This window comes from Acipenser ruthenus, chromosome 2 (genome assembly GCF_902713425.1).
Source record: "Acipenser ruthenus chromosome 2, fAciRut3.2 maternal haplotype, whole genome shotgun sequence".
Lineage (NCBI taxonomy): Eukaryota > Metazoa > Chordata > Actinopteri > Acipenseriformes > Acipenseridae > Acipenser > Acipenser ruthenus.
Window position 1 is genome coordinate 86,406,675 of NC_081190.1, and position 72,089 is coordinate 86,478,763.

The following is a 72,089-nucleotide window of genomic DNA, read 5'->3' on the forward strand; positions in this document are numbered from 1 at the left end:
GTAAATCATTTTATATGTGAAGTGTTCTAAATAAATGTACATTCTGTATGACAAAATGCACAATTTTAAATGAAGTTCACAGATTACACACAAAATAGTTATTCCCATTATTTTTTGTTTCCACTTGGCTGCTGCTCGCTGGTGGGAGAGCCGCCTCACTGTACGCTAGTAGTTTCCATAACAGAGAATTCTGCTTCCATTCATTTTTCTTGATCTTGTTAACAGGCATTTTGATTAACGAGTTCCCCTTATCTAGTCATTGAGACAGGAAATGATGTACGTGACCTGCGACAATTAAGGTTTTTAATGACAAATTTATTCATTAACGACCTCATCGACTCAATTTCAAAGCATATCGGATTGATTTTATTAACAATTTCAGTTTGAAAATCACTTGCTATTAAAGCTGTCGTTACTATACCGCGAGTTCGATACAATAATGGTTCGGTTTTAAAAATCCCACCTACTGTATCATCTCAAACTACTTTTTACCTCATGAACAAAAACAGTGGGGAGATCCAACTGTATGTATTACATATACAGTAATTCACTCAAAGAGTTCGCATCAGTTAGGTAACAATGGTCCTCATAGTGAAAGTTGTGTACAACATCCTCCAACCATATTTTGTACATTTCAAGTTCCAGGCCGATCTTATGTTAACCATCAGGTCGTAGCACCAGTGTTTTAATTTTCTTAACTACATGTTAGGTGCATCTTTTAAAACACTGAATTACAAATTTCAGGAATTACACCTGCAGTAGTTTGCCAAGTTGTATAGATTTGTACATACAGTATCAGTGTAGGAAGATCATAATGAAATCATTGAGAAAACAGTTATTTTAAAAGCAAGGGTGACTGCTCTCCGAACATTATTTATTGATATTTCAAACATTTCAGTGTCTCACTCAACCATAGGGGATTATAGTATTTTGCCAAAGTATATTGTATAATGTTTAATTTAAAATGAAACATTGGTACCATCTAATTGTAAACTTGAGAACAAAATTGAAACCTGGAATTTGCCGGTGAGGGAGAGGGGGCTGTATTGGAACTGTATTCTTGTGATACATGAATATTGGACGTATTGGGGAGGGTGTTTATGGCATATACTGGATTTACCCACATTCTTGGCCCACTTCAATGTTACGTTTAATCAAAATTCTAACAATATGAAATCATGTAATATATATACAATATATATATATATATATATATATATATATATATATATATATATATATATATATATATATATATATATATATATATATATATTATACTGTAGTTTTGTAAAATTACCAGGTATTTTCTTCTAGTTTAAAAAATTGATGCAGATTATGTACTACTGAACAGTCTCTGAAGAATTACCCTGTAACAAAAGACTGTTTGAAAAAACAGACTTGTGATGTGTCAAATGTTTGTGTCATGTTTTGTATACTAATGCACAGGAATATCAATAAAGATAACTATCTTTATGTATCTCAATGTTTTTTTTTATAAGGGAGGTTACAGAACGCTTTCAGAAGGTGTATGGAATTACCACATCACAAGCCTATCTGCTCAACCACATCGAAATTTGTCTTGCTTATTGGAAGGCATAGACTGCAGTGGTTCTTTTCTAGAGTTGTGTTGATTGAGGATAATGATTTTTTTTTCTTTAGTCATCCATTTGCTGTTTGTGGTGTCCTAGTAAAGGGCTTTTGTTTTTAGTAAATATGTGACTTGTCTCTACAATAGGGGTGTGTCGATTTAATGGTTTATTGACGGATTGTGATACATTCCTTACATGATATATTGTATCATGCAGTAATAGAGGTATGTATCGTAATACAAGACAAAAAGCACAACACAGCTCATTGCAAGTAGTTGATGAATAAAGAATAATTGCATTGTATAGCTGGTATGAATACACTCTCCCTAACAAATTACATTTTTGTCTTTTAACAATAAAGTCCATCATTAAATGTTCATTTTATCTTACTATGCGTCATACAAATAGCTCATCAGAACCATCACTTGTGATACACATCATATCGTAACCAGCATATCATTGTATTGTATTGTGACATCCCTACTCTATAACATGTAAGTGTTGTTGCAGTACCGTTACAGAGCTTTAGAGGATCTTCCATTCAGCTGTGGGTGGGTTTGACAGGTGTTTTTGGTTTCCAATATTTGCTTGGGTATTTTGGTCATCCTGTATAAAAAAAAAAAACAGCCTCAAGTCTAAGTTTCTTTTGATGCTCGATATATAATGACTCGATGCCCGATTCGCAAATATGAAGGAAGCATCACAGCGATACATTCCGCTCCTCCTGACACAATTATCTGGCTTAACCACCTAAATGTAAAATTATAGTTATTGCACTACATCTACTTCAGCCATATGAAGAAGAAAAGAGAGTGTATACTTTTCAGTATAGAGTGTATGCAAAATTTCAATAGGGAGTGTATGTATTTCACTATATAGTTTCAGTATAGTGTATCTTTCAGTATATAATGTATGTTTTTCAATATATGATGTATTGGCACAAGCAAGTATGTATTATGTCCCTAGGCCCCTCATAGAAATATACGGCGCATCAAAAGAAACTTATCACTATTATAACACATTTATTTTCAAAATTAAATGAGGTATATAAATGATGGACATTGACAAAATGTTTTTGGTTTCTTTTTAATCACTCGATCATTCATCCTTGACCATGACACGCTTGAGTGACTATGACTGAAGCATATGCACTTAATCACCTAATTAGTGAGACAGTTGATTGGACACTGGATATGGAGTGATTTCAGCTGTTGAATTGCAAGCTTGAATAAAAGCAGTAAAGAAAATCACAGAAAAAAATGCAATATGCCACATCTGTCAAGAGAGCAGCGCCTTCGTGCATTCGGCATGTTGGAGGCTGGACTAGGGCAGCGTACTGTGGCTCGCCGTCTTGGGTGCTCACAGCCAGCAATTTCAAACCTGGTGAGATGGTATAACCAGACACACTCTGCCAAAGACAGGCCACGAACTGGGAGACCAAGAGTCACAACACCTGCCCAAGATCGACAGATCATTTTGCAGCATGTTAGTGATTTCAATTGTTAGTCCGCACAATAAAAAGTCACTGCACCTGCTCTAAAACAGTTTGTCATTTTTCAATCACATCTAGTGAATTTTATCCAAATATAAGTGATAAGTTTCTTTTGATGCTCAAATATAAGTGATACATTTCTTTTGATGCTCAGATATAAGTGATATGTTTCTTTTGATGCTCAGTAAATTTATTCATTTTAGAACAAGCTGTGGTTGAAGCCTGACATTTTTTACCCAATTTAGAGCATAGTCCTTTTGAAGGATGGATACAACATAATTGCACACACACAATGAAAAATAAAATATATAATATTTTTCCTTTCGCTGAGTTACATTTTTATTTAATTTGAGAACTTACAACAAATTCCACCTTGAACAGCAAATTAGTATGAACAGTGATTTTTTACTGTTTGTTTTTCATGAATGCAAATTAAATCATTTGAATTTCTTACCTCTGTGGTGTGATCCATACTCCCATGTGTTATTTACACATACTAAATCAAATGTTTATTTGAATACAGTTATGTCAAGTTTGAAAAGGCAACCTTCAATCAAAAACAAAAGTCTTTGAACTGAGATTTTATATATATATATATATATATATATATATATATATATATATATATATATATATATATATATTATAATCTACATTTTTAATAGAACAGTATCTATACAGAGTGGAATCACTAAATAGCTCAGAATCCTTGGTCATCTCCAGATCATGTTTAATACTGGCTGCTGTTGCAGAAAAACTGCCAAGAGCATGTATTCCACATACAGTATCCATGACACAAAGTCGAATTTCATTTGCCCTTCATCTTTATTTTTTATTAAAAATATCTTTGTTGTTGCCCACAGACCGACCACCTCCCTCAACATGTCTGCTTGAATTTAATATATTTTAGATCAAAAACACTTTGAGTTTAGCTTCTCTTTGTAAGATGCTAAAAAAATACAAACTAAAAGTACATTTGACAGCTTAAAATTCCCCTAAGATCCCCCTCTGTCTATTTTAAAGTATTTATTTTGCAAAAAATTACTTAAGTAACATTAATTGGGAAATGTTTCTGCACCAAATTAAACAGGGCCATATATTTTATCAGTATGATATTTCTCTTTGTTATTAAAATAAGTGAGAATGTAGCCACCAGATAAATCAATGAATGGAAGCCGTGAAGTTAAATGTTAATAAAATTACTGTATTGCAGGATTTATTAATAAAGAGCATTTTATCTCTGATTATGTTAATTACATTGACTTCTAATGTCAGGCTGTGAAACGGCTGTGAGCCATCTCCTGGTGTGCCTTCAATACAAATCTTGCTGCTACTACTTAAGCTTTGTAGCTTAATGCAGAAACTCTGTAATTAGTTTTCATCATGAAATGTACTAATCTGAATACTGGTAATTTGTTATGACACTTATGGTGATTGGGAAGCTGTATCTCTTTTCTACAAACTTTTCATTATGACAAATGTGCCCTTCTTAATTGTATTGAGGAAAGCTGAGCCTATTTATTTTTAGCAGATGCCTAAAAGCATGAAAATTCATTTTGAACAGAAATCAGTCTTTGTTTATTCTAAAGGTATTCAATTTGGAGGAACACAGCACCAGAAAATTAAATGTTATACAGTGCATTGATTGAAGTCCAATAAACATCACAATACATCTATTGTTGTAAAACTGTTTATGAACACACAACACAAAACAAAAACCTGGGAAGTTGAAGTCTCCCATGACTATGGCATGAAATGCCATAATGAAATGAATGTACTAGGCAGGGAGCGCGCCCAATGCTAGTATATGTCGTATGCAGACAGGCTAAAAGAATTGAATCTATTCAGTCTTGAACAAAGAAGACTACGCGGCGATCTGATTCAAACATTCAAAATCCTAAAAGGTATAGACAATGTCAACCCGGGGGACTTCTTTGACTTGAAAAAAGAAAAAAGGACCAGGGGTCATAAATGGAGATTAGATAAAGGGGCATTCAGAACAGAAAATAGGAGGCACTTTTTTACACAGAGAATTGTGAGGGTCTGGAACCAACTCCCCAGTAATGTTGTTGAAGCTGACACCCTGGGATCCTTCAAGAAGCTGCTTGATGAGATTCTGGGATCAATAAGCTACTAACAACCAAACGAGCAAGATGGGCTGAATGGCCTCCTCTCGTTTGTAAACTTTCTTATGTTCTTATGTTCTTATATGGACGGGGAATCACTTCATAGAGAGGTTTTGGGGTAATAATCATATTTTATGATGTTCATTTTACATATGTTGATGGGGTATTTTGTCAGTGATGCAGAGATATGCATCAGGTTATTATGCTTCATTAATTGAATAAATTATTTTAGTGTTAGTTTACTCCAAGCTCTAACCAGGTAGGAGCATAAAACCTCTCGGGAGATCATTGTGGGGATGCTATTGTGAGCTATTGTCTCCTTGTTGTGAGTCCATCATAGTGGCAGTATTTATTGTGTGAGTAGCTGTGTACTCCATAGATGTTTATTATTTTGCGTAGTGTTTCCAGAGTTTTATTTTGTTTTGTTTTTTATGTTCCTGTATATAATTTAATCTGAAATCTATTTTTGGCTGCCAAACTCACTCATCAATGTACTGTCCACTTTGCCTGGTGACCTCAACAACTACCCTCTGACTATGCATTACCTTACACGCAGCCCAAATTTCCCACCCTCAATTTGAGGAAAAAATAAAACATCAAATAAAGATGCATTTACAAAGATACAACCTTGATTACACATATACAAGCCATTTATACAAAGGAATACTCAATTTGAGTCTATTAGCTTCTTTGAAAATGACTGCATGTATGTATGGGATGATTCGAGATCGGGCAGTAACGTTTTTGTTTGTCTTTTCTCGGGCAGTCAGTCAAGTTCCTGTTTGTGTAATCAGGCAGCGAGGTATTTTGTTGGCGATTTTAATACATGCATCACTATACTCGAATTCAAGATGCAAGCCATTTTTAAAAAGTGCGTCTTAAATTTGAAGGAATACGGTAGTCTCCGATTTGGATAGCAAGTTGTAGAAATCAAACAACTGGATGCAGATTAATTACTTTCATCAACCTTATTACAGCACATCATAACTATGCTGTGATCAATGGCAGGAGGCTGTGAATAACCTTTATAAACACATTATACATACATAAGTTACTGAACAAACAGCATGGTCAGCATGAACTAGATATTTTTCATTACTGAAACCAGCACTATTTAGCAGGTGTTTATTTTTTTGTAATCTTAATTCCAGTTTGAAACATGAAAATCTTGAGTAACCCTGCAGGAGGCAGGTCTCTTCAATGTGGAAAAACACATATATAAAACACAGCATGGCAAATATGTCCGTGTGGCAAAGTGGTTAACAGTGTGCAGGTGCAGGAGTGATGCGGTGATCAATGGAAGGCAGAAAACGATACTCTAAAGTGTAAGGAGGTTTGTTTATAATCCTGGTCTGGTGACCATAAATAATAATCCCAGGCAATACACAGCAATGTGTATTGCACTGTTCTAAATAAAGGGTTTGCAGTCCCAAATAATAAACAGTCAATTACACACACAATATACAAACACGGTCACCAGTCCTGGGTGCATGCTGCAGTGCTCGTGGTGCTAATACAATATATATATATATAATTAGAGACGAGACAAAACAAACAAAACACTCACGGTACGATATATAAACACTGGGCCTTCCGGGTCGTTCCTTAACCATAAACAAAGGAACAGATCACGTCGCTCCGTTCCCTATTTGTACCGTCACTCATGACCCCTTGGTAAACGATTGCAACCGCTCCTCCAATCCGCGGCTGCCACATAGTTTCCCTTTCGGGTCGATGAGTTAGTGTACTGGAGTTCAGCCCCCTTTCTAGATGACCGACTTCCTTTTAACCCTGGGAATGAAGTGTCAGGCCAAACAGTCCAGGGTACTCTGTTCCCTTTACTTAGTGCCCTTACAGGTCGGGAGGGAGATTTACCACCAAGAATCATTCTGTTTCTTTCACAGTCGGTTAAGGTCAAATTTGAAAACCTATGAAGCCTATTAATGATTAACCTAATATAGAACCTGATTTAATTTTTTAAAATGAAAACATGCTTTATTAATTATTGCAAATGAGAGCTCTATATAGCATTTGGAAGTGCAGAACAGCATTTATAGAATTATTTAATTAACCAGAGGCACTTTTATAAAACAATAAAAATAAAATAAGTATAACAAGTTTAACTGCCACAATTTATGGAAAGCACATGCTGTAGATGTAAAATGACAAGAATGTAATTATTTTCACAATTTCACAACTAAATCAAATTACTTGTTGGGACATTTCTTGTAGACTTCAATACAATTATCTGCTTTCATTAATTGCAGTGAGCTCAGTCAAAAGCAGTTCAGTGGGATGATTTGATGAAAGGGATTTAAATTGACCACCTGGTGTTTCAGAAGTAACTTTCACATATTCCAGCAGCTACCCATTCACCCAAACATGATTAAACTGCTTCTGAATAGACCCATAATGGGAGCAGCTAATGGGTTCACTTACTGAGGGGGTATTACAATGCAAAGAATAGGTAACGAAATAGCAAACACAGTTGAATATTACAGAATGTATGAGTCTATTTTATAGATAACTGTAAGACACTCACACATATATGTGTGTGTGTGTGTGTGTGTGTGTGTGTGTGTGTGTGGCATTGCCAAAATACATATGCCTCTAATATCATTGCAGGAAAAGTTCTTCACGGTTGAAGTCAATAAACAATTATTTTATTTTAGAAGTTTTAAATAATTGATATATGACCCACTCTTCTGGAAACGCAATGTGCAGTTTTAAAATCGGTACCGATGCATTAACAGTTTATAAATGTTTGATTTCTTTATATCAAAAGGTCAGCATTTTACTTCTGTTCAAAGTAAGATTGCATCAAAGGGCTTTAACCACGAGAAGACTCTTTGGGGTTTCCGCTGCAGGACAGATTTGGTTAACTTTCCGTTTCTTGGTAAAGAAGGGCACTGCTGGAAGGATAGAAGGTCGATAGGATGATCAGTCAAGCGTTAACATGTTCAAACTTGCTTCCAATGTGCAAGCATGCAGAAACGCACAATCATAACAGCTGAAAGCTCTCAGTTTAAAACTACAATGTATACTTATCAATAGCAGTTTAAGGTATGGTTAGTGGTATTTAATGTGATTTACACAAGGAAGTGATCATTTTTTTATAGATCACAAAGAAGCCATAGCACTCTGATATGAATGGCAGTATATATTATTTAAAGCTGTTTTAAATATTTTAATGCATCTTCTGGTGATGATTCATGTCTGCATGCTCTTAGGCAAGACACTGCTGTTCAGGTTTCCCCAATTTAATTGCATCCAACTGCCATTTGTGTGGAACTATATTTTTACATATGCAAAAAGTTCATCTTTTTGTTCATCATATTTCCAGCAGGAACATTAAAAATAAACATAAAAAATTAACCAGATTGCAGATTTAATTCCTGATCAATTTAAGTATATACAATTTACCATTATTGAAAAAATATGAATGACCACGAAGACTGGTGTTCTGGGTTTGAGATGGAATACATAATGTAATGGTTTTTGATAAGGAGCACCAATTTTTTCATAAACTACTTTTATTGACCTTGAAAAGTCAAAAGTCGTTACTTTGCAATTCCTTCCACTCTGATGAGTAAAACGTTCCAGATTTGTTTTGTTTTTTATAGCTCCAATGGCCAAAACATTTGGCAAATGATATACAGGTTTATAAATATCCATGGCAAGCCTCTACTTTAGATACTGTAACTATCAGTGGCATTTTTGACTGTAATTTCCCATATGACAGCAATGCTTATGGTGAATTAAACTCAAAAATAATTCCCTGTCTACGTCTACTTAGCTCAGTATTTGGGATACTCTTCTAGCTGCTGTAATTCATATGAGTGGAAGTGTTATCAGATTTCTATCTTGGTGGATTTCTTTACATTGTGCAATGATGCTTGCCTGTGATATTTCAGGACTGTCTTCCATACTGTCTGTAGATTCAAACAGAAATGTATTAACAAAGACTAGAAGGAAAGATTGGAGATAGTTCTGTATGAGTTTATTGACTGTGGCTGTGAACCTGTAATACTGAATGGCAACCAGACCAGAATACAGTGGTAGGAAACCAATTTCCACATGAGAGCACAGTCCAAAAGTCTGTATATAAAATGTGTTAATAATAATGTGCAGAATAAAACAAAATCATGGACTAGAAAGTATGACTTTCAGACAGTCACGGAAGATCAGGTTTTCATTTTGCAACTTTAAAGATTATTTTTTTCACACAAATCCTCCATTACATATTTGTATATATTAAAAGGATGTGCACCAATCAATTAATCCAAGCTTTCTGCATTTTAGACTTGTTATGCTGTAAAACAAATGAAAGTATTTTGTATCCTTATTCAAATGGTAACCCGTAGATTTAAGACATAGTGATGACCATACGTATTGACTTGTTTTGGTTTCAGATACATCATCTGCTGTTTGTCAAATCATTAGCAAGCTAAACATTATGTAGATAAGTAACAGCCCCAGGTGCTTGAGTCATACAGTGAGCCAAAGATATCAGACAGGGAGTGTAATCATGAAAACAGGCAGAATGGTGACTGTGTCATTTAAAAAATAACAAACAATAGTCGTAGTATGGATTTTAGTTCTTCTCCCCTGGTTACTATAGGCCATATTTTTTGTGTTTAAATCCTTTCTTTAGTTAACTTTTTTAAAGAAGAAAATTTCACGTTCATGTTACAAAATGAGAGACTAAGACCTTGCTTAAAAGAATTTGGATTATACTACTTAGTTGTTTGGTCTAGTTTTGTAAAATTAACAGGGTCTTCTACCTCTAAAATAGAACTTAATTAAAGACTGGAGTAATGCTTTGAAAATATGGCCTTATATATCTCCCTGTGGCAGGGCAGGAGCACTGCGCATGAAGAAGAAGTTTTGTTTGTGTTCTGTATATATTGTTAATAGTGTTGTGTGTAATTATTGTAAATAATTAATGGAGAACCTGACACTCCCTGTGGAGTCCTGATCAGCAGGCAGGGGCGTTGGTGTTGAAGCGGGGCGTTCGGTATAAAAAGGTCCCAATTATAAACCTTAGGGCTGTGGCAAGACCATAAGCCAATGTACTGAAGATCGTCCACGCTACCCTACCTGACCAACGAAAACCTCCGCGACTGGGTGTGTCAGAGCTTATTATTTAGAGCAAGCTGAAATTCGTATGTAAACCGGGGTTGGATACCGAAGACTAAATAAGTTGAAATTGCAGATCACTGTGTTTAATCAGGGTTGGGTTTGTTAACTAATCAGGGATTCGCTTCAGGAGTGTACATCCCAACATAGTATAACGAGGAGAGGTGTATAAGCGGGATCTCCTGTGTAGGGGAGTAGCACTCTCCTTATTCAGGGCAACTTTGTAGTTTTTGTACAGTGTTTTTCTTTTGCCTTTTGTACTTTTTAATGTATGTCTGCCATGCGCTATCATTGCTGGTAGAGTCACGTGAGCTGTGTTTTGTTTTGTAAAAGACTTGTGGTATACTTCAAGAACAGTTTCTCTTATTTGTTTATGTTATTAAGTTATTTATTTATGCTGTATCAGCTATATTTAAACAAAATACTGTAAAGCCATAAATATTTAGCGACCAAAATATTTGGCGAATCACACCCATAAAACCTATTTTGCTCCAGAAATGTTGGTGGCCTGTGGCACTGGTAGTAGTATCCCATAAGGAAAGAACCCATATTTTACATATATCAAAAGCAATATATGTTACACTTATATCCCTCTTATTTTTCTTAATTTTGTTTTTTTGTGCATGCATATATGGATTGGTTATAAAATTGGCCCGATTTCATAGTATTTACAATATAAGGATTTTAGGTATTAGAATATGTAACATATATTTCTCTCCATATATGTTTTTTATACTCCAAATATGTGTTTTTATATATTACAAATATGTTTTTTATAATCTAAATGTGTTTTGTATATTTTAAATATATGTTTTTTATAATCTAAATGTGTGTTTTTTATACTTTAAATATGTGTTTTAAACTGTATATATTTTTTTGTAATGAAAATATACCCCTTCATGTGGTGAATGTTTTATACAAATGGCTACATCTGTTCATATATTATCCATTATCCAATAAAGAAAAATTTGAAAATTAAGATTAGAATATAAACACAATTTATATCACATGTATATACTTACACACTGTAACCAGAAAATAAAATGCTACACTATAACAATTTTCATATAAATATAATTCCTAGGCTTTGTCCTGAAAAGACAACACAAGATATATAAATAGGAGTTAATAAAGACTGGAGTAAACGCTTTGAGAATATGTCCCAAAGTCCTGTATTTTTAAAATTTAGTAAAATGTTACAAAGAGATGGGATGGGTGCTACACTAGCTTTAATTGTGTCTTGTGTTAGTAAGTTATCTTGTACCTTATCTGACCTGCGGGTGTTTGATATACGCTTTGCAGGTAAAAAGCAGCTTTAAGCAGAAAGTGTATGATAAAAAATTGAATTAATATTTAATAATTATTATTTTCTTTTAATAAGGAAAAAGTCTTGTAATTCTTATTCTCGTTATTTTCATATTTGGAATCAGTGCATTAACTCACATTTTTGTATATAAAACGTGTACAGTATTTTGGTGAACATTTTTAACGTATTCCTTATTTACTCTATCTGTCTATACACACACATTCATCTATCTTTTTATGACATACAAATCAAGTTGCATGATATAATTAATTTTGATCATGCATGTTCCTGTTTTGCTTCTATTTCAAACACATTAAGAACATATGTACATCGATATATGGATATGTGATTGTCACAAAGACGGCCGGAGTGGGTGGCGTCAGACCAGAGCCAGGGAATAAACAACGGAGACTTGGGGTTTTGGTAAAGCTGAGCGCGTGATCGCGCTCAGCATTTAATAATTAACAAACAGAACAGAAAATAAAAGGGTTTAACACAAAACACGGCACTTGAGGCCAAAATAAATAGACGAACAAAACGAACTAAACAGTGCACAGACAGACGAACAAAACACGGTGAGCAGATTTAACTATTATTTACTTTACACAAATACCTCCGTCTCCAATCCCGTTCTCCACTCACCGAACACCCAACCCCGACTGAATGCTACGTGTCTCTATATATACTGTTGTGCTGGGATTCAATTACTAATTAATTATTCACTTGAATCCCAGCACGTGAATTAATTCTGTGCAACCCCGTGCTCACATATTACATTTAACCAGCACGTGAAGTGATTTGTGCCCTCCTCGTGCCTAAATACAAATCTACACTTTTTTAAATACACGTGAAACACAGACCCGTTTATATCCCGTGTACCAATGACTATACACCAACATTAACACACGCACGCAACATACAACACATAATATGCACACAGGGGCGGGGCACATTGCCACAGTGATGCATATATGTAACATATAAAACGGTATACATTGCATATACGTATGTATAATATATTGAACATGTGTTCTTTCCATATGGGATATTACTTCATTATATGTACAGCACTAAGATATTCGTGCTAAAAATGTTTATGGCTTTACAGTATATAAAGTCATATTTACTGTCCAATCTTGCCTCTCATTATTTTGACTGACTCATATATTAAATATGTACTGCAGACACAGCTAATAGTGGAAAATTAAATGCTCCTCGGGAAGACTGCTACTTTGGGCATTATAGCCCCCTGTCGGTAACAATAGTCTTCCCTCGGGTCAATAATTTTTTTTATATATATATATATATATATATATCTATATTATATAATATCTATAATAAAGAGTAATCTATAGGAAGCCCCCCAAACATTGCAAACCTACAGTACTTCCAGAATTATGGTTGGTATAGAGTTTTGTTCTGCTAAGACTTTCTTGGAAGGAAAGAAGATCTGGATCTTTTTTATTTTTGGTTGAGCAGTGTGCTATAGTGGTACTATGAATAAGCTCATGCTAAACAATAATTGCCCTAAGTTCTGGGACATTTATTATCCACCAATGGACTTTAGAATCCTCTGTCTCCCAGCTACACCAACACATTAACACTATGTGGGTTAAGTGTCTTCATTCATCTTTTTTTGTGGCAATGACTAATCTTCTCCTGTTTATTTAAGGTTGCATAAACATGGTTTGGATAGTGTGATGTGCAGTAAGGTTTAGCTTGCTGTAATATTTAAGTAGAGAAAACTTTGTTTCGATTAAGTATTTAGTTAGGGCTCCCTGTTTGGAGCTAGTGTTTAGTATTTTGTTTATGGTCAGTAAAACTTTGAAAGAGACTTGGGGGGCAATGTAAGGATACCTGCAAAGTGATCTGCGGCTGCAAAACACCCATTTTGCTGCCAAAAAACGTGTTCAGCTGGTGTAAAGAGAGTAATTAAGAGCTGTATAAAACCACACACCTTCAGAGACCTGTCACTGGCTTCAGAATGGCTGCTGTGGTACACTGCCTTATGCGGCGACGCTTGGCAGCTGTGATGCGGACGGTGACACTCCTCCTGTTCCTGCTGCATGCCTGTGCTGAATTGTGAGTTTAGCTTTTGTTTGCCGCAGCAGGTCCTGCCACCTTTTCATCACCTGGTTGACTGTCCTCCTGGTAACACCGACAGCATTGACTTTCTCCACTATAGAGGACCATATGGCCTCTTTGGAAGCATAACTGATGTTGGCTGAAGCTTTTCCAAATTACTCTCAGCTCCTTCTCAAAAAATGTATTTTCTTTTCCATGCACCAAGAGGACTTTGCTGCCCTTCCTCCGACATGTTTTTTTTGTTTGGTTTGATTTTCGGGCTCCACAAATCTCATACAGCACCTACTGCTTTCTGTACTCTTAACTCACCTCACCTCTGGGCTATAAGTGCGGCCGCTAAATAGCACGATGCACAGGCGGGGCTCATTGCGACCCTCATTATCATGATTGCAGCTCATTATCTGTGTGTATTAATATGCATTGCTCTTAAGCTTACATAGGTCACAGTGCAAAACAATTGTGCTTATCCTTACAGCAGCTCCTTTGTCTTCAATGTATGCCCACCACTTATTAAAGAACAGTGTCGTGAATGTGCCCTGCACCATCCTGACCACGAGGGGCACTGTTTCACAAGTACATATAACAATTCTAACACTATGCCAATAAGGCAATAGTTGAAAGATTACATCATTCATCACTGCTCCAAAAGCGATGTTTATTTTGTAAACCCTATGGATGCTGCTGTCTAATTCTGTACAATATTGGTCTTTACTTAACTGATCCTGATTGTTCAATATAAAAGCCTGCATATCCTGGTACTCAACAATCCTCTTAAGCGCTGAGAGCAAGAGTGGTCTGGCTTGAGATTCAATATGTAGGTGCCATTAAAACAGCTGATACTGCCAAATCCAAAGTAAACAAAGTTGCTAAATATGAAGCTCAGAGACCACCAGAACATTATAATGGAGAGTGATAATAAATGTAAGTGCTAAATATTTTACAATTGATTTTGTGAACAAAAAGCAGATCACAGACGGTCTCTTGGCAAAATAAAATAAAATAAAATCTGCAAATATGCTTTTGGATGATGATGAAGAAAGAAGTAGGTCATCAGACATTCGGTATAATGAGTTCAACATCTTGTCCCTGCTTAAATCATGTTGCACAAATATTTCAGTAGAACCTGTCATACTCAATTTCATCGGTTCCAGGGATCCATCGGATATGCAGAAATATCATATCTCAGAGGAATCGTTATACTGCATTGTAGTTGCTTTATTAACAGTGGGGCATTATAAATTGTGGAGTAGCGGTTAGGGCTCTGGACTCTTGACCGGAGGGTTGTGGGTTCAATCCCATGTGGGGGACACTGCTGCTGTACCCTTGAGCAAGGTACTTTACCTAGATTTCTCCAGTAAAAACCCAACTGTATAAATGGGTAATTGTATGTAAAAATAATGTGATATCTTGTAACAATTGTAAGTCGCCCTGGATAAGGGCATCTGCTAATAAATAATAATAATAAATTAATAATGTCAGGTACATCAGTGTGTCTAAAACAGTAAAATACATACTACACATATACTATATAAAGTATATCAATGAAACCTGTAAAATAATGCACTGTAATACAGTATTTGGCAATTTACAAAACAGCATTCCAAAAACAGTTCTTACCATGCATTCTCAGTCTATGCCAAAGTTATCTGACAGGTGAAAGAGCAGGGTTGCTCCCCGGCTCAGAGAGATATTGCCCTTGTGGAGGTGAGATCGAACCGATCAGCCTCAAAGGCTGGGGAGCATGTATGCTGCCCCCAGGGGGAACCTGGAATGATAGAGAGATTGTTAAGATTTGGCCTGGGGTTCCCTCTGGCTCTCGGAGAAGGTTCCACTCGGAGGTCGAGGCCTAAGGATGGAAAGAGACGCTGCTTAACCCGAGATGGAGCTTGTTGCAGAGGTGGCGCTGCATTTTGGAGGAGGAGTGGAGTAAGGAGGAAAAACACAAAAAAACAGACAGAGAATGAGTGTTCAACCCATTTCTTAAACAGGGGTGTTAATTGATAGATTGGTTAATTGACATAATGTTTTGTTAATTAAGGAGAAGCCTGTTCACCTTTTGTTTCCTTATAGCCTGGAATTAAAATGCATTAAAATTGTTTTTTTTCATTTATCTACACATCCTACCCCACAACTTCCAAGTAAAACAAATATTCTAGATATTTGTAGAAAATTAATTAAAAATAAAAACTGAAATAGCTTGGTTGGATAAGTGTCTACCCCCCTTGTAATAGCAATCCTAAATTAGCTCAGGTGTAACCAATCGCCTTCAAAATCACACACCAAGTTAAGTGGCCTCCACCTGTGTTAAATTGTAGTGATTCACATGATTTCAGGATAAATTCAACAGTTCCTGTAGGTTCCCTCTGCTGGGTAGTGCATTTCAAAGCAAAGACTCAACCATGAGCACCAAGGCGCTTTCAAAAGAACTCTGGGACAAAGTTGTTGAAAGGCACAGATCAGGGGATGGATATAAAAAATATCAAAGGCTTTGAATATCCCTTGGAGCACGGTCAAGACGATTATTAAGAAGTGGAAGGTGTATGGCACCACCAAGATCCTGGCAACTCTGCAAGAGCTACAGGTTTTTATGGTCAAGACTGGTCAAAGTGTGCATGTGACAACAATATCCCAAGCACTCCACAAATCTGGCCTGTATGGTAGGGTGGCAAGAAGGAAGCCATTACTCAAGAAAGCCCACCTTAAATCCCGTTGAAGTATGCAAAAAAAAACACTCTGTAGCCATGTGGCAAAAAGTTTTGTGGTCTGACGAAACTAAAATGGAACTTTTTGCCTAAATGCAAAGTGTTATGTTTGGTGCAAACCCAACACAGCACATCACCCAAAGAACACCATCCCTACTGTGAAGCATGGTGGTGGCAGCATCATGTTATGGGGATGTTTCTCATCGGCAGGGACTGGGGCACTTGTCAGGATAGAAGGGAAAATGAATGGAGCAAAGTACAGAGAAATCCTTGAGGAAAACCTGCTGCCCTCTGCAAGAAAGGTGAAACTGGGACGGAAGTTCATCTTTCAGCATGACAGCAACCCAAAGCACACAGCCAAAGCTACACTGGAGTGGCTAAGGAACAAAAAGGTAAATGTCCTTGAGTGGCCCAGTCAGAGCTCCGACCTAAATCCAATCGAAAATTTGTGGCATGACTTGAAGATTGCTGTTCATCAGCGCTCCTCAAGGAACTTGACAGAGCTTGAACAGTTTTGTAAAGAAGAATGGTCAAATATTGCCAAATCTAGGTGTGCAAAGTTGGTAGAGACCTATCCCAACAGACTCACAGCTGTAATTGCTGCCAAAGGTGCTTCCACCAAGTATTAACTCAGGGGGGTGGAGACTTATCCAATTATGATCTTTCAGTTTTGTGTTTTTAATATATAATTTTTTTCTCAATAAAAACTTTTTTCCCCTTAACAGTGTGGAGTATGGTGTGTAGATAAGTGGAAAAAAATCATCATTTAAATGCATGAAACTCTGAGGCACTGACACAACAAAATGTGAAAAAAGTTCAAGGGGGTGTAGACTTTCTATAGGCACTGTATATATATAATTTGTGTTATAATATAATAATGTTCAATAAAACTAAATTAAATGATTGTCAAAAATGTAAGAAAAAAATTATATTTTAACCTAAACCCTAGAGTCAACATTCCTACCTTAACAGCAATTCTGGCTGTTGAGATGACACTCTTAACTGCAGTACTAGCAGTGGCAGATGATATCTTCTGAAGACAGGTTTTAATTGGAGGAGCCCAGAGAGGTTTTTTTTTTTTTTTTTGCTCAGAGGAGGCAAGACTCCGTTATAAACTCCTATCTGATATTAACCACAGTACTAGCAATGGCAGATGACGTAGTCTGATCCCTGGTTTTAATTGGAGGAGCCACTAACACTGTCCCGCCCCCTGCTGAAGCACTGCTGTACTGAGTATGCACAATTATGAGTGAAGTGTTGAATAATGAAAATTGCATCATTCGGTTTCGTATCCAATTTTACAAAGAAGATTTTAAAAAATGACCAGAAAAAAAAAAAAAATCCATCATAACGGTAGGAACATTGAAAATACACAATATATTTAAATATAACTGTTTTATTGTCTTTTTAGCCCATGGGGCTTGTCTTGTGCAGGCATTTTTAAAGAATGGAGGATAACACTGTTGATGAAGACTGTTTGCAAGCTAGATTAGACTGAAAAAATGAGTGTAGAATCTGAAGGGAGGCCACTACCAAAAATTAAAAATTCTAACAAGAACAGGTCATTTCAGGTGAAGAGTATGACACAGTGGATTGGTTGACCGGTGGTGTAGCTAATAACCCTGTTTACTTTTCAGTAGCTGTGGTAGTTACACACGGACAAAATATGACTCACTGATTAAAAAAAAGAAAAAACTCAATACAAATCTATAAAACGTCACAGAATATGTAGCTTGTCAGGAACTAGCATTCAATGGTCACATGAAACGCCAGATTCACTTAACAGGGGAAACTACAGGGAACTTACAGAAATAATTGCTCGCTATGACAAGTTACTTGCTGCTGAAATTGAACAAGCAACCGTATTTAGTAGGATGTCAAAAATAATACAGAAAGACTTGATTTCATCCATTTCCTTTACTGTGCTAGAAGAGATCAAGAAAAATTTATGAAGCTCCTTTTTTTGCATTGGTAGATGGATGGATGACACAACAGGTTTGTAATTGTGCCTCTTCTGAAGCAAACAGAAATATAGAAAGGGATTGACTACAATAGAGACCTTAGGTATTAATACTGATACATGTATAATTGCAAATAAAAAAAAGGTGTGGGAAGGAAGTTTAAACTTGTGAAAAGTGAAAATCTACCCCATTGAAAAGATGACCATGTAGTGTAGGATTGTGCCGAGATTATTACTTCCGGTTCTAGTGATAAAAACACACATTAGTACTGCAAAACAAAAACTGTCACATTAAAGCACCGTATGGTAACTTTCTGGGTGCCAGAAATGACTTTTTTTCGAACAACCCTTAAAAACAAAATGGCCAAGAAGTGTAACTAGACATAAGAAAAGAGACACCTATCAATGCTCAAAGGACACAAAAGCCAGAATGGATTAGCATATAGGAACAGCTTTTGCTGTGCAAAACTAAGTTCATTAACTTAAATGCTCAAGCAAGCATCATAATGTCAGATGTTTCCTCAAACGTTTCCCCTATGCTGCATTACAATGCACTGTTTTTATTATTAGAATCTCATGGTGCCAATACAGTTTACAGTATGTGCTAACCTGAATTGTTGTTATTTAATAATGCATGAATGATTACATTTACAGTCTGTTGGTTTCTTTTTTATAATTCATTTTATCCAGAGTCATGCAACAATGCACAATTAAACATCTGGCCACTTAAAAAAGAATACTAATATTTTAACTGATACATATTGCATATAGTGATCTGCTAAAGGAGTATTAAAAACAGCACTTTTTAACTGACGTCTTATTTTTTTTAAAGATAGTGACCCATGATTTATGTAAGTAACTCCTCTCTTGATTGTTTTTATTGATCTTCACCTTCACAAACAGGCTTTACTTCTTTTAAGGGTTAAATTTTCATTTAACCCTTATTAAATTTATTGTTGAAAGGAACAGCCAGCTCTCCGGCTAACTTGAATCAGCTGTGGGTGCTCTCTGCCAGAGTCGCAGCAGACAAGCGTTGTGAGAAAGCTAGGATTTCCGTATTCTCAATCAGTTGCTCATCAGAGATCCCGGGTTAGTAAATTGAATGATTGAATAATTGTTTTCTGTATAAAAAGAACCTGAGCAGGGGAACTGGGTCACTGCCAGGTTTAGTAGGTTATGTGTGAATCCCTGTCCTCTATGCTAACTAAGTAAAGCTGTCCTGTATGGCAGAAGGTTTTGAAGTTTGGGGAATCCGATTTTGTAAGCTTTGTTCAGCTGAACATTTCTGCTGAACATTAAAGTTACTTCTGCACTGCAAAGAATAAGAGGCAGCCCAATGTAAAGTAAGGTAGCATAGTGTTCCTGTTGTGGGACTCCATATTAAGTGAATAGCGCATTTCAGGCCTGTGAAAGGCAACCTTTTGTTTCATAGGGTTTTTCAACGTGTTTTGTTTTGGGTATTGGTGAAATTGCTTATCTAAAAACATATGCTTGGTTTTTTGTATCTTAGAAGTGGTCATGTTGAAGAAGCTAGGAATTCAAGACACTGGTCTTCCTAGCGATCTTCTGACTAGGGGTTGTGGGTACCATCAATTTGTTCCTCTCACACTCCTGTTCATTAAGATTTGGAATAGCCTGAACCTATATATAGTATGGGGTCCAAGTTAACATATCCATGAGAGGTAGTGTAAGTTGAAACTGTGAAAACAACACATACCTGTCATTTTCCCATTGTAAATCACCTCCCTATTCTAGCTCATGAGCGTTCAGAAGACACACTGTTTCACTGAGACTGGCCTCTCATGCAGCAGGATCAAAATGAAAGCACCATTCTAAATATTTTGTTACAGAAAAAAGGTTTGTTTTTTACTTTATTTCCAAAAATACATGCACTCTTGTGACCTATATGCAGGTTGACAGTGGCTTCTTGTGCACTTTATGAGGTAAGACTGCTTAAATAGTTTATTTCTATCCATTTTGGAGCCAGAAACTTTATCCCCATACAAATCCCTCCACCATCAGCAACAGGCGTTTGTGGAGAAAAAATAAATAGCTCTCCTTTTCTCCACACGCAAAAATAGTTTACTTTTATTTAAACGTTTTAATTTCAGTAAAACATGAACACTTTATTAGTCTTTATCATGGTAACATTTTTTTTCTTGAAATTAAAAAACAAAGTATACATATATTTATATTTTTTCCTTGGCTTAAAAACATATTGCAGTCTATTCATTTCATTTCATATAAATATATGTATACTTTGTTTTTTAATTTCAAGAAAAAAAATGTTACCATGATAAAGACTAATAAAGTGTTCATGTTTTACTGAAATTAAAACGTTTAAATAAAAGTAAACTATTTTTGCGTGTGGAGAAAAGGAGAGCTATTTATTTTTTCTCCACAAACGCCTGTTGCTGATGGTGGAGGGATTTGTAACAGTGACTAAATTCTAAGATCATTTAAATCATGTGTCTGTGAGTCTCTTAAGTATACAGGTTTGACCCTGATTTTATATTTAAATGTTGCTGTTATGTTGATCTGCCGCCATTTAGATTAACTGAATAGACCCCATTGTGTGTGGTTGTTATATATATATATATATATATATATATATATATATATATATATATATATATATATAAACAGTATTTCAAACTAAGATAAAAAAGACAAGTGTGTCAGCATGTCAATGCTTAGTCAGCTCCAAAATACTGCCATTTTCCTGTCATATCAAAAAAGTAATCTCTAGTGTATGAAAAACACTGGGTTTATATTCTTCAGAAAAACAGTGATATCAAAAAGATTATTTACAAAATGTTAAAGTGTTGTGTTGCAGTCAGCCAGGCTAGTGGCAGGAATAGCAGACACAGAGGCAGGAGACTGCATTTAAGCGATTTCGAAGCACTTTTATTATTGAATCCTTTTCACAAAATTAAACAAAAGGAAACCTTGTATACTTTTATACCTTGTGGCTACGCCTAACTGACAAGCAAGAAATCAGTTTAAACTTGATTTACTTCAACGCTAACTGGGATTTCGTCAGACAGTTAGGTACTGGGATGTAACTCCACCACAGTGTCTAATGAGAGTGCAGCATGTGGTATTAGTAATTGCATGGACATGCACCCACATCCAAATTGTGTCCACAGTGTTCTAAGTTATTTTTTTTAATTTTTTTTGTCTTTGAATAAATTGCTATTATAAAAAGTACCTTTTACAATATACAAAAGAAATGAAGATAAAACATAGAATAATACACTTAACAATATACACATCATAAATTTGGAACAAAATAATCCTTTTTGCTTTTGTAACTTCCACTATTTGTATGTAAATGTTAAAGGCCATGGGCAGCTACATCACTTTGACTGTATACCATGGTGCAAATGCTAATGACAACAAAGTAAAACAACACAATGACTAAATGCAATTTGAAAACAAGGGATTCAAGATTCTCATACAACAAAATATACAACAAAAGGATACCTCATTTTTCTACCACGATACAAGAATTAGACAAGTGGGCTTGTAGTATGCCCAGTAGATGGCACTTTATTGAAACACTCTCTTTCAGGCAGTTCTGCTTATACCTATTGGTTTTGTTTTCTGTTAGTTTTTGGAGCTAACAACAACTAAAATCTAACTCTGTAAACTCATGTACTCTCAAATAAAACAGTATGTAAATAGCACCCACAGTCCCTAAAACCAACCTTTTACACTGAAAACATAAGACTACCATTAAAGGTTGTGGTTATTAACAAGGAATTGCAGTTTATTACAGATTGTGACTCAAGTGGAAATTATTACCACTGAAGTTTGCAACACCATTTTAATGGATAAAGATTTTTATTTTTATTTTGCCTTCATTCACATAGAAAGCTACAGTATTGTGATTAGCCACAGACTGAAACACACAGTAACAACCAAGAAACATAAAATAGATCTGTCCCTTAATCATTGTTATTTTATTATAATCAGAATCCTGGCCTCAGTTTGGTTAAAAGAAACTCTAGAAGGGAACTGACTTAGTTTGGAGCACTCATATATGCTTTCAAACAAACCGAGCTACACTTTGAAATAATCCATCCAAATGAACCAAGATGTAGATTTAAGTATAGGCGCAGTGCAAATAATTGTGGATGCAAAATTCTAATTGCATTGCAGCCAGGCAATTATTTTGCATTGTGTCCTATGTAAGCTTAAGAGTAATGCAAAGTACTCAACATGCACAAAAAAGAGTCAGTCTAACTTTGTATGCAACTGGCTAACTTCCATTAGACTAGTCTAAGTGACAAAACTAAGACCGGTCTAGCAGTTTAGACTAGTCTAAACCACTTTTATGCAACCTGCCCCTGGAGAGACACGGCTGGAGCCTCCGGTCTCACAGCCTCCTCCACCCCGGACTTGCTCACCAGGCTACAGTCCAATGGGTGCCTGCGTCCACTTCTGACACCAGTGTAGCCTGGTGAGCAAGTCCGGGGCGGACTTGAGGCTGGCAGGGGAGTGTGTAGCATGCACGGGGGAAGGCAGTAGCAGGGCTGGTAGGTGACATAATCACACACAGAGACATGAGCCCGATATACGTTCGTTGCAAAGGAGCCAGCTCTTTCGTACAGCGTTATCGGCGCAATATTTTAGTGCGAGAGGTCCCGGGTTCGCGCCCGCTTTCCTGTGTGTGGATTGCATTGCTCTGTGTGATGCGCCTGCCTGCGTTGACCATAAATATTTACTTTCAAGATGACACCATTACTCATCTAATATACCGTACCAAAAGTTTGTAAGGCAATTCCTGCATTACAAACTTTTGCTCGAAAATAAGGAAAATCCCCCTCTTTCCTTAATCTTTTATATGAACGATATACGGTTTAGATTACAAACAGATGTGCATGTACAGTTGTTATACAAATGCTTAAGAACAAAAATGTAATTAATGCACAGACGGATAGTTGAATGTTGGAGTTACCTATGCATTGCATAAATACACAGAACTGTATATGTATGCATGTATTTATTTATTTATGTATTATTATTATTATTATTATTATTATTATTATTATTATTATTATTATTATTATCCATCCATCCATTATCATTAACCGCTTACCCCTTTACAGGGTCGCGGTGTATTATTATTATTATTATTATTATTATTATTATTATTATTATTATTACAATCATTTTTCTTTTGAGATGACATTTTGATACTGTATTGTAAACATACCGATATCCTTTATCCTACAGTATTTATTTATTTATTCTGCCGCCTCTGTTTTCATCTTCTCTGTCAATCTCCCTGCGTTCCAGCTTTAGTGGCTCAATATATTACGCCGCTCTGATTGGTTGAGTAAAACTTGCCCATAGCTTTTCAATGGCAGGGAGGAATCTCATTGCAGCTGCAACACAGGCAGATCGGACAGCCAACGGGAAATCGATAGGGGGATCATTAGAAACACATTTTTCATGGGATGTGGAGTCCGAGTCACTGTGTTGTTTGTTTGTTTATTTAGAAGTGTTGACTGTACATATTTACAGTGACATCTCCCTTTAGCCTCACCCACTGTCGATTTAGTACTGACAAACATTTTGAGTACGCTAGTATGTAAGACTGGAGACATATGCGAAGGAACGATGAAGTTGATACTTGCTCTGATCAATTCAGCGCTTTCCCTGGTTGCTATTTTAGGTAAGTGTTTAAAGCGACCTTTTTGTGGTTTGTATTGCTTGGAACAATAAATTATTCTCTCACAAGTTAACATCAATTGAGTTCAGTTATTCAATAAAGATGTAATTTGGATGGTTATATTTACCGGTACCCTATTTCATTTTTTATATTTAATATACGTATTCAGACTCAAGGGGACATAACCTACACATGTACCCCCAAGCATTTTGTCATGTGCATATTATATAATATGTATGTATTTTAAAATACAGTTTATTATAATTCAAGAAACATTGTGGATGCATTTAAAAGTATTCTGTGATATTTCCACAAGCCGAATAACATGCACACCGCAATATAGCACGGCACAAAGAATGATTTTCATTTGATGATGTGTACAGTTTTTGTAAAACTAACTAGTTAACTATGTGCAGCGTACACTAGGGATGAAACACCTACGTACAACTAGTGGTAATACATTTCATATTTATGTATGTCATTGGGTTAGCGCCATCACCTGCACCATCTTACTGCCAAGAGACTGCATCACTCTTTTTTTAAGTGACCCAAGAAAAAAACATACAGAAAGGCACTGACATATTCTGGTACATTCTTTTAGATTTTGGAGACAATTATCCATGTTCTGGGACTAAAATATTATGCTAAAACTAATTCTATGTTTCAAAATGGACTTTCCATATTTTAAATTGCTAAATAATTAATGGGGTGAAGCACATTGAAATGATAGGCACAATTGTACATGTTATATTGGCTTGGGACAATAAATAAATAAATAAATAAAATAAAGCACACACACTTGAGAGCCTTTAAGAAGACTGCATTATTATAAGTAGTACTGTACCTATGGCATCATAATGTGCCATTGACATTGATAATAGCCCTTTTCATTTCAGCTCTAAATATTGAGGGAAATGACTATATATGTAATATTGTATTGATTTTCTTTGCTGGGGAATCAACTAGGGGCTTTGCTTTGGCTATTGGCTCTGTCACAGCGCAGGTTAGGGAGGCAGAATCATTGGGGACTTTTCTCCTCACTGGTGCTGGCCATTACTGACTAGGTGTTGGTGAACTCAGGGGGCACCTATAGGGCTCGGTCCTCCAGAGACTGTAAGCTTGTTTACATGGGCCATTGGCTGCGTGGTGATATTGGAGGACACCCAGAGTCCTCCTTCAGTTCTCTTGAGCTGTGGAGGGGAACATATAGCACATTCTAAAATAGACAGGAAAAACTGGGGTTGAATCACTGAGGAAAAAGCCTTTTTACTTTTTGTATTGTTTCCTGTGCTATAACAGAACTTGTAGATGACATGTATAACCTTCAACTTCTGCAGTACAGTCAGAAATGGACGAACATAGCAAACAACAAGGACAAATATTGTAGAAAAAGACATCAGTTGCATCAGCTTTTGTGCTTAGATTGTGATTACACAAAGGTTCTCTACATAGGATGTATTTCCAGCATTAGTTACTGTGGTTGCCCTTATATACTGTACGTCTGTATGTCATTCTTACATTTTTATATACTGTAGACGTCCACTTATTTCAAGCGTTTCAGTTGAATTCGATTTGTGGTACTTCTTGATTATTGCTCTGATTGTGGATTTTGGTGTTCCATATTTCTTTATTACTGTTCTGTAGCCATTTCCTTTGCTGTAGTTTGCTACGAGCGGTTTAATATATATATCTTGTTAAAAAAGTGCTGTAAAGAAATTGTTGCTGCTGCTGTTGCTACCTTATCAGTTCGATGATCTAATTGTCTAATATACAGATAATGAAGAACCAAAATATTCCCGACACAATAAAAAGGGGAAACAATAATAATTAATTTAATACAACTAGTAGGAGGTAAGAAAATTGATTTTAAAGCACTGGTTGACACTTATTACAATCTTATGTCTCAAAGTCTCCTTGAAATGCACACATCACATTCTCCACAATAAATATTTGTAGTAAAACATTTTGTGATTGGTGTTTGTCCCAAACTACTGAAGTGTGTGTAATCCTAAAATATTTGATAAGGAATGTCTTGATGAGCTAATGTAACATTTTAATGAATAGTAATGCATAGTTCACTGATGCTCATCTCTTAATCCTTACAAACATGAACTCCATTTCACCTGGTAAATAAATAATTATCTTGAAGGGAAAAAAAGTAAGTTACCAGCTGATAAGCTTGATATGTAATGGCATTACAGTATCTGGGGGTATATTCATCTGTACATTTTGGAAATTACTTGACTGGTTGATCGATTTCTGATATGAAATGAGTTTGTGGAACTCTTTTAATGTACTGCCTTACTGTTGGAAACTGTCAACTTAGCACATATGTTTAATGTGAGGCAGCAGGAACAAGGATTACAGATCCACTTAACATCACTAGAATTAACTGATTCATTGCACCCATAAAGTTAAGAAACCACTTGACCCAAAGATATGAGTTATAAAGGAATTAGCAGGAAAGAACGCTCTGTCTAGGTAAATCTCTTGTGTGGTTTTTCTAGTATATGGTGGTTGGGTGATGAATAAAAAACAGTTCAGCATGAAGGTCAACATCATTTTATAGAAGGCATCATACACATGAGATTCATAACTAAGGAGACAACAGCAGTCAAATACTGTCATAAATTCTCAATTAGAAATAACTAGAGATATACAAGGGGTCCTATGAGGAATTAGAAATGTCTTCTGTATGTAGCCTTGGCAAAGTGGTATGCAGTGTGCAGGTGTAGAGGTAATGCAGTGCTCAAGACAATGACAAGCAACAAAGTACTGGTGAAATGGTGGTTTATTTGTTATTCCAATGTCACTTGACAACAGTAAAATAATGGAGGACTGGCAATACACAACGATGTGTATTGCGCAGTTAAATAAACACAGTGTTCAGTCCCAAAATAATACTGTATTTAAACACGCACAGAACACAAACATGGTCACAAGTCCCGAGTGAGTGCTGCAGTGTAAGTGGTGAAATACAGTTTATTTAGTGAGTACGGGTGCAGTGAAGTCCGGGTTGGGTGCTGGCCTTAAGCGACAGCTCCCGGAAGTGTTAGCCATCTATAAAAGACAAACAGTACAGTTAATACGGCAAACAAAACAAACACACACGGTACATATACAGTCCTTCAGTGGTTCGTCCGTAACCATAACAAAAGGAACAGTTCACATCGTCACATCCCCTTTTATACCTTCAGCCACGCCCCCTTGGTTAGCGAGTGCAATCGTTTTCTTTCAATGCACGATCGCCACATCGCTTCCCGTCTGGGGTGATGACTTGGTGTACTGTGACTCCACCCCCTTTCTAGATGGCCTACTTATACCTTTCCCTGGAATGAATTGCCGACCCATCCAGTCCGGGGCACACTGTTCCGTTTACACGGCGCCCTCACAGATCGGGAGGGAGATTTGTAACTCAGGTTCATTCTTGCTCTGTCACAGTAGCATACCGTATTTGTTTTCTGTATATTATGTGATTTATAAAATGTACATCTCTTTGTTGCTAGATACCCCCCCCCCCCCCCCCCCCCGCAACACTCCCTACATGCCACGATGAGACTGATGCCCCCTACTGCCTTGCAAGTGCCACATACCATAAAACTAATTCAAAACCCTGGGCTGTACAATAGTTCAAAGTAACACTGCAGTTATTATTATTATTTGTTTATTTAGCAGACGCCTTTGTCCAAGGCGACTTACAGAGACTAGGGTCTCGTAAAAGTCTTGTGAACTATGCATCAGCTGCAGAGTCACTTACAATTACATCAGTTAAAATGGAAGGCTCTTTTTTAATGCCTACCCCAATACCATTAAAGATTCTGCAGTATTTATCGAGGTTACTCATGACTTCAAGGTAGGGGTGCAACAATTAATCGATGCATCGATTATTGATCATCTGTCCTTTAAATTTTGCGACCTTCGATTACATATTGGTGAATCGTTGCATCAAATTAGAACCCAGTTTGAAGTGTCCTGTTGCCGGTTTGCATTAAAACCTTGAGTGTGTGAGAGTGCGCTTCTTTTAGTGCTAGTATGGTAGATTAAAAGTCTGCTCGGGTATAAAAATAAAACCCGACCCGACCACAGCCAATCCGAATCCGAGACCTTTTTCATACCCGACCCGACCCGACCCGAATATCGCCATAAATAATATCAAACATGCTATTGAAATACAGAAAGCATATTTTGAGTCAAAACGCAAATTAAAAAGAAAAGCATCCAGTTAGATGAACATTTTACTTGGTAGTCTCAGATACAGACATACAACATCATGTTTGGATAAACCTAGCTAAAAAACATCAAAGTTAACATTCAACATCAAATAGCATTCCAGAACTACCTTAAGTCGGTGGTCATGCTTCTTTTTAAGTATTCCAAGATATTATCGGGTATTTTATAAAATCCCTCAAAAGAAAACAAACAAACCAAAAAAAGTCTTATAAATTGTCATGTAATAAAAGAATAGAGTCAACGGTGGAAGCTTAAGGGCATTCCTCCGCTGGTCAATTGTCCTTCCAGCTATGCTGAAGTTCCTCTCGCTGCTGCTACTGCTAGCTGGAATGCAAAGCATACTTCTAGCCAGCCTTGCCAATTTAGGGTACACAACACTGTGTTCCTTCCACCAGCCTAACAGATCCCGCTCGTTTTCCATCGCAATCAGCCTCTGTGTTGTATACTGCTGCACTTCATCATTTGTGCCCTCTTCTTCATGTACATTCTCGTCGATATGATCGTAGAGCAAGTGCTATGTTTGAGCCCTGATCTGTCACCCAGACTAATTTATTAAAATTTGCTGGGTCGAATCCAAAAGTATTCACTAGCAGCTTTAAAATCTCATGCCTGATGTTTTCATCAGTGTTGGCGTCCTCCAGTGGAAACATTGCTGTTGTTAAAACTCTGGCATTGAGTTTAAAGTCTGGTGTGATATAATGACAAGTCATCGACATATAATGGATTTTACGGTAGTCGTCTGTCCACGTCAGTTATCATTCCCACCTTCAGTATATCACTAATCTGAGAAATTAGTTGTTCTCTTTTTTCTTTGGCAGCATCACGACACCTCCTTGAAATTGTTCTTGGATTCGGTAGCACACTACCTGCGAATACTCGACCGTACGTAGCACCCACATTGATAAGCTGTTGTTGACAACTTCATCCAAAACAGCAGCTTTCTTTGGAGAGCGAGAGAAAAAAGTTGAAACACCAGAGAGGGTCTTGAAGACAATTCAAGCCTCTGAAACTGCTTGTCCCATTATTAGATTTAGTTGATGGGCACAGCAATGGACATAACGTGCATTTGGATATTTTTCCCTTACAAACTTCTGGACCCCACCAGTATCACATTTTTACACTAGCTCCATTGTAGCTCAGTGCAATTATTTTAGTTTTTTCACTTTCTTCTGTGAATATGGCATCTAGTTGTTGCATAATGGCAGTGGAAATAGCTTCAGTATTTCCACGTTGCAACTTGGTAAACCCAAAATATCGCTCAACAACACGTCCAGTTTTGGGAACAATATACCTAAAAACTAGTACACTTTGGGAAATATTTGTAATGTTACTGGTTTCATAAACTTGAATAGCGACATAATCAGTCTGTTTCAGATCTTTTGCAAGCGAGTCAACGACCCCAAGCAACGAGACTGAGGCCTGGCTGGAAGACTGTTATCAAACAAACCAGTCTGGGTCTGTTGTACACCTAAAACCACAGTATCCAAAAGAAACTGTGCGAAGAGGACAGAGCGGACGGGCGCTGTTGTGGATCCTATACCGAGGACTGAAGACTTTGTTGCAGCTGTTTGTTGATTCTATCAAGAATTGAAAGCTTTGTTGCCAAGTTTGATCCAATGTAGGATTGAAGACGTCATTGCTGAGAGGAGAGCCTTTTGTACTGGACACTTAAACAGATTGAGTTTCCAAACCAGGGGACCAAAAGTCTAAGCTTCAAGGAACTGTTGAGTATAATTCCAGTTGCATTTTCCTTTCATAGAACTAAATTAATTAATTGTAACACATTAACATATAATTGAACTGTTAATTATTTAGTTTGCACACTTTGCGTGTGAAATAACTTTTAGTGAAACTTGATGAAGTAACTATAAGTAATCTACCTCCTATTGTTGTATGAAGAATTTCTTTAAAAGTAAAATTGTCATATACTTAATCTATATACCATTAATAAGCTTAATGTGATATATTCTAAGATTGTCTGCATCGTTTCAGTCTGAGGCTGTGATTGTATGTGGGCGTGTGTGTGTGAGCAAGCTACTACGTCACAACTTGCTCGAGTGCTGCTGATGTGTGCAGCATGAGTGCAGAGAGTTTTTTTTAATTATGTTTGTGCTTAGAGACTTAAGAGATTTACTTTATGACTTTTCTGATTTCTGTTTATTATTTGTGTACTTAATAAAATAGTACTATTGATTAAACATTCCTTGTGTCTGCTCGTGAATGTGTGTTCATAGTAAATCCTCGATCTTTGTAACACTTCAGTTAAATATTGTTAGTAAGAGAACTAATCAACCCAGATAAACATTACATTATCAATTATTGAATTGTTCCTACAAGATGCAGCCTAGAAGTTCAGAGGTGCCTTTTAAAGACTGTGGCCTTCCTCAAGTGTGTTTCCATTGCCTGATCAAGCTTTGAAACAAAATCTACCAGCCCAAGAAACACACCAGGATTGGAAGATGTTGATGATTCATCATGACCTCGTTATGCATTCAATGATCAGTATGTGTTGGTTTTTAGACATTCTTCATTGTGCTTCTTTGTGGCATTTCGGTAAGCAGTGCTAAGCTGGACAACAATATTCACTCTCCCTAACATTCCTAGACGCATTGCACTTGTTTTATTAACTCTTGTTCTCATGCTTCTGTGATTTAGAGGAGAGATGTTGCAGTTCTGTAACTCCGGTTCTTGGCCGTGCTGCATCAGTGTCACCCCGAGCCTTAGCAAAAAGGAAGCAAGGAAAGCAAAACAGTGCTGTTGTTTTCATTTGCACAACCCCATGACCTAAGCTTATACCACGACTGGTTAAATGTTCGAGTGTACGCCAGTCCTCTGTCACTATTCACCTGTATTAATTTAATGGAGGTCTGCTTGGTCCCAACCTTTTGATCTGCAGTTTCTGCACTTCCTCCATTGTAGCAATTATTAGCAAGCATAACTTCTACTGTATTCATGTCTTCTTTTTTTAATTAACTTAGAATATTAAAACCTGGCAATGATACCAGAAAAAAAAACTAAAACACACCAAATCTACTCACATTTAACAAATTACAAATATTATAAATAATATTAAAATAATACAAATATAATGTACAGTATATTTAATAACCCCAAAAAGGCAGTACTAGTCGGTAAATTACCAAAAATAAATAAATAAATAAATTTGCCAAACACCGTAAGATATTACTGAGCTTATGTTAAAGCACTGCTGAAGAGCAGCAGCCTCGGGAGAAAAAGGGGCAGATGGCACAAAATAAATTTAAAGTGTGAAAAGAACGAAGTTGAGCAAATAAGAGTATTCATAAACAAAGATAATTCGACTTGTGAATTTTATTTTAATATTTAAACAGCTTAAACGATTTTTGTCTTTCCACAAAGTAACAAGACTGAGAAGAGACAAAGTCGTGCTGCTCTTATTTACAGCTTTTGTTGTCTTGGCACATGCGCGCTAATCGTCTGATCACCGTGTTCGCTAACCGGCCGCACTCCATCTGGACATTTTTAAGACAGTCATAGCCAGTCCTGGCTGACGGCTTGCTGCTACTGCGCATGTGCACGATGAATTTGGGTTCTCGCATTTCTGAACGAGCACTGCCCGGCTTCAGCCCATTAAACAGATGGGATGAACGACATTGTTGATGCGCCAGTGTCACGTGACAGGGGGAAATGAAACGCACAGCACCCAGAAGAAGGGAAGCGCTTTGGGGCAGTTTTTATTGAAAGCGTATGATATGGTCTGGAAAGAAGGTTTAATATATAAAATAACATCATTGGGGATAAAAGGGAGGACTTTGTGGTGGATCAGAGAGTTTCTGAAGGAAAGAGAATGTAAAGTAAAAATTAAGGGGAAGTTCTCTGAAAGATTTGAGATGAAAAATGGAACTCGTCAAGGAAGTGTTATTAGCCCTTTGCTATTTAATATAATGATAAATGATCTAGCTGGGGATATTTTAGTAGGATCAAAAGTATCTGTAGGTCTGTTTGCTGATGATGGGGTTATTTATAAAAGGAATAAACATATTGAAATAGTTAGGAGGGAATTGCAGGAGGCATTGAATAATCTGGAAAAGTGGTCAAATAAATGGGGCTTTAAAATATCAGTAACAAAAACAGAGGTGCTATTATTTTCACGAAGAAGAAGAGAGCAGGAGAAGTTACATTTATTATACCAAGATAAGATTCTTAAAGAGGTGGAGGAATTTAAATACTTGGGAGTGTGGTTTGATAAAAAAAAAAATTCTGTAATAGATACATGTAAAGGAAGGTTGAATATTCTAAGAAGTATTTCAGGGACGAGTTGGGGAGAAAATAAAACTTGTATGATGATGATATACAGAGGGTTAATTAGGAGTGTAATAGATTATGGAAGTCAGATTCTAGTGGGAACTTGTAAAAGTAAGATGGAAAAATTTGATATTTTACAAGCTAAAGCAATAAGGGTGTGTATAGGAGCTATGAAATCTGCTCCAATAAATGCTATGCAGGTTTTAGTAAATGAGATGCCATTGGAACTAAGGAGAAAATGGTTAAGTATAAAATATTGGATAAAGGCTAACTCTCTGAATTCAGAATTTCCTCCTCGGAAAAGCATGGAAGATAGGTGGATTAATCATTATAAAAAGGAGAGGTGGGAAACAAATGGAGGCACGTTGGGGTATTGGATGCAAAAATGGATAAAGGAATTGGGAATGGAAAATTTGAAGCTGGTAAAGAATGTTAATATAAATGTGTTTCCAGAATGGATGATGGGAAAAACCAAAATGTTGTATAGAATTGAGTGAGCAAGTGAAGAAAGGAGGGGAAAAAATGGAACTGAAAAGAAAGTGTCAAGCTTTTGTAGAGGAGAAGAGTATGGAGGCACTATGTATATATACAGATGGATCCAAGGATCCAAAAAGAGGAAGAGTGGCGATGGCATATTATATCCCAGAATTAGATATCTGTAAAATAGCGAGGATATCTGACCATTTATCAGTATATGTTGCAGAAATGGTAGCTATACTATTTGCAAAAGATAAAATAGCTGAAATAAAGCCTAAAAAAGCAGTCATATTTTCAGATTCATTGAGTGTTCTTATTGCATTAAAAGGGGAGTTTAATGATAGAAGAGATATCATGTTTGAAATAATGCAACCATATAAGGAATGTACAATAATGGGGATCGAAGTGATTTTAGTTTGGATTCCTGGTCACTCTGGCATTCTGGGCAACGAGATGGTTGATCTGGCAACAAAAAATGGGTTAAAAAGAGAGGAAATTGATGTGGTGATTCCTCTGGGATCGCAGGAAATGGGAGGCTATGTGAAAAAATGATAGTAAAAGAATGGCAGAAGAGATGGGATGAAAGCATAAAAGGAAGGTTTTATCATAATATCCAGAAAGAGGTGAATAACAGTTGGGTGAACAAAGAGTTGGGAAGGAAAGAGGAAAGAGTGTTGGATAGGTTAAGGATTGGGCATAGTTCTTTAAATGAACATCTTTTAAGACTGGGGAAACATGAAGATGGAAAGTGTGAAAAATGTAAAGTAGCTGAAACAGTAGAACATTATTTATTAAAGTGTGAGAAATATGAGGAGCAGAGAAGGAAAATGGAGAGGAGGCTGAGAGAAATGGAGGTATATGAGGTCAATATAAAGAACTTGCTGGGAAAAGGGAAAGAGGACAGGAGACTGAATAGAGAAAGGATACTGACGAAATATATAAAGGAAACAGGAAAAGAAGGGAAGTCATAAAGATGACAGAAAAATAAAGTAAAAGAAAGACAAAGGACTACAGATAGAGGGCGCTGATCATCTAAAATAATAGCTGGAATGTGCCCTATAGATTAACCAGAAGAAGAGACTCGACGAGCAAGCGAACACTGTTAACCGGCCGCTCCTGCTGTAACATGATGTACAGTTTTAACAAAATAAGTACAGTCAACCTCGGTTAACTCGACTGGTGGATAACTCGATACCTTAGCTTAATTCGACAGACAGTCTTGGTCCTGAATTTTCTCCATATAAAACATATGCATCATGTCTCTATTTAATTTTTTAATTCCACACCACGCTCATTCAATTGGCTTTAAAGCTCAAGTTATTCGGGATAACAAGCTTGTCAGCTTCCAAAGCTCGTGTTTTTGCATGCAAAACAATCGACAATGTTTGATTTCTGAACTATAATTGAACTATACAAGTTGTACCGAGATTGTACAGTACTGTAATACTGTGTAATTGATTCATTCACTGCAGTTCTTTCAACTGTTTTCAAGGACACAACCTAAAAATAAACCTGTAAATGCTGTAATACTAAACGTGTGAGTTCTATTACTTATATGCATGTTAATGCCATGGCTCATGTGCACCCGTGGTTAACTCGACACCGTGGATAAGTCAACACTAAATGGCATCCCTGTGGGATGTCGAGTTAACCGAGGTTGACTGTATATAAAAGCACCAGAAGTATTAATATAGTTAAAAGGTGGCAGTATTTACATCCGCAACTGTGTAGATCATTAAAATAGTATCTGAAATGATGCCACTGATAAACTTGATAGAGATTTAATCCCAGGATATTATTTTCTGAACATTTTAATTGAGTTAAAATGTAGTGTCCTGTATTACATGCTTTAATATTTCTCAGAGAGGTGCAAGTATATAGTTGACACTTCATGAAAATATTGAACTGTATCCTTCTCAGTACTTTAACAGAGGTCATGAAAATTAATTTTCTAATGTCTCGTAAAATTGAATTTTCACATTATAGACCCATTGTAACTTGAAAGTCAAATGCGGTTTCTGTAATGGAGGTGCAATTTGTGTTAAAGAATTGAAAATATAATTGGCAGTGAGTGTAGTTTCCTGAAATATCTGTTATGTCATGAAGCCACAGACTAAACTGAGGATTCAAGTATGATATATTGAGCCATTAGTTCCTGCATACAAAGAGTTGCAGTGAACAATACAGAACAAGAGATTTAGCTTCATTTTGGATTTTACAGTGATGGCGGTAAGCAGACAGGCTCAGATGCAATATGCTTGTCAAAAGTGACCTCAGGTTCAAAGGAAATGTCCGTAAGCAGAGGCTGAGAGTTCCTAAGCAAATGCTTTGAGTCATACAAGTATGACCCCTGCCTTGTCTGAACCGAGTTGAAGGGATGCTGCAGTTGACTCTGACAGATAGGACGCTAAAAAGGCAGTTCTCCTCAGCTGGATTTACATTGTGATCAATATTTTCGAATAGATGCTTTGAAATTACCTCCACCTGGGTAAACAGCCCAATGGGGTTGACTTCAAACTGTTTCAATCCAATTTGTTTCTCTCATGTGCAGAACAAAAAGAAAATCAGCAGGTTGAACTGATACTGTGTTTTATGTATCTATCTATCGATCTATCTATCTATCTATATATAAGTACTGTAATTGCATTTAAACCCATATGAGAAAAAAGCCTTCATAATTAAGCGATGTGACAGCACATTGCCTATTTACAACTTTCTCAACTGTTCTTTATTGGAATTCTGTACGTCTTAAACTTTTTATTAAATAAATTCCAAGCACTGAAAATGCTTTGAAAATCCCCACACTTGAAACCAGAGAATCATTCATCAAAGACCAAGAAAACAAAAACACAACAAAGAAAACCGTCTTCAATATAAAACTTGTTGAAATATGTCTACAACAGGTAGGGGAGAATAGAGACTTGCATGACATTGGCATTGAGTAACTTTTGTATTCTGTATATGGCAAAGGAGAAAAGAGAATGAACTGCAGCCTACAGGAAAATGCATGCAAAGCCTGTTTTGAACTGCATTGACGAGGGTGTCACAGTGTAAATATTTAACCATCCCCCACCATGATACCATTCAAAGGCAAGAGTTAAAATAGATACTGACTCTGACAGTGATTCATTTGTGATGTTTTACTATTAAAAGCCTATTAATTGTAACAAATGTTATGAAATTTAAAAAGTAACAAATGGGGCTGAAGTGAATTTTTAGGTTATATGATGTCACCAGAACCCTTTGATGTCACCAGAACCCTTTAATTAACAAGACAGATTGCAGTGTATCTAGGCTTCGTAGAAAAAAAATCTCCTGAAATGAAAGTAAATATCGAAACCAGTAATTTCACAATTCCCTCTAAATATATGTGTGGTTTGTGCACATATAAGGGTTGGCCAAAAAGCTAGAAATATATGCCATAACCCTGTCAATAGGGCAGAGTGGCACTATGGGAAACCAGGATGGTACCGAATTAACATGACAAGTCATTAATTTGTTTTAGTTGTTCTGACGGGATACATAAGGGGTGCATATCCTCAACAGTTCCTTTATTCACAATAGTATTTTACCTGATGTGTGGTGGGAATCTGGCTTCCTGTATTGACACTCAAAACATGTTAATATGTGTCACAAGATTACCTGTTCATATATCAGAGCACACATTTAGTTTCCTCAGAAAGAGTGTAAGAAGTGTAAAATATTGTAATACACTATGCTACACAGTACTATACTGTAGTGCAAGTGGAGCCACAAGTCAGTGTTCTCACCTCTAATTAGCAGTTACAACATTATCACTGGTCCCTGCCCCTTTTTTATGTTAAGATCTTTTGGTTCATTTACTGGGGTTTTTAAAACTTTAATTCAGGATATAAATATTTGTCATGTGCAATGCTTTAGCTCAATGGTACTCATCTCTGGCCCTCGAGATCTAATCCAGTCCAGGTTTTACTCCAAGCAGGTTCTAATGTAGTTAGTTGAAGCTGCTAAGAGGCAATTAACTAATTTAGGATCTGGTTGGAATAAAGACCAGGACTGGAATCAATCTCGAGTGACAGAGTTGAGTACCACTGCTTTTCATATTTTATGATCTAAATGTTTCTTCCTGGTACAGTTTATATTCACTTCCTGTGTGGTAAGTCATATTAACGGATTGCAGCCAAACCATTAGAGTGAAAATGAGTTACAGTAAAGGAACTGATTTTGTACCAGGTAGTAGAAGCATGTTTCACTTCTGTAGCGATAACCAGAACCTAAAACAAAAAGGGGCATCAGGGATAAAGCTGATGGGATTAAATAGGAGGCACAGAGAATTGTGGGAGTCTGGAACCAACTCCACAGTAATGTTGTTGAAGCTGACACCCTTCAAGAAGCTGCTCGATGAGATTCTGGGATCAATAAGCTACTAACAACCACACGAGCAAGATGGGCCAAATGGCCTCCTCTCGTTTGTAAACTTTCTTATGTTCTTAATAAGAGGTAATAAAATAGATTTTGATAACCTTGGTTAGAGCTCTTTAAAGATCATCTTTGTTGCTTTACTTTTCTTCCACTGTCGTGTTCCACTTCAGATGATGTAATGGATTTCTCGTGCTATACAGTACAACACTCTAAATTTAGCATTCAGTGTTTCATTGAATTCAGTGAGGTAATCATGCTCTTCCTTTTCTTTTCCTCCATATGTGCAATGGAAGGGAAATCCATTTTTATATTCCCATGTGACATTTTTGGTTTTTCTTGTCTAAAATGATCATGTTAAAAGAATCATCTTTGAGAGACCTTATGCTGCTTTCAGAGTACAAAATCACAGTGTTCTGTCCTGGGACTTGGACGTTCCTTCTGTAAAGCATTTCTAAACATCCATGCTAATATCCTGGGACATGACATTGTATTTTTTTATTGGGAGAGTGTAGCTTGAACCTGCTTCAGAATTTCTGTGGCTTAAAGATAAAGTTGGAAACGTTGATACGTTTTTTGGCTGTTATGCCTCAACATTATTAAGCAGAATGCTTAATGGTAATAGTTAGGGACTAGAGAATAATAATGACAATCATAATAATAATAACCAATGGAAGTTTAACGGTTGACGCATGCTATTGCACCAACAAGTTACAATACAGTACATTTATCCTGTATCCATTTAAATACACAGTTACAGAGTTCTGCATATTAAGATAAAACTGCATTATTTGCAAATATTCATACCACATCTATATTTGCATTACAGTACTTGCAGCAGTGAAGACATATTCATTCCCTGATATAGTCCAGCCACTGTCCCAAATGGTATTTCTGCTTTGATGAAACTGGACAGCTGATTCAGCACCCATGCCATGTGTTTTACCCCCCTGCACTCACCCCTTTAATGATTTATTTGTGTTTTTCCATGAAATTGTTTATGGTGTTGATCTGCTTTTAAATCTTTTTCTTAGCTACCGATGATTTCATTTCATTGGCGGAGATGGAAGACTCACTACTAAGAAATCTATTTAGAGGCTATCAGAAATGGGTAAGGCCGGTTCAGCACTCTAATGACACCATAACAGTCAAGTTTAGACTAAAGATTTCCCAGCTCGTGGATGTGGTGAGTATTTTCTGTGCTTTCATATGAGTATTTTCTGTGCTTTCATATGAGTATTTTCTGTGCTTTCATATGAGTATTTTCTGTGCTTGCATATGAGTATTTCTGTGCTTTCATATGAGTATTTTCTGTGCTTTCATATGAGTATTTTCTGTGCTTTCATATGAGTATTTTCTGTGCTTGCATATGTTCAGCACACTTTTTAAATATACAATTCTGTGTGTTGATGTGTGTGTGCTAAAATAATATAGCAGTATAACATGATTGAAAAGATTAATGAAGCTATAACAATATGCTTTCTATTTTTGGTAGGCTTATGTACATTAACATTAGATTTGGCTTATAAAAACATAAAAAAAGGATTTGCATTTATTAACTGAAGTTTCATAAGCTTATAATGACATAGGATTTAAATGTTCCCAAAGGATATTCAGACAGCCATGGAGCATAAATGCTGAAATTTGAAATTACAGGTGATTTTTTTTTTTTTTTAGATTTAGTTTACTGTAAAACCAGATTATTAATGAGAAATAACCACGTCTCAAATTAGAAGGGTGGGGGGTGGGCATGCCTGGGGAGGCTGCGTGGAGCTCAAAAATCCTGTGCTTTTCGAATGACAGATTTTGGAATGTCTAAGCCGGAGTATGATTTTTTTTTCCCTCAGACTGACAGCATGTTCTTATTTCTTGTCACAGTATGTCCTTGACTGACTGACTCCACAAAGTCCTTTATAATGTTAAAGCTGTCATACATTTAATCAGTCCCATTCATTTTCATCGACAACAGGTAGTAGAATGATTTTATGGATGACAATAACAAAACTGGAAACTTTTCTACATCTAGTTAATATTGGAACTATGGACTTACTGGAGATTTGAGATATTGGAATCTTAACATCAAAAGAAAAGTGATGTTTTTGAGTATGAATATGTTCTGGGTTATATCCAAAAATCTCATGGATCATTTTTGTAGATTCACTTGATTGTCATGCATACATATGGAAATGCAAAAGAATGAGGTACGTATTTATATCAGATATAATGTAAACAGGGGTAAAGCACAGTAAGAAAGCGCCACCCAACATTGCTGCAAATTACTCTGGCCTAGGTTTTTTTTTTTTTCCATAATTAAGCCTTTTATCATTTTCTATAACACTATAATTACTGAATTACTTGAATCTCTTACAGATGCAAAATAACCAATTAGGGGAAGATTAAAACCAAATAGTTATGAACATGTACCAAACCACGTGTGAAACTAAATTCTAGCTAATTATATATCATTAAAATTCTTTTTAAAACAGTTTGGTTTGAAATCCATTGTTGACCAATGCAAGAAAACTAGATGAGGAGTTGGTCAGGCAATAGAGATCTTTCACCTCTGTAGGCCAGGGTTCAACCCTCGCTCAATTCATGGATGGTCTCAACAGCGGATATTGGTCCAACATCACAAACCACATAATTCTGCACATTTGTCAGTCTTTGCTTGTGAGAGGCCCAGGACTGAATGTTAAGCACTTGGCAGTGTGTCGACAGTACCCAGTGCCAGTGTCTCACCTTTCATCTGCACTATATTCCCAAGCACTAAAGTTTTATTATAATATACAAAAAATAACAGCCTAATTGTTTCTGGTGTTGATTAGATTTTTTTGGTATCTGAAAGTATTGTCAGTAATACTCTCATCTTTCAGTTGTTGGATGATGTCTAGGTTTGGTCAGATAAATTATGTTGAAAGAGTTCTCACTTGAATAATCCATAATGTATGATTGCAAGGAGGCTGGGTGTTATAGTACAGTACAGACTGTTCCAAAGGCTTTTAGATGTGTGTGGCTATTTTTTTTTTTTTTTTTTTTTTTACTTTGTGCCCATGGTTGACCTTGTATTCTCTTTAGCTGTGTAGTCTGGAGTGAGTCACAGTGAGGGAGATTTGTTTTTTGGAACAGCATTTTGAATCCATATGGAAAACCAGTTTTAATGCACTTTTCTGTCTTACACTGGTGCGATTAGAAATAAGTCTTGTTCGTTTCCATTGGTAGCTGAGAGAGATGAAACAGTAGTAAGGATTAAAGGGTCTGGGCTGGCAGAAATTGAAATCTCCAGCTCGCTCTCAGTGCCAAAGGTCAGCAAAGAATACACAGTGGACTGTTATTTGCATCTAATGTCAGTTAATGACAATTTACTAAATATTCCAGTTTATCTCGCTTGCAGAGGTACTGTACATAGTTCCAAAAACCGTATTTCTGTTTCATGTTTCTTATAAAGCATATTGCTTTGGAACCCAGTACTTAATGTTGCATTTTTAGGAGGCAGTGTGGTCCAGTGGTTAAAGAAACAGCCTTGTAACCAGGAGGTCCCCGGTTCAAATCCCACCTCTGCCACTGACTCATTGTGTGACCCTGAGCAAGTCACTTAACCTCCTTGTGCTCCGTCTTTCGGGTGAGACGTAATTGTAAGTGACTCCGCAGCTGATGCATAGTTCACACACCCTAGTCTCTGTAAGTCGCCTTGGATAAAGGCGTCTGCTAAATAAACAAATAATAATAATTTTCTTTGTGTTTTTATTTTTTAAGCCGTAGCTTTCATTTTGTCCATTTCAGTTACTAAGTGCACATTTGTAATTGAAAGTTTCCAGCAGTATCTCTTGCCAACCCCAGTCATTTTTCACAGCTGATTGGCTTTTGTGATTGGAGAGAGAAAGGATCTGACCTTCCTGACATTTGCCCATGGCATTTTAGTCTGGAGATTGCAATGTGGCACTTCACACTCTGAGGCTTCGTTCAAATCTCATTTCTGCCCATAATATTTTGTCATGTAATTATTTCTTACATATTCAATTAAATTAAAGCTGTGTAGCTGGAAACTGCACATATTTCTATTTTATTTCTATAAGTATATATCCCTACACATTGACATGGAGGGTTGCTGGAGCAGATCTGGAGTTCAAGCAACGGATGGTTTGGGTGTGGCCAATACTTACTCATATTAGGTTTTAAACTCCTACATCTATCTTACTGGCTAGTTAAAAAATCAAATGCCGCAATTTTGTTGCATATATTTTAACCAAATCAAAATGCTTGAGAACTAATAAAAAATAAACTGTGAAGGTAAGGGTTTCCAAAATATTAAAGGATGAAAAAGAATGCGGGTGAGTTGTGATTTGCATAAATGTAATTTATTTATTGCATTTTAAAAATAACTATGATTGAGAATTGATTTAAATTCCTATTTTATATTTTAGGATGAAAAGGATCAGCTTATGACGACAAATGTATGGTTATGGGAGGTAAGGGAAAGAAGATATTTTAATTTTAAATTTCTTGTGAGTATAATGGTTTATTACCATTGAGGCTGAACTGTTGTCAGTGTTCAACAGTTTATATGGCCTTGTTGTGTCTATGAATGGAAACCATAAAAAAAAAAAAAAACATTGTATATTTCCAGACCTACTGCTAGCATTACAGTATTTCATGGGTCCATGTAGGACTTCATCCACTGAACAGCATTAAAAGATTGTGGCATCTGAGACCGAATTTACTTCAGCTGCCAACTGGGCCACTGCAGTGTTTTCATTGTTAGGATATATCTTCATATTTCTTACACAACTGTAGTCTATGAATCTCGCAGTCAAGTTTAATTAAGGGTGTTGTCCAGTACATATGAACCTTTCTAACTGTCACAGTTACTGATTTGTCAGAATTCCAGTACATCTTATCTTGTACTCAGCTGTGACCCTATGGATAGAACCTAACAGCACACAGTAGGAAATCTGTGAAATCTATCTTGGACACCTATAGTTAAATGTTTTGAAGCTTCTTATTGAATCAGTTGTAACTACTTGATGTTCTTTTTACTGAATACTCCTCTCGCTCTAGTATTACTGGAAAATGCATTTACATTACTTCATGCCCGAGATACCTGCACTTAACAAAAGTAAGATCTGTTTTTACGGTCAACTATAAACAATTCCAAATGAAAAAAATAATCTAGTGTATCTTATTTCTCTATTTATTCTGGTCCAGATACAGGTAGCATAGTATAGTCTTTTCTTCCTATGCTGATTCAATTCAATGCTGTACGTCCCTGTGACTTAAGTTTCCTATAGTTTTAGTATATTAATATTTTACACACGTATCTGCTGAAGCTCAACACTCTGCTTTTAACTTAAGACATGGATTTGTTGTGCAGGAGTGGACCGACTGCAGACTGCGTTGGAACCCAGATGAACATGGAGGTATCACCTCGATCAGAGTTCCTTCTGAAACAATCTGGCTGCCTGATATAGTTTTGTATGAAAAGTAAGTATATATGTATCAGCAGATACATATATGATGTGCTAGGTATTGTTGCTGTATGATAACTGAATGCTGTATGGCAGGGGTGCCCAAAGTTTACAGAGCAGAGGGCCACATAGCAAGGCTACTGTGAGACCGTGGGCCCACACGTGACCAAATTGCATGGATTGCAAATTTCATGTACCATTTTCAAGTGCATTTATTTGCATACCTGTCAACATTGAGTTTTCAAAAGAAGAGAGCTTTTGTAAACTGAAATCTTAGTGCCTGAATTGAAGTGAATACATACATAAGACAAAGGCATACAACCATTCCACTTTATTACTTGGTAGAATGATAAGACTGTGATGAAGTGGCCCTTCTAACTGCTTTTAAAAAGGAAATAATACAACAGAAAAACAACCATGGCATGCTTCACAATCAAATTCTCTTGGTTCCAGTGGTTCTTATTGTACTGTAGTTGTAGGAGGCTGATTTGGCAGCAGCCAATACTTTGTAAAGAGGTCCACTGTAGTTGATTTTGCATGACAGCAAAGCATACATACTTGGTTGGCGTTGTTACTTTCATCACAAAGACTCTCCGCCCACCTTTTCCTCTGCTCACCCATGTATTGCTCATATGTTGCGTGTTTTGTTTCATAGTGGCATTTATTATTATAGTCTTTCATGACTCCAATGGACTGTTTGCACAGAAGACAGAGAGGTTTGCCCTCCTTTTCATTTAGAAAATATTTCTGTCCATTGGTCTCGAAATGTTCGAAACTCTTCTTGCACTTTTAGTCTCTTTTCCTGCTGCTGCCATTGCTTGCGTTGCTGTGTTTACTATCTCACAAACTGGCATGCATGTAGAAACCGGTCATTAGTGTTCATACGTAGCACGTGCAAAAATATATTCCTATATTATGCAAGTTCCTACGTAATCCTGCTCTCCTGTCTGCCTGCTTGCTGCTTAATATCAACAAACCGCTTTGGACACCTCTGCTGCAAAGGATGCTGTAAATCAAGTGGCAGCTGCTCTGTTCATTGCAGGCCACATAAGGTTAAATTGAAGAGACGTTGTGGGCCGCATTAAGTGGATTGTCGGCGGTGCTTTGGGCACCCTTGCTGTATGGCTTCAAAATATAGTGCACTGTACATGTTTTCCAGTATTACATCACTTTCATCTGCATGTCTGTGCTAATTAATGTAAATAACCGTGGAATCAAAACAACTGTCAAGTCTATGGGGAAGAGAGCCAATCCAAATTGTATAAAAAATAGGTACCACATAAACAAACATTAGATAATAATGATAAGAATTTAATTATATGATAAGCAACCATATTTAAATAATTTGTATCTAAATTCTAAAAGTTTTCAAGACACAAATGTTTTGGTTGCATAACTGCACTGGAAACTGGGTATTTCCATTCTGTACTTTTCACCTACCAACACACCTATATTGGAACACTAAGTACACTAACACATTGTACTCTTTGGCTATCCCATCCTTTTATTTAGTGCCGACGGACACTTTGAAGGATCCTTGATGACAAAAGTAATTGTGAAGTACAATGGCACTGTGATGTGGACCCCACCTGCAAGCTATAAAAGCTCCTGTACTATGGACGTGACATTCTTTCCATTTGACAGACAGAATTGCTCAATGAAGTTCGGTTCTTGGACTTATGATGGGGACATGGTGGACCTCATTCTCCTTGACGACCATGTGGACAGAAAGGACTTTTTCGACAATGGAGAATGGGAGATTCTTAATGCCACAGGAATGAAAGGAAACAGAAAAGATGGGCTGTACTCCTACCCATTCATCACATATTCCTTTATTCTCAAACGCTTACCTCTGTTCTATACTCTGTTTTTGATCATCCCTTGTCTTGGTTTGTCTTTCCTGACTGTGCTGGTATTCTACTTGCCCTCAGACGAAGGAGAAAAACTGTCGTTGTCCACCTCGGTTCTAGTGTCGCTCACTGTCTTCCTGTTAGTTATTGAGGAGATCATCCCATCATCCTCCAAAGTGATCCCTCTCATTGGCGAATACTTGCTGTTCATCATGATTTTTGTGACGCTGTCCATTATAATCACTGTGTTTGTTATCAATGTACACCATCGTTCTTCAGCCACTTACCACCCTATGTCTCCCTGGGTGAAAAAACTGTTCCTTCAAAGGCTTCCGAAGCTACTCTGCATGAGAGGACACACTGATCGCTACCATTATCCAGAAATTGACTTGAACAGCCTTGATGAAAAAATCAAATTGTCTGGTACAAAGAGGCCGTTATCTGGGAAAGCTGATGAAAACAAGGTATTGGTGGCACTGATGGAAAAAGCTACCAATTCTGTACGATACATCTCAAGGCATATTAAAAAGGAGAACTTCGTTAGACAGGTAAGAATACATCAGGGTCTGTTTATTAGTGTTAGACTAAACTGAATGGATAGATTGATGTTGTGTCCCACAATCATGCTCATTATTTTATACAACTCTGTTGGAGGGGTGGCATTTGTGTAATGTGTTTGTTAGTTTCATTTAAACATGAATCATATAAGTTCACATCATAATCATTGTGTACAGTCCTGATTTTCCTTTCTGTTCTGGACACTCCCTCTAGACCAATGGTGTCCCTGTATCAACCTTGTATCAGTATTTATTTTGTTTTGTTTAAAGTTGCGCAAATTGTTAAATAACCCCCAAAATTACTTTTTTTATTTTGCAGGTTGTCCAAGACTGGAAATTTGTGGCTCAAGTCCTGGATCGAATCTTCTTGTGGGTGTTTCTTACAGTTTCCATTCTTGGTACAATACTAATTTTTACACCAGCTTTACGAATGTACCTCAGTACCTAAAAATGAAAATAAGACACTACCTTATGTCAACGTTAGTATTTAATGTAAGTTTGGAATTGGTATTATCAACCTTTCTGGTCAAAACTGTGGATTTGTGTGTTATATATTTTTTTTGGACAGGGTTGTAAGTTTGTTATTATTTAACATGAAATTAACTACTTTATTACACTATAAGGATATGATCAGACCATATTTCAAATCTTAAAATCTTAACCAATTATTAGTTCAAAATACCAAACATTACATTCTGCATTGAACATTATTGTTTAGATACAATACGTGCCATAATCAGAATCATTTCAAATAACTAGGGTTTAAAATATATAATAAACCGCAAGACCAAAGGCTGGAAAAAGTATTGGCATTCTCTTAACAATGGACAACATAGGTATGATAAGTAGGGCTTCTGTTCTTATTGCATTTTTCGGTGCTTATCTTTTAGCTATTTGAGTTTTATGTAAAAAAATTTCGGGGCTTTCATTTTTTTCTGTCAAAATATGTTTCGTAACTCAACAGGACTTGCACATTTAAGTCTTACCTTATTTCCTTTGCTGTGTTCCACAGTGAATTCCTTATGGTCACGGGCACATTCTTCTGGGGTTTTTGTGTGTAGGCATTCTTTTCACCACAATATGCAATTCTGTTTTAAATCCTCTGTATCTTAACTGTATTACAGCTTTAAATCCTGTGAACAAGCCCCCATTCCTAATTGTAATCTAGTTTTAAATCTTGCAAGTGGAGTCTCCAATAGAAATGTAGGAATTTGCTGCCACTCAGTAGTTGGGGTGGGTTTAAGGTATCAGAACGAATCAGTCAGGAAGGAGGGACATTGCCCAGCTGCACTGGGAAAGATATATATATATATATATATATATATATTTAAAGGGGTGAAGTCAATGTGAATTGAGTAACCATTTATAGTGTTTTTCCAGGGTTTATTGGCTATACACTGATTAATTTTTGTTTGTATCGGGGGTGTTTTATCGGTTAAAATTGAAAATTAGAAGCCCTAATTATAAGGGATCCACCTGGCATTGAATTTAATTCACAGCTATTAATGAGAATATTTGATATTTGCATTCAATAATAAAACAGGTGGGTTGTTAACATGCAGTTAGGGGAGCTTTATAATTAGCTGTTTATCAAGTTTAAATTTTGTATGAGTCAGGGATCATATATAAAAATACTAATAATGAAATGACAACTACCATAATCATATTTAAGTCACCCAGTTGTATAATATATACTGTATAAAAAGCAATGCACAGATGTGTAGTGTATCTGCGGGTACATCACTTTTTAAAAAATATTGCTACCTACCAATGGGCACAGAACTATCTGCAAAAGGATTACAATTGTAAAAATATGAACACAAGAAGATCAGGAAGACTTGGACATCTATTTCATCCACAAGATGGCAGTAACACTTAAGCAATAATACTTTAAAACGGCTAACCAGCAAGAACTTGAAACCCATTCCCCCAGACAACAAACATAAATAAGCAAAGGAACCAGAGGTACTACCAAACCAGTATCAATATAACACATTGCTATTCATTAACAAATGTAAAGGTTTTTATCAAAGACCTGGAGTGGAAGAGCCAACTTTGACAACTACTGTGTCTTCTGGTTTTCATTTCATTCTCAATTACTTAATTGAACTAATCATGTGCTTAATTAGACCTTTTTAATTGTTCTCAGCTCCTAAAAGGTTACCGATTTCAAGTTACTTATAAAATGGTATAGTTAACTTGAAATTTCCAACTGTTTAAAAGCTGAAAACAATTAAAACGTTTAATTAAGCTAATGAATAGTTCAATTAAGGGTTCAAGTAATTAACTGAGTAGTTGGAATGAAAACCAGAAGACACACAGTGGGTCCCCAGGACTAGGACTGGGAAACCCTGCTCTACACCAGGGGTGCCGAATCCAGTCCTGAAGGGCCAGTCCACTCTGGTAAAAATGACATCATTATCAATGGCCAGGTTCCCACGCAGCTTAGAAAGTCTTCACTCGCTCTCCATAGTCACTGTTTGTGTGCCGTAGCACGCCTATACCACGCGTCTAAACGGGGGTGGGTACGTAGCTTTCTCTCGCTAAAAAGCTGTACAATTTACCAAAAACTCAGGTTGTTCTCCATGGAAACATGTCCGTAAGTTGTACATTATGCTTACGAAACTTCAGCAATAAAGTCCCGTTTGTGACGTAATCTTGCACAACTTTCTACTGTAACTGAAGGCCGTGCCAAGCAGCTTTCTTGGCTTCTTTGACAAAATAGGAAAAAAAAACTAAAACACTAAAAGAAAACAGTACACGGTGTTTAGAGAACTCTCATTCCATTCAGTGTTTTTTCTTATTTATAAAAAATACTGAAGCTACAACAAATAATAATAAAAAAAACGTTCAATATAGATAAATGAATAACAAAGCCCCTTTTTACATTTTTGTTTTCTTCGTCATTGGATATCCGATTGCTTTAGCCGAGACTGTTCTTTCCCTTGGCAATAAGATGCCATGTATTGTACACTAGCTTTAATTAGCATCTATCATGGGTACCTACAAAGAAAAATATATATTTATACCAAAATATGTGTTTCATTTTTGTACCAAAATATGTATTAAATTAGCGTAACTGTGTTATTGCTGCCGTCTACTAGACTTGAGCAAATTCATTGAGCTAGATTGTTTTAAAAGTATGAAAACATGAAAAAGACATATTTTAACAATAACAAAATATATAATATTATAACCACATTCTACTGCCAAGAGCATTGCACTATGGGATTGGAATTCAGATATTTCTTGTTATGAATAAGAAGTGGGGAAAGCTACGAGTAGTGTAGCCTGATTTACTACCAATATTTTAAAAACTGTACTAAACATTTTGACTGGTTAATTTGTATATAATTAACCTACAGACTTTAAGTGCTGGTATTTTAGCTTTGTTTGTAGAATTTACTTAAGCTACATTTCTTTAGGAAAACTTATTATATATGTACGTTTATATATATATCCTTCGTATGAGACTAAATAATAACAACAATAATAATGTGTAAAATAGGTTTATAGTAAATATATATGCAGTCAAAAATGTTTAGCAAATACTAGGATAGTACACAGCGCTTTCTTATGGAATGTTTTGTATTACTTGTGTAACGCTGTAACAGGGTACTGTCACGGTGTGGGTATCCGCTGAGAGATTATAGACACAGAGTTTGCGACTGAACCGCCACACAGGCGTCCAGGTTTTATTAATTATCACAGATATTGCAGGCAGTTCAGTGGTTGGTGGCCGCCACTAGGGTACCAGCAGTAGTCTCGCTAGTGCGGAATGATATCTACAATCACAGTGTACATTAAAAAAATACAAAACAAAACAGTTCAAAAACAGCCAAGAATTAAAAGGTGGCCAAGCTCTGGCTGTCCGCTACTCCCGCTGCACAGGGAGGCCCCGCACCAGGAACCTTCTTCCTAACATAAACTAAATAAACTGTGGTAGGATTAAACATCCCCTAAAATAATCCCTACCATAAAATCCACGATCCCGGTCAAACGTGCAGTGATCGTGCTGAAGCTCACCCTGGTTCCACTTTGCAGCCTCTTTTTAAAGGCAGGTGACCAGGGTTAATTGATTATCAATTGTTCAATTGACACCTGGCTACCTGCTGCACATTCCTTTTCAATTAGGCAGGGAGGGAAGTCTAACCTCCCAGCCCTGCCATATCTAGCACACACTTTTAGCAAATTATACATTTTTATTTTTTAAAAATAAAACAAATTACATTTATAATAACCACCACTGAAAATACATTATTTACAGGGGCAGGCCTCCGCCCTGCCACAAACACCATGTCTGTTTTGGGTTTTTATTTAAAATATTTGGTGGCCAAATGAGACTGGCTGCTTGCACTGCTTTAACACATCCACACTACCTGAAAGGTACTACCAAAATAGCATGAGAAAAAGGTGAGACTTATTTTTCTGTGGAAATTGCCCCTATAATGGAGGTTTATTTGGTTTAAATACATTTATTATTATTTAGCAGACGCCTTTATCCAAGGCAACTTACAGAGACTAGGGTGTGTGAACTATGCATCAGCTGCAGAGTCACTTACAATTACGTCTCACCCGAAAGACAGAGCACAAGGAGGTTAAGTGACTTGCTCTGAGTCAGTGGCTGAGGTGGGATTTGAACCGGGGACCTCCTAGTTATAAGCCCTTTTCTTTAACCACTGGACCACACAGCCTTCTATTTAGAAAAGTGTTTAAAAAAAGACCTGTTTTAGATCACTGGCCAAATGTGCTCCAGTAAAGTCATAACGTTAAAAAAACAAAAACCTGTGACAATAATACTAAAGCTAAAAAAACGTGACGAGCAAGAACACCTTATGATTACGGGAAACTGATAGTCCTACACTGAAATGTAGTTTAAACTGATACCCCTACACTAAAATGTAGTTTACACTGATAGTCCTACACTGAAATGTAGTTTAAACTGATACCCCTACACTGAAATACAGTTTACACTGATAGTCCTACACTGAACTGTAGTTTACACTGATAGTCCTACACTGAAATGCAGTTTACACTGATAGTCCTACACTGAAATGTAGTTTAAACTGATAGTCCTACACTGAAATGTAGTTTACACTGATAGTCCTACACTGAAATGCAGTTTACACTGATAGTCCTACACTGAAATGCAGTTTACACTGATAGTCCTACACTGAAATGCAGTTTACACTGATAGTCCTACACTGAAATGCAGTTTACACTGATAGTCCTACACTGAAATGCAGTTTACACTGATAGTCCTACACTGAAATGTAGTTTACACTGATAGTCCTACACTGAAATGTAGTTTACACTGATAGTCCTACACTGAAATGCAGTTTACACTGATAGTCCTACACTGAAATGCAGTTTACACTTGCTTATAACAAAGTAAACAAAATATAATTCAAGGTACTATTGTATTTACATTAAACCATATACATTACTAATGCTATTTAATAACAAGTGCATACAGTATATAAGCAGTGAAAACAACATCAGTAGTAAAATGAAGTACATTTTTCTAAATAGTGTATTTCTACATATGTAAAAAGGCATGCTAATATAATTGTGTTTACACCGTTCTAAGAATTTTACAATTCCAAAACTTGCATACTTAACATTTTGCTATACTTTGCTTATAGTAAATATTTTATTTCATGCATTTCCAGTGCATATTCATAGCTGCAAAAATAATATTCTCATTGCAAAAACCGCTGGTTAATTTTATGTACCTCATCCAATTCCTCTTCATGTCAATGGTATAATATTACAGTAGTTGGTATTATGAAATGTATAAATGTTTGTTATGCTTTACTGTTTTTATCAATATAAATGCAATATAGGATGTGAACTTTTCCTTTGAGACAGAATACTTTTGATTAAAAAATACATGTAAATATTCTGTTTAAAACAAACAAATGTTAAGCCAATGTTTATCACTCATTAATGGTCATCACCAGTGCTCGAATTATGGGACAAAAATGTGAGGCCGAAGTGACTGTTAGCACAGCCAGTTAATGTTTTCCTCTCAGACTTCACAAGCTTTACAAACTCACAATGTAAATCACAATATTCCAGGACACACTATTGATACAAAATCAACAGATTTGTCATGTTTGATTATGTATGATTATTTATTATTGATTATTGCATTTTTTTCTTCAAGGAAACAAAGCGAGTCAACACAGTAAATATTGTTTTACTAATTACCAGACTTGTAGTCGAGTCCTCAAACCTCAAGTCCGAGTCCCAAGTGTTGAGTCTGAGTAATCAGGTTCCGGGTTTGAGTCCTTGAAACAAACTAGTGGTAGATGTTGGGAGAATGGTTTCCCTAACGGATGTTGTCTGATATCCCTCAGGAAAAAATGTACAAATAATAAAAAAAAAAAATACAAAAAAAAAAAAAAAAAGATTTTCGATTTATTCTTTCTAACTAGATTATTCTATTTGCAGGCCTTTTTCAACTTGTTTGTCACTATCTTATTTTCTTTTGGAATTGGAATTGGAATACTGTTTGAATGTACCTGAAGTTTACAGATAAGCTTCAAGTTTGTTTTTTTTCACTTTGATGGAAGCCGTGTACTGGATTATAGAGCCGGTGTAGTGTTGTAGCACTAGCTACATGAATGCAGCATAAGTAATTTGCTGCCTGCTGCTCTTAATTGAGTATCAGAATACCTGGCCAGGTTAAGTTAATTCTCTATTAAATTGCTAAATAAGTAATTTTGTCCTCGTTTCTAAAGTGGGCTTTTCAGATTCATAAGGTAAAACTTAGGTGAAGCTATATCAATTTACTGTCAGTTTTTGGTAAGGGGTTTATCTCTGCACTGGTCTCTCTTGTTTTAACTGAATGATCTTTTCCTAAATTTCCACATGGAAGTTCTAATTAGAGTCAGGTGTTGCTAATTGCTTTGGCAAACGGTTTATTGAGCTTGATTTATCATTGTCTAAGTATCTTAATTGGGAGCCCTTTAAATATGGCTATTATTATTATTATTATTATTATTATTATTATTATTATTATTATTTATTTCTTAGCAGACGCCCTTATCCAGGGCGACTTACAATTGTTACAAGATGTCACATTATACATTATTTCACATTATACAGATATCACATTATTTTTTACATACAATTACCCATTTATACAGTTTTTTTTTTTGTTTTTTTTTAGTTTTTTTTTTTTTACTGGAGCAATCTAGGTAAAGTACCTTGCTCAAGGGTACAACAGCAGTGTCCCCCACTGGGGATTGAACCCACAACCCTCCGGTCAAGAGTCCAGAGCCCTAACCACTACTCCACACTGCTGCCCTATTACTTCCTGGGAAGGGTGTGGTTCCTTTTTTTTTGGGTGATTCTTTTTTGGGTGAGGCTTTGTATGGATGCAGAGTGTTTGGAGGAAAGAGCAGGGTTCTTTGAAGAAGGTTGTTGTCTATAAAAGAGAGATCGGGAAGCAATGATCGGTTGGTTGTTCGAAACAGTGTATTTTTTCTAATCTGCAATTTTCCAGGTGGAAAGTAACCAGTTATCTAATCTCCTGCCCAATGGAAACTATCTACATCATTCAAATTGTTTATTTTTTATCCTAAGAGCAACAACGGTGACTAATCCATTTATTATCCAAATCATCACTTTTTGTCTCCTTACCTGGTTGGAAACTCCAAGCTCGACAGGACCAAGGAAGAACTGGGTGAGATCCACTGATGGGGAGGAAACTTATTTTTCCGCTGCTGGATTATCTGTTTTGTTCTGACTGTTTGGGATTATCATTTTGGTTATTTATCGGGGTTTAACTAGCACCTCGCATAGAAGTCTCATTTTGGTTATTTATTGGGGTTTAACGAGCACCTCACATAGAAGTCTCATATATATATATATATATATATATATTTTTTTTTTGTGTGTTTAAACTTTACTGGCTCAACCTGCATTCTCAATATGGACTTGATATAACAGCTTGGGACTTTTTTAAAGTATTGCTTGTGGTTGTTTCATGGACACTTTTTTTTTTTTCTCTATAAGGACTGCCTGATGGACTCTGTGAAACGCTTTAATCGACATGGGCATGTTAGGCTGTACATTTACTAAACGCTTGATCTGTCCTATATGATTAGTATGAATGTGGTCTCTGCTGAACATTTGTGAATGGTCCAAATGCTGTCTGATTAAAACTCATGTACATCAAATGTTTGATACCTCTGTTGACAAGTATAATATTCCACACATATTCAATAACATCTGCTATGTGAATTCTGGTGCTGTCTTCTGATTTAATTTTCTTAATATTTTCTATGTGTTGTAAACAATCCTGTCTTACCCAGCAATTTTTCTTGGTTCTGTCGCGCAATCCTACTACTTTGGAGAGTTTATTTTGTTCAGGGTAGTTTACTTGTAATTCCGTCACAAAATACTAGTTATTGGACGTTGCGTAAGGATTGGGTTTGTTACAGTGTTAGAAAGTGGTACATCGCCAGAATGTGGTATGCATACCAAAAGTTGACTCGTGTAATGTCAGAAAGTGGTACGCTGTTAGGTTTTGTTACAGGTGCAATCAATTGCGATCTGATGGATATTTTCCTATTGTCAAAAAGAGGTACATTTACCACTAATTATACATTATATTTTGCAAACTTAAGCTGGAAACAGACAATTCATTTCTCTAAAAAGAAAAAACAATTCACAAGTCCATCACATAGTTGCACAAGTAAAACAAATTTACAAGACCCAATGTATTGCATATGATAAATACTCATGCCAGTTTCTTAATGGTGAAAAAATATGATAAATTACATTAAAAATGATATAAAAGACTAGAAATATGATAAATTAAAAAAGATCCAAAAACATAACACCAGCTTTCTTAATGGAAGTTGTTTAGGCATGTGCGAGCAAGCGCAGGGCACTGAGTACCACATTTTAACACATACCTGAAAATAATACTACACAGGTAAGAAATTAAAGTTACTTTCACCTCTGACTATAGCACCTACTTTGACTTAAATTCTTGTAAAGTCTGCCAATTTGTTTTAGACATTGCCGGAACTGTACATATAGTTTGTTCTTAAATTGTACATTTATTATTACTTTTACTATTTGTTTTGCAAAACAGAGACATTATGTTTCACTTTCATTGCATTTGCACTTTTATTAAGTCTGTAATACAATGACGCATTTATGAGATTGTGCTTCAGTTCATTTGATTTTATGTAATGTGTTTTTACTCTTTTCTCTTTTACACAAAAACATGTATTTCTCCTTTGTGTAGGTTCATAATGGAATGAAAACATGAAGTAACACACACAGATTTCTAGATTGATGCTGCACAACGTATTGTTAATGTGTTTTTCCCGCATCCATAATAAATTCAATTTTGGTAAATGAAGTGGTATCAAGTTATTCTGGTTTTTTTTTTGCTATCAATCAGTCTGATATATCTGCCTGTTTGACGGTAGACAATTTTCGTTTTGAGACTTTAGTGCCTGGTGTTACACTGAATTTGCCAGGTTAAGTAATTGACGTTGCTTGCAAACAGTGATGGCGTGTGCTGGGAACGAGTGCAGATTAGAAGCAAAGCACATATTTAATCACACAGTGACTTTCTGGTATGAATTAAGAAGCTCAAAGTATGGTTATAACTTATGATTGTTGTTTTCTTTTTTTTTAATTCATTTTTGTTTTCAGTAAATTAAGGTGACCAATGTTCTATTTTCAGTGCAAACAAAAAGAAATATGTATTTCAAAGATTCAGGGAGTTCAGCAGAATCAAATGACGTATTTTTCAAGAATGCAGTTTTAGAAATGTATTTCTACAGTGCTTAAAAAAACTGAGAACACGGTTTAAAGTAGTAAAGAAAAATAATTACTTGTTTACCATGCTGACATTATTTATTCCTTATAAACTTGGTCTGTGATAGCTGCAGGCGGGTTTGGGGTTTGGGGTTTGGTGTTTGGGGTTTGTGGTTTGGGGGGGGGGGTGCTGTGTTTACAACCAGCTGGATTCGTGTGGGGTTGTGTTTACGCTGCAACCTAAATCGCTTCCAATTTCTCGTTCTTACTATGATTGTTTGCAAAGACACCAGGGCTAACCAGTGATTGGATAATGTTTTCATAGTAACTGTAATATTACTTGTTTAATAGAAAATAAAAAATGACTCCTCGTTAATATCTCAGAGTCACGAAAAATGCGACTTGAGTCAGAGTCCCAAACTGGAGTCTTACAAGTCTGCTAATTGATTTAACATGTTTTAGCTTGTATAACTGACCTTTGTCTTGGTCATATTGGATCCAACTCGTGGTGTACAATGAAAAAGACCATCAAAAACTTAGACGGGGAGAAATAAAAATAAATAAAAGCCTAATCGTGTTGAGCAGAGATCTTTTAAAAATCGCAAAATCTCAAACAAATTAATATCACTCAGACAAACTGGTATGAAATCTTACAAAAGTAGCAAGTTATAAGAACGCTGTTATTTTCACACGTTATAGAATGGATTGTATATCTAGCTTCCACATGATGCTGTTACTTTCACATTGTTAGAATAATTAAGGTTAGCTTTTTGATAAATGGTGGCGTCTTCTCCTGAATATTTTGAAATTAAAAATTGTCTTTGTAGTTATTTTGTTTGATATCGTATAATATAAAATAGGTAAAAATGCCACATCCAGAGTGAAAAAAAGAGGACATACTTTTTCTATTGTCATCTGAATAGAAAAAGGGTTTTGTATACAAATACGGCAGCACTATTATTCAAGACAAGCATTTAACAGCACCCCTACATTTGTTAAACTATGCAGCAGCAGCTCTAGATTAATTATGAATCAGGAGCAATATTCATGACAATAGCAGAAATGGAAGTTGAAGTGCTTCAGTTCTTTTTTACTTCTGCTTTACTTTTAAGATGACAACGTCATAAACATCCTTATATGCGAGAAATCCACCTCAAAACGAGTCAATTTCTGCAAAAATACTTCTCGCGTCAATTGGACGCTGACAATGTTGATCGGGTGATAATCTAGTAACAGGTTTTCAGTCGAGCAACCGGCCTTTACCCAAGTATTACCTGAAAATGAATGGTTGGGTTGTGATGTTGATAGTCACTGTAATTAAGTGTGCACAAGTATTTAAGAAAAAAACTTTGCGATTTTCTTTCGGAGCAGTTTTTAACATCTGATGCGGTCCAGTCTTCTTAAGCACGACTCTTCAAGAGATTAAAACTCCTGCTCACTTGTACAGTCTCTTGCTGCATGCATTTCCGTTGATGCTGCAGTTTGATTGGTTGCATCTCCAGTCATTCGTACTGCATGCGGTCAAAACAGCTCGATTGGTAGTAAGAGGAAATGTATGCTGCCATGTACACTGCAGAAAGGAAGCGCATTCACTTCAATGCCCACACGCAAATATTTTAAATATATAAAGCACATAAAGGTAAAGCTAGTTCAGTGGTCTTGATAACTGTCTTGCTTATGTTGCCAAAAAAATACTTTCCCCACAAAATATAAAAAGAAGAAATATCTGACAATAGAAAATCTTCCTGCAGCAAACAAATTTATAGCATCCTTGGTGAGAAGGGGGCCAAAACACGCCCCCCCCCCCCCCCCCCCCCCAATAAAAAAAGGGAAGGGGACCGGGCCCCCTGTAATTTGAACACTGATCATCACTTTGCTTTTTTTTTTCCATGTGCATGTGTGTCACACACATATCAACATAATGTATATCCAAAGAAACTCTTAACCAATACAAGGGAGAGTACATGTGTTCTAAGCACAAGTTTATTTATTTCTTTAGCAGACACCCTTATCTAAGACAACTTACAATTGTTACAAGATTCCACATTATTTTTACATACATTTACATTATTTTTTTACACATTATTTTTTACATACAATTACCCATTTATACAGTTGGGTTTTTACTGGAGCAATCTAGGTAAAGTACCTTGCTCAAGGGTACAGCAGCAGTGCCCCCCACCTGGGATTGAACCCACAACCCTCTGGTCAAGCGTCCCAAGCCCTAACCACTACTCCACACTGCTGCAGAGGCCTAACCACTACTCCACACTGCTGCAGAGGCCTAACCACTACTCCACACTGCTGCCCGAAAGTGCTGTTGAAAGTTTGGCAATCAGATATATGGAGGTATCTGTCCATCCTCAAGTCTGTACTTGTATTTTTAGGACATTCTTTAGCAACTGGACCATTTCTACATGCACCTGCACATACTTTTTGTTATATCACTATGTGTGGCACTGAAATACTGACAGGTAAGGAGGACTACTTAGAAAACTTCTCTTGTGAGCCATTCCGGTGCACGTGCGTGTGTTGGTGTGGGGAATAGTGGGTTGGCAGGGAAGGGGTTAAATTTCTCCCTGTCAAAACACGTGGGAATGTGGCTGCAGACAACAACTGAATAAGTGATTAAATGATTAATTAGGTTCCAGTCATGGGTGTATAAAATATGTTGTCACGGGTGTTAGGATTGTTTTTTGATCATTTGTCGGTGTTAGGTGGTGAAGTTATGTGTGCTGAGCTGTGTGAGTTGTGTGTGCTGAGGGCAGCTGGCTCTTTGAGCTAAAATATATATATATATATATATATATATATATATATATATATATATATATATATATATATATATATATATATATATATATAATATAAAATAATTATCGTTGTAGTGCAGGAGAGTTTGTGAAGCTGTGGTTTATTGAAAGCAGCGGCTCAGTATATAAACCGTGGTCTTTTAAAATTAGATATATACTTTTGTTCAACTGTTTGTTTTGTTATTTGTGTTATTAAAAGTGTGCATTTGCATTTTAAAATTGCAGCTTCTGTGTCTGAGTCTCACTTCCTGGTAGAAACAGCATTGCCAGAGATGCTCGTCTGTAACAGCCATCCACTAGATGTTATTGGTACACATATGGCTTTCATGCACCCCTGATAGCCATTTGGTTTATAGAGTGACAGAGTGGCCAAAAAACCTCAAGGAAGCAAAGAAGTGTGTGTGTCCTGCAGGAACCTTAAGTAATGTAAACAAATGTGTAGTCTAAATTGGTAAGTCCGGTTTCTGATAAAGCAGAGTGCTCAGAAGAATAAACTATGTGTAACAGGCAGTGCTGTGTGATGTACTGTCATTATGGGTTCTGACCTCTGCCTTGGTTCTTTTATAGTGGTTAAGATGCTTGATCTACCTTATTAAATATGGAAGCAAGTAGACATTTATCGAAAAAATCATAGCATCATATTTTAGTATGACATTAAACATGACTGAGGGACACTGAAGCTAATACAATATAGGATTTAAATTGGGGCCTAATCTAAACGTATTCCTATTCCAACCCTGCCAAAAGTGTTTTCCATGATCTTAAGAAATCAAATTACAGTTAATTATAAAGACACCTTTGCTGCAGGCCGTATCTGTCCTTTAATTGCATTTGTCTGACCATTGTTCTTGTCAGTTTGTTCAAATCAGAATTCCCTGCTGAAGATGGCCCATTCTGCAAAGGACATGTCCAATCAAGTACACAACTACTGGCTGTCAGTCACATCCCACTCGTTGAATTATCCTATATTTACATAAATGTTGGCCTGAAACTGACATATGAAAAGTTAATACATGACTTATGGTTTAAGGTATTTAACTATATTTTATGAAGTCTTTGTGGTGATATTTCATATCTTTTCATAAAGAAAAGTGTTTAGGAAAAAATATTATTTTATATTGAGTGGAATCTCCATTGTGGCATATGGGGAAAATGCCTAAATTCACATGGCTTTCAATTACTTTTATTACAAAACCATGCAAATTCCCCCCCAAAAAAGTTAAAATAAAGGGAGTACCCATGTTTTTATCATTTTATATTGTGACGTGGTGCCTGCCCCCCCTCCCCCCCCCCCCCTATATATTTGTTTTATGATTTATTGTTGTTGTTTGTATTCTGTATATTCTGCTGTTTGAGAACCTGCTGTGTATTAGTTGAAATGCAGTTTAGTATTAGCGTTTGGCTTGTGCTCCATAGTGACATCTATTGGTAGAACATACGAGTTACACACAGGCTGCTATTGCCTGGAACTTGGCATTTAGAAATAGTGATCTGTAGCCTAATGTACACGAAAGACACCGTAGAGCACACTTTACAGGCGCTGTCAGTGTCATTTGTGACTTACAAAATGAAGTTACATTTTATAAGTTATCTGGTTATATATCAACCACACAGGTGATTACCCAACAAAAAAGCCAGTCACGCATACGCATTATCATACTTGAAATGTAAAATTGTTGTACAATCAAAAACACGATAATGTTGCTTTTAGAAAGGGAGGCTGATTTCCATTACACAAGAGTAGATGTTAAAACTTCATGCTGATTTGAACTCGGCTCTCGCCAAGATAAGCACCAACTAAGACATAGCTTTACAGTAAACTAATGTGATCCATATGCGTCTCCATCCATTTACGTTTCCTTCCATATGATGATGTAGATATCCTTCTGTCTGGTGTTAATGGCTGAAGTGTAATGCTGGCTCCAGGGATCAGCTTATTTTGCCTCCCTGGCGCATCAGCACACACAACGGCTGCGATGCTGGCTCCGGGGATCAACCAAAGTGCGGCCTCCCCAGCGCATCAGCATGACAACCGTCTGGATTGAGCTAAGTAGGGTACATCTCTGGGGTTTTCAAGTGGGCACCTTCCATCCTCAGTGTTTCGTCGACTAGCCCACGACACCTCAAGAGGGCTCGACGGTGATTCTGGCGTCCCAGCATCACCCCCCTCCGTCCCCCACTCAACTCAGCCCAGCTTACTTACCTGTCCCCAGCCAGAATCTTTCCGTCTCAACCACAGCCAGTTGCTGCTCCTCTCTGCTGCTTCAGATAAGTTCTTCACTGTGCGACGCAACTCTTGGCCACTGAATCCGACGTCTCTGAGAAACCGGGTTGTAGAATGTGCCACAAATCCTCGACAACCCACTTCCACTGGGTAAACCCGAACTCTCCATCCTCGCTGTTCCGCTTCAGTGGCTAGTTGAGCATACCGCAGTTTCTTCCTCTCATACGCCTCATCTACAGCGTCCTCCCATGGCACTGTTAACTCTACCAGGTGAACAAGGCGTGCTGATCCAGACCACAAGACAATATCTGGTCGAAGGTTAGTGGTGGCAATCTCAGGTGGAAAAATAAGCCGTTGACCAACATCTGCCAGCATATTCCAGTCTCTAGCAGCTTCCAGTTGTCCTGGGCGAGGATTGGTTTTAACACCTTTTCTTGGTGGTTGCTCTCCTGGGCGGAGGAATGTTGTCTTTTGTGTGTAATGTTTTGATGGAACAGGTGGCAACTTATTGGTCATGTTACGCTTGTCTTCCAATGCTAAGGCCAAACATCGCAGCACCTGGTCATGGCGCCAAGTAAACCGTCCTTGGCTAAGAGCCACCTTACATCCTGTCAAAATGTGCCTTAATGTTGCAGGTGATGAACACAAAGGACATGAGGGATCCTCTCCTACCCAGAGGTTTAGGTTCTGTGGTGATGGGAGAACATCATATGTTGACCTGATGAGGAAACTGATCCTGCTCTGTTCCATTGACCATAGGTCTTACCAGCCAATCTTGTGTTGTTCCACACTCTCCCATCTCATCCATTCTCCCTGTTTGGCCTGGGAAATGGCCTTTATACACCTCATCCTCTCCTCCTGCTTTTGCACCTCGTTGACTACCAGCTTCCTTCTTTGAGCTGGGGCCGCCTTGTGCCATGTAGGAGGAGTTGAACTGAAACCAAGACCCCCTCTTCCATGCTGAACTTGCCCCATGATATCACCAATTCGAAGGGCAGCCTTTGCATCTTCCACAGCTTTCTTTGCCGCCCACTTTCTTCCAGTTTTCAACACAGGTGCTGCCTCCCTTACGCATTTATCGCGTGACTCTACTAATGTCATCTCCAGTCTGACCTTGGCGCACTTAAACTCCTCTGTTAGAGCAGAGACTGGTAGCTGCAGTATTCCTTTACCATAAAGTCCCACTCTGCTGAGGCAGCGTGGAACTCCCAACCATTTCCTGATGTATGAACTGATTAAAGCTTCCAGCTTCTCTACTGTTGTCAAAGAAACCTCATACACAGTCAGTGGCCACAGCAACCTCGGCAGAAGACCAAACTGAAAGCACCAGAGGAAACAAGTAAGATATTTGATATTTCATTTGTTAGCCAGTTTCCCGGTGGCGCAACAAGTTAGTAGGTCGTGTAATTAGAAATGCTTGTCAAGCGCAGGATTGAATCCCTGCTCCTCCGAGGAAGTGTGCGTGTAGAAAATAATAATTACATTTTCCAAAATGCAAAACTAAATGAATCATATTTGCTGATGTTTTTAAATAAACTAATTGAAAAAAAGAGAGAAATGATAAATGCTTCCTTCCAGGAGTAATCTAGGCTATATTTCAACGAAGCATTGTATTGATTCTGGTTCAGTCAGATCACGTGATGTGTTGCTTCATGCGGAACTCTGCTTCAGATGGTTCGAGGCGGGTTACGTCATTTGTTTGCTTCACATGAAGCAGTGGTCATTTGAATCACCTGAAGTAGTGAATCACTGAATCATGTGACTGATCCGAAGCCTCAATGAGCTCCTGTGAGCGATTTGAAGCCTCATGAGGCAATGAACCTCGTGAATGATTTGAAGCTCCGCACTAACGTAGTTGAATCAGTTGAAGCCCCTCTCCAAAACTCATAGGCATTCTAGTATTAGGCATAGCATTAATGGGTTATTAGTTCGGTGTCTCATCGGAGTCTCTCGGATGGCTAGATTCTTTTTAAGCATACAACATACTTGAAGCGTAACCCAAGTCAATTAAAGCCTAATGGACATTTTTAAAAAAGTGTTTTTAAAGTGCATGATATATAGAAACATAACATCATAATAATGTTTATTTTATTACATTTCAGTAAAACATACTTGAATGCAAAGATTTCTACATATACATCCATATATATTTTTATTAAATAAATAAAAAAATTAATGCATATTATATATATATATATATATGACTTGGCAGACACGAACCCAGACTTCTGGATTGAGATTGATTGCTTCCTCACACTAAACTTATAGAGCCACCACGGATCCCACAGTAATAACACAAACATCAACAACATATGGTGCTTTAAGGTGTAATGGTGTAATTATTTTGTATCACTGAAATAATATTGAATTCAAGACTTCTTTGACAAAGGTTTGAAATGACATTTTATTAACAATTATTTCTGGAAAACATCTCAAATAATCATTACATTTATTTTTATAATAATTAACAATAATTAAACGAATTAAATAAATGTCACATAGTAGCCAGCATATATATAATTTAACAAAGATGAATTGAAATTATTTTAAAATGTAGTTCTAACCTATGTCAACGAAGCATTATTGATTTGAAGTAAAGCGTTGTATTAGTGGTTTGTGTCTTCTTTTGTAAATCAAAACGTTTCGATAGTGCACCTACGATACTGTCAGCAAGATTTTACTCAGTGAGCGTTCTTGACTGAATACCCCGAGCATCTGCAGCTTCAGAGGATCCGTAGAACTGTTGGTGTTTGTGTCACATGATGTATTGCTTCATGCGAACCAATTGAACCTTTGATTCATAACACTGTTTGCTTCTAATGGTTCGAGACGAGTCGAAGCAGGTGAGGCTTTAATTGTACCCAATCACTAAGAGACAGACAGAGACAGAGGAGTTTGAAGGAGATAGACAGCATTGTTCGAAAACGACTGCTACCTTTGTTTTGTTAAGGTATTCGTTCTGTTTATTTCCTGTATTGTAGTTAAGGTTTTTTTGGCCCATGTGCCCTTTTATTTTGTGTTTTCAAAAGTCTATTTTGTTTAATAAAAAACTGCACAGCCACGCAGTGTTTTGCCCTGCATTCTGCCTTTGGTGTACTGTTTTCCTGGAACCTGACGTCACACACATCACCACATCTGCCATCCTGTCACATGTCTATGGAACTTTTTTTTTTTTTTTTTTTTTTTAAGCACAGTAATAACAGTAGCAGAACAACTTAATTATTACATACATTCTAAAGTATCCTGTGCATGGTTTACATGCATTTTAAGTAATGCATTATATATTAAGATTAATAAGGAATGTTCTTTGGTTGCTAAAAAATTAGCAGGGGTCCATGCACTAATCCTGGCAGCACCTCACTGAGTACCTGGCCCCAATTAGAGATTTGTACTCTCCAATTCCTATGTATCCACTTGCATGGACTGCCTTGTATTCCCAGTGATTTAAACTTTTGGAACAGTCTTTCATGCTGCACTTTGTCATGTGCTCTAAGTGTATCCATTCCTGCAGTAACCACTTCTACTTAAGAACATAAGAACTTCCAGAATGAGGAAAGTCCATTCATCCCACTAATGCTCACTCGCTTTGGTGCCAGTGTGATCTGTTAGCACTCAGGAGAGGGAAAACAAAAAAAACCCTAACCAGGTTAGTAGGGGAAATGAAACCTCTGGGAATCCGTGGTTAGAAGGGCTGCCTTTCCTCCAGGTGGCTAGTTAAAGGTCTTATTGTGATCACAGAGAGAGTTATACAATATTGTTCATGACAGCATCCAGTCTTTTCTTGAAGGATCCAATAGTTGCTGCTTCAACAGCTCTGTCCGATAGCCTGTTTCAATGGTTCACCACCCTTTCTGTGAAAAAGCTCCTTCTCCCCTCGGTTCTGAATATGCTCTTTTTCAGCTTCCACCCGTGGCCCCTGGTTCTGTCTATGACCTGTGAAAAACAGTTCTCAGCAGTTACTTTGTTAAACCCCATGACAATTTTAAATGCCTCTGTTACATTGCCTCTGACTCTCTTTCTAGGCTATATAGATTCAGCTCTTTCAGTCTTCAGTAAGCTCCCTTACTACTTAATTATCTTTTATAACAAACTCTTGTAATGATTTGTGTGTACATTCTGTCAACTTTGGTATAATGTATAAATCCTCCTTTGTAAATACTTGTACAAAATAATGATTGAGTACATCTGCAATTTGGTTGTCTTTAGTCTCTAAATGACCACTGCGTCACATAAACTACTGACCTCCTTAGTTTCCTTTTAGCATTAACATATTAATTTTACTATCTACTGCTACTTGTCTCTAATTCCTTTTTCGCTCTTTTTTTTTTTTAGGTCTCTACAGGTCTCTCTGTACTCTATTTGTGAGGCTGCTCCCTTTAATTTAAGAAAGATATAATGTTCTTTTGTTTTTAATACCCAGCTTAATAGATTGATTTACCCATCGTGGTTTCTTTTTCTTAAGTTTACCTTTTCTCATTTCTGGGATACATTTTTCCTGCATTTCTAACATTATAACCCCAAATTGTATCCAATTGTTTTCAACTTCATTATCTATTAGTATTCTGTCCTAGTCTATATTTAGAAGTTCCTGTTACATTCCTTTGTAATTTCCTGACATCGTATACCATTTTCTTTGATTTATGTACTGCCCTTGATTTACTTGCCACAAACTCTATCATACTATGGTCACTTATTCTGAATGGCTGTATTACCTGGAAGTTGTGTATCCTTGCTTCAGTGTTTGTTAATACCAAATCTAAACATGCATTTTATCTAGTCGGGGCATTCACCAGTTGTGATCAGAAAATAATCTTGCACTAACTCTATCATTCCCATGTCTGAACTGTTGTCTGAGGTCATGTGGCCCCAGTTTATGTTTGGGAAGTTGAAGTCTCCCATTACTCATTTTTATTTATTTATTTATTTATTTAGTAGTCAAGTAATGGCGCTTACTACACACATAGAGAATGGCTTCCTAAAACATCTGAAAACAGCTTTGGCATTCGTGGATTTGTCTGCGGCCTTCGACACATTGTGGAGACATAGTTTTTTGTATAAGTTTCTCGGCGTAATTCCTAATAAAACACTAATGAACCTCCTGAACAATATGCTCAGTAACATGCAGTTTAAGGTATACGCTGGAGACAGCAGCAGCAAATTTCACACCCATAATGGCCTTGCACTGCTCTTATTTAACCTATACATCAGTGACTGGCCTCCAACAATATCGAGGAAGTTCGTATACGCGGATGACTTTGCAATCGCCACTCAACAAAAGGACTTCAAAAGTGCCGAAGACCTACTTGCATCCGATCTCGACACACTGGATAAGTTCTACGGCAAATGCAGACTCTGCCCTAATCCCCACAAAACTGAAGTGACCATGTTCCACCTAAATAACAAGATGGCAAATACGAAGCCAAAAGTTAGTTTCTTGGCGTAATTTTAGACAGAATGCCAACTTATAGACAACACCTACAGAATACCTCTGCTAAAGTACAAGCCAGGGTAAACATGATCCAAAAGTTAGCTGGCACTACCTGGGGGGCTGATGCACGATTGCTTCCCACTTCCTCTCTGGCTTGGTGATAAATCTCCCTCCTGACCTGTGAGGGCACTGTGTAAAGGGAACAGAGTGCACTGGATTGGATTATTTCAGTGATGACAATTAATTCCCAGGGTTAGGCAGAGGTCAGCCATCTAGAAAGGGGACGGAGCTACGGTACACTAAATCATCAACCCGGAAGGGAAACAATGTAGCAGCCGAGGATTGGAGGAGCGGTTGCAATCGGTAACCAAGGGGTCATGATTGACGGTATAAAAGGGGACGTAGCGAAGTGATCTGTTCCTTTGTTTTGGTTAACGCTAACCAGAAGGAGTACCGTATTGTGAACCGTTAGTGTTTTGTTTGTTTTTGTTGAGTCTAATTGTACTTGTTTGTTATTTAAACGGCTAACACGATCCAGTGCTGTCGCTACAGGCACCAGTCCAAAACCCGGATAACACTGCACTTTTTCACGATTTTCAAGTTGTATTTGCACCACGAGCACTACAGTACTCACTTTGGACTGGTGACCATGTATTATGGGTGTATTAAAGACTGTGTTTATTGTCTGTCTGTTATTGATCACCGCATCACTTCTGCACCTGCACACTGCCACACTCTTGTATACTCCATGACAGAGTACTGTGCACCAATGTGGCTAAATAGTGCCCACACTAGGAAAGTAGACACCCTCCTCAATAGAGCAATGAGAATAATTATAGGTACCATCTGTTCTACACCCCTACCTTGGCTCCCTGCTCTAAGTAATATTGCCCACAGGGCCGGCCTTAGGGTAAATTTTGATCTGTGTGAACATTGTTTTTGGCGCCTCTGTGATTATTTTAACGAAAATGAAGAATAAGAATGAAGTATAAGAAAAAAAAAAAATCATGTTCAAATTTTAACCTACTGTATATAGTGGAATATTATGATGGTGATCTTTTAAACGGTATTTCAATTATTTCAAAGTAAATGGCTTTTCAATTATAAATATATAATATATTTAAAACATGGTTTAATTATATATAGCCTAATAATAAAACAATTCGCTATCACTCTAATCTCTAATATCACTAATCTCTGTAATTTCCCTGAACTTTTCTCTCCAAATTTCTCGTCTCATCACATCAGTCACTATATCTCACCCAAAACTGCAAACATGTTTGTGAATTGAAATTTTGATTTTGGCGCCCGTTGATCACGTTGCCCAGTGCGGGGGCACAGATCGCCCACCCCTAAGGCCGACCCTGATTGCCCCACCCGAAATAACATGCCAAGCAGCCTTAGTGAAAGAGTGGAAAAAGTACAACAATCAGCAAAACCAATCCATAATGACTTGCAACAACCTGGCCCTAATGGACTAAAATCACGAAAACCTCCTTGGAAAAATGCTGAACCGCTTGCCGAAAAACAGTCTGATGTCCAAGATACATGGATATCCAATCGGACAATCAACTCCCCAGATGACACTGGAATGATAGACCCTACAATGGAACCAGCAGGCTTCAATTTACCTAGGAAAACATGGGTCATGCTAAATCGTCTCCAAACTGGACACAGGAGCTGTGCCTACTTAGTGAACAAGTGGAACGCTGCTCAATCCCTGACATGCAGTTGTGGAGCAGCGCAACAAACAATCCAACATATCATCATGGAGTGCACCCAACACGCCTTTGCAGGAAAGATGGAAGAAATACATAAAGCCACACCAGCTGTGGTTCGATGGATCAATAGTCTTGACTTAAATTTATAAAATAACATTTTGTTGTAATAATATCTGTATTGTTAAAAAACTGCTACTATGTATACCATACGATATATATGTACATACCAGCACAGTACTTGTTCGCTGTGTTTAATTATTGTTTTGGCCATTGTGCTGTTTTGTTTTGTGGTCACACCTTTTTATTTGTGTTTTATAATAAATACACGCAGCAACGCTTCATACCGCAGTACTGGTGTGTTTCATCCTGGTCTGACGTCACACACAAACACTAAAAAGAAAAACATTCTATCACAGTTCCTAGACCTTTCTTACATAATCATAGTATCAACTGCAGTGCCTATCCTGCCCCCTTTAAAAGCAGTTTGTCATGCCAGTCTGGCTGGTTCTGGAACTCAATATTATATGGCTGAAACAGTTATTCAAAATATGACTCATTTTAAATAAATTCGGTCTGATGTCTATGCCTGAAGACATATCTACTGGGATTCTGCACTGAAGCTAAGCAGATTTGGCCTGTACAGTACCTGGAAGGGAGATCTGTGATAACGTTGCAGGTTGTTCAGTTAGGAACACTCTTCCTTCTGGCCAGCTCCACCATTATAAGGCTAGGGAGCACTGTGCTGTAGGAAGTGTTTCAGATGATTCTTTAAAAGAAGACCCTGTCTACTAAATATGGCATTCTTTTGAAGAAGAGCAGTATAAACCCAATCCTATTGTAAATAGCTCACCCCTGTATTTGGTGATGTATTATATTAAATAACCAAAACTAAGAGTAAGGTTACAAAATGCTTAATACATAATTCATTTCATCATCATGTAACCAGAATAATAATTAAACAACAAACATAACATGCTTCATTCCAAATAGCATGACACATAAAATTGTAAAAAAAACAAGTGTATTCCACTCCAGATTTTATAAATAAAAATAATGTAAATCCTAAAAAAAAATCTTAATGAAACAACATGCTGCATGATGCCACATGACAAACGACCATTCATAATTGGTCATTGCCTGATTGTTGTTCTTCATTGTACTGTATTAGACTTTGCAATGAAGAATGTGATACATCGGTGATGACTGATTTCCATTACACGAGAGTAGATGTTAAAACTTCATGCTGATTTGAACTCGGCTCTCGCCAAGATAAGCACCAACTAAGACGTAGCTTTACAGTAAACTAATGTGATCCATATGCGTCTCCATCCATTTACGTTTCCTTCCATATGATGATGTAGATATCCTTCTGTCTGGTGTTAATGGCTGAAGTGTAATGCTGGCTCCAGGGATCAGCTTATTTTGCCTCCCTGGCGCATCAGCACACACAACGGCTGCGATGCTGGCTCCGGGGATCAACCAAAGTGCGGCCTCCCCAGCGCATCAGCATGACAACCGTCTGGATTGAGCTAAGTAGGGTACATCTCTGGGGTTTTCAAGTGGGCACCTTCCATCCTCAGTGTTTCGTCGACTAGCCCACGACACCTCAAGAGGGCTCGACGGTGATTCTGGCGTCCCAGCATCACCCCCCTCCGTCCCCCACTCAACTCAGCCCAGCTTACTTAAGTTGCTGAGTTGCACCATCTGTGACAGACAGGACTATGGCTGACACTGATAAAAGTGGCTTTGATTACTAAATGGTCACTCAAATAAAAATTCTGCTCTGGAACATTTCAAAGGTGTTATCATTTGAGATGGTTCATCCATTAACAATGAGCCACACATTTTTGGGAAAAACTATATTATTATTATTATTATTATTATTATTTATTTCAGCATTACAGCAAGATACAGAAAAATAGATATATTTCACCAAAGTCAAATCATATAATACCACTAAACTCAGTTCTATTAAATAGAGCAGAAATGTGGCCAAGCAGGAAATTGGCTAAAAAGAGACTAAATGCTTTTGACATAAAATGCCTATGAAAGACGCTGAATGTTAAATGGAATGATTCGATCAGTAGTGATCTGCTCCTCAAATAGACAAGGTACCGAAAGCCATCAGAATGAGTTGATTGTGATGGCATGTCTATATATAGCAATCTGCATGAGAAAGAGACATAATAATAGCAGCAATCAAACAGTGGAATTCAAAAAAAGGAAGGTTTGGTTGAAGGGCAGTGTAACAGGGTAGCCGTGTAGGTGAGTGCATTTGCTGTTGAGTGACAGGCAGGAGATCATGCCTAGTGGTGCCACGACCTGGGCCCCAGGCCCAGTGATGAGAGGATCAGACATGACGATGGGATGTCTGGGAGCATGGGCTGAGGAAGCTGACCCATAGGTGCCAGATTGGAGCACAGGGGTGGTGGTCAGAACTGTGGTGGAGCTAGCCTCCTCGACTCCTCCACCATAGAAACCTGTCGCTTCTCTCCTTCTTCGCTCTTGGGGACGGCAGTTCCCCTCAGACTGTCGGACGGCAGCTCCTCCTTCTCAGGCTGTTGGGACCGTAGCTCCTTCTTCTTTTGGCCCTCAGGATGGCAGCTACTCATTTTGGACTGTAGTTCCTCCTCTGTCTCTTCAGACAGACAGCCACTCCTACTCTGAGGACAGTAGCGCCTACTTTAGCCTTCAAGGACTTAACTCCTCCCTCTCCAGCTTTCAGGGCTCCAGCTCCTCCCTCTCTAGCTTTTCATCCACGTCTCAGTCGACTCCCCTCTCTGGCACCCTTAGCAGCACCTCCAGTGGCTGCTGAGTGGCACCTGTGGGCTTCCCCTTGCCCCCCCCCCCCAAAGAAAATTTGAGGGGTTTGAGGCATCAGCTCCTTCCACAGGGGTCCTCCCCCCTGGAATCTTGATCCTCTCCTGATGTCCCACCTTACCTCGACGAAACGCAGCGAATCCCACTGCCACTATATGGTGTGGGTGTGTATTCGCTACTTGCTGACAGGCAGGAGATCAGGAGAGGTTGTACAGTAGTTGATACGCCCTGCAAGCAAACAGGATTTATTTACATATCAACTCACTGCACACGTGACACTACCAGCAATGGTAGCGCATGGAGTACATACATGGGAATGAACGAAAGCAAAATAAAACACTGTACAAAAAAAATATTAAATAAAAGGTGCCCTGAAAATGGCGTGAGCTACTCCGAATAAATTGATTATACACCTCGCTATACTTTTAAGGGAATCTACAATCCCTGAACCAATCTTAAATATTCAATAATAAACAAACCCCGACTCAGGTTATTTGCCCGGCCATCGGCGGTTTTGGTTTCTTATTTAGGCTCCGATCCCGGGTTACCCTCACGGTGATCTGAGGCTTTCAGCAAGGTGTTTACATCTCTTTGTCCGGGTAGCATGGACTATGTTCAGCCTGTTGGCTTTGGCTTTACAGCAGCCCTGAAGTAAATAAAGGGGATCTTTTTATACCTAACGCCCCGCTGGAACACACCTCCCTTATGATTAGGATACCACAGCTGGTAATCACACTTCATTAATTAATCAGAATACATTTACATGCAATACTATTTACAATATATCAACACAAAACCCACTCTTCATGGGCAGGGCTCTTGCCCTGACACAGGCAGAAATTACTGTTCACTTGGCAAAGCATACTTTTCGCATACTCTGCTGTGTAATGTATGCTCTTCAGCCAGCAGCACTCAGTTAAAAGGAAGAGTATCAGGCTGTTGAAAGTCAAATTTAAAATAAAGAAGCTGATATGCTATAAGGAACAACAGCAACTCTGAAACTGATATTATCTTTAGTTAGTTTCATTCATGATGTGCAAGATAGCAGATCTGACAGACACTTATTGAGGGTTGATAGTAGAACAAGTTTGGTTGGAAGGCACTTCCATATCCAAAACAAATGTGTGAATAGCACGTTTGTATTGCTTTATGAAAACTGAATGGGTTTTAAGCAAAAATAATATCCTATGGTGACACTACAGGAGCATAAATAATTAGTATGTGTTAAAAAAATATCCTGTAGACAGGTGTGGCAGGGTACCCCTGCCCTTGTGCATATGTAGTGGTGCATGGAGTGTAGGTTATGTAGCACGGGTGATTTAAAATGTATATTTGCATTTAGGCACGGGGACTGCACAATCGCTTCACGTGCAGAGTAAAGTGTTTATTTGTATGTTGGCATGGGGAGAGCACAATTAGTTCACATGCAGACTATGCCAGGATCAAAGTGAATGATTAATTAGCAATCAAGGTCCTGGCACAGCTATAGATAAGAGTCAAGAATGTCTCACTTAAGGATGGTGTGTTCAGAGTCAGGCGTTGAGGAAAAAAATAAACAAAGAAATAACAATTGCTACCCGTGCTAGTTTAGACTAACACAATACTTGTTTGGTTCTGTCTGTTTGTTTTGGCCATTATGCCTTTTGTTTTGTTCAATCTTTTATTTTACAATAAACCGGCGCAACAGCGCATTCACTCTCCATGCTGTGTCCATATACTTCCTGGTCCGATGTCCACACGTGGTGTCAGAACGTGGGATAGCAATGCCTCCAGAGACTCAGGCCAGGGAAGGTAACCAAAGTGAGTACACATTTTTTAAGAGGATTTTTTTTAATAAGAAGAATGGAGAAGGTAGATGAGTATATGGAATGGTGGCATGCTCATCAGAGGGAGTTGAAGGAAGGAGGGGCTCCATGGTGTCTCGCCTGTCTGGAGTATGGGCACCTCCGGGACA

The 72,089-nt window shown here is 37.2% G+C and overlaps 1 protein-coding gene across 3 annotated transcripts; it reads left to right on the forward strand.

The window, feature by feature from the left end:
* The first annotated feature begins 23,807 nt into the window (after window positions 1-23,807).
* Window positions 23,808-46,629, forward strand: LOC117409504 (neuronal acetylcholine receptor subunit non-alpha-3-like). 3 transcript variants are annotated; one of them, XM_034015663.3, is made up of 6 exons: window positions 23,808-24,085; window positions 38,506-38,657; window positions 41,893-41,937; window positions 42,840-42,949; window positions 44,446-45,331; window positions 45,660-46,629. In XM_034015663.3, exons 1-6 carry the CDS (start codon window positions 24,031-24,033, stop codon window positions 45,786-45,788), a joined length of 1,377 nt encoding a protein of 458 aa, XP_033871554.3. In that variant the 5' UTR covers window positions 23,808-24,030; the 3' UTR covers window positions 45,789-46,629. The 3 variants fall into 3 exon arrangements, with proteins under 3 accessions (XP_033871554.3, XP_058859120.1, XP_058859122.1); XM_059003137.1 differs by having other exon boundaries at window positions 38,506-38,582; XM_059003139.1 differs by lacking the exon at window positions 38,506-38,657 and having other exon boundaries at window positions 24,029-24,085.
* The last annotated feature ends 25,460 nt before the right edge of the window (window positions 46,630-72,089 follow it).

Excerpts from the sequence above, each read along its gene's own strand:
- LOC117409504 (XM_034015663.3), top strand. The coding sequence starts at position 24,031 with ATGAAGTTGATACTTGCTCTGATCAATTCAGCGCTTTCCCTGGTTGCT. Across the intron at positions 42,950-44,445 it reads GATATAGTTTTGTATGAAAA|TGCCGACGGACACTTTGAAG; the intron begins GTAAGTATATAT and ends CCTTTTATTTAG. Across the intron at positions 45,332-45,659 it reads AGGAGAACTTCGTTAGACAG|GTTGTCCAAGACTGGAAATT; the intron begins GTAAGAATACAT and ends TTTATTTTGCAG.